The sequence below is a fragment of the Thamnophis sirtalis genome, unplaced genomic scaffold (assembly GCF_051295495.1).
Source record: "Thamnophis sirtalis isolate CommonGarterSnake01/CBP01778 unplaced genomic scaffold, rThaSir2_p1.2 scaffold_1, whole genome shotgun sequence".
NCBI classification, from domain to species: Eukaryota; Metazoa; Chordata; class Lepidosauria; order Squamata; family Natricidae; genus Thamnophis; species Thamnophis sirtalis.
In genome coordinates this window covers 150,368,125-150,440,213 of record NW_028261381.1, presented here as the reverse complement: position 1 = coordinate 150,440,213, position 72,089 = coordinate 150,368,125, and the positions used below count along the sequence as shown (strand labels likewise).

General features: G+C 43.0%; 1 protein-coding gene across 1 annotated transcript; it reads right to left on the bottom strand.

Annotated features, from left to right (window-relative positions):
• Nucleotides 1-41,180: 41,180 nt before the first annotated feature.
• LOC106553377 (homeobox protein SIX1) lies at nucleotides 41,181-50,964 on the bottom strand. The gene is made up of 2 exons (XM_014071854.2): nucleotides 49,899-50,964; nucleotides 41,181-42,675 (listed from the first exon to the last, which is right to left on the bottom strand). The coding sequence occupies exons 1-2, from the start codon at nucleotides 50,456-50,458 to the stop codon at nucleotides 42,381-42,383; spliced, it is 855 nt and encodes a 284-aa protein (XP_013927329.1). The 5' UTR covers nucleotides 50,459-50,964; the 3' UTR covers nucleotides 41,181-42,380.
• Between the last annotated feature and the right edge of the window lie 21,125 nt (nucleotides 50,965-72,089).

Here is a 72,089-nt window from a genome sequence, read left to right as displayed (position 1 = left end):
TAGTGAAGAGTCTTTCCAATTGCTTATCTAATTTGCTCATAATTGCACTTTTAGTACACAAGTCTTCAGTTACAGATACACTAAAAATTGACTTACAACTGGTGATTGCACTTAACTGTTTGAACATACTTATAGTGTGAACATCCTGGAGTAATATGATCATCATTTGCAACTTTCTCAGCTGGCTTCCAACAAGCAAACTCAATGGACCAAGCCAGATATGCAGCACAATTCACTGCAGTGATTCACTGTCATGATTTGCTTAACAACCATGCAAAAAAAAAAAAAAAGGTATTAAAAATGAACATGACGCACTTGACATTTTGTCTAGCTCAGCAATGAAATTCTGGTCCCAGTTGTGATTGTAAGTTGAGGATTATCTGTAGTCTTGTAGTTCCACATTTATTGCTTTGTTACAGAAAGTACTCATTAATGAATGAAGAACTTAAGTAAAACAGGGGAGGATGCTGTTTTCAATAATGAGATTTCTGCTTTAAAATTGTTTTAGAGTGCTAGTAAATATTTCTAAGATTGTTTGAATTACTAATGTAAAGCCAAATATTTTGTTTCAGGTGGCCAAGATCCTCTGTTAAAATTCAGGATACTTAGAAAATGAACCTGTCTAATAATAGGTAAATGCAACCAAGCTCATTGGAGCTTATTCTTAGGAAATCAAGCACAAAATTGGATTCAGAAACTTAAAAATCCCTATAAGCAGTAAGCAGTGGCATACCCCAAGGTTCCATTTTGGGCCCAATACTCTTCAATATCTGCATAAAGTATCTAAACAAGGGGAACGTGTCAAATTTGCAGACAACACTAAGCAGGCAGGAATAGCCAACACCCCAGAAGACAAGATCAGGATCCAAAAAGATTTTGATAGACTTGAAAACTGGGCCCTATCTAACGAAATGAAATTCAACATAGATAAGGCTTTATAGTTAGGCAAGAAAAACCAACTGAATAGGTACAGGCTAGGTGAAACTTGACTTAATACCGTAACTGTGAGAGGAATATGAGCCAAGTGTTTGCGGCAGCAGCCAAAAAAAGCCAATGCAATCCTAGGCTACATTAATAGAATCAAAATCATGTGAAGCTCTTGTACCACTTTACAAAGCCTTAGTAAGACCAAACTTGAAATACTGCATCCAGTTCTGGTCACCACGATATAAAAAAGATGCTGAGAATCTGGAAAGAGTGCAGAGAAAAGCAATAAGAATGATTAGGGGGCTAAAGCATACAAAGAACTGTTATAGGAATTGGGTTTGTCTAATCTAATGAATAAAAGGACTAGGGGAGACATGATAGCAGGCAAGAAACAACGGATGGAAATGAACCAAGGAGAGAAGCAACCTAGAACTCGGGAGAAATTTCCTAATAGTGAGAGCAATCCACTAAAGGCACAGTTTGCCTTCAGAATTTGTGGGTACTCCATCACTGAAGGCTTTCAAAAAAGACTAGAACATTGCAACCATTTATCTGAAATGGTATAGGATCTGACCCTGCTCAAGCAGGGGGTTGACACCTGTACAGTGGTGGGATTCAAATAGCAATAGCAATAGCAGTTAGACTTATATACCGCTTCATAGGGCTTTCAGCCCTCTCTAAGCGGTTTACAGAGTCAGCATATTGCCCCCAACAACAATCCGGGTCCTCATTTCACCCACCTCGGAAGGATGGAAGGCTGAGTCAACCTTGAGCCGGTGAGATTTGAACCGCTGAACTGCAGATAACAGTCAGCTGAAGTGGCCTGCAGTACTGCTCTGACCCTCTAGAACGAACTCCCCGTGGAGATTCGCACCCTCACCACCCTCCAGGCCTTCCGCATAGCCCTTAAAACCTGGCTGTTCCGACAGGCCTGGGGCTAAAGAATCGTTGCCCCTATCTCGAATGGTATGATTGTTGCGTTTTAACTATGTATTGTTTTTGTGTTGTTGTTAACTGTCTGTATCCCCCTTCCCTTGAGTTGTGAGCCGCCCTGAGTCCCTTCAGGGAAAAGGGCGGCATACAAATGAAATAAAACTCAAACTCAAACCCTAACCACTGCGCCACCTCGGCTCACACTGTGCCACCTTGGCTCACAAATAATTTAACAACCGGTTCTCTGCCCTAATGGCCAGCAGGATGGGCGGGGCTTGGTGGCCATGTGACTGGGTGGGCAAGGCCAACTCAACATCACTCACATTGATGGGCACTTTGCCTTAGCTGTTACAATGTAAGAAGGGTTAACCGGAGAGGCAATTTCTGTAAGCAGGGCAATAAAGATTAGGCTAGAAGCAACACCAGAATGTTTCCTTCCTGCCTTCCTTACAGGATTAGCCCTGTAAAGTGAGGGAAAAAACAAAATGAGATTTCTTCCAACTACCGGTTCTCCGAACTGCTTAGAAAGTTACCAACCGGTTCTCCCGAATAGGTGCGAACTGGCTGAATCCCACCACTGCACCTGTACCATCTCTTAAACTGAAAACCTCACAAAAAGCACGTTCTCTATCTTTTGGAGTGTGGACCATGACAATCGAAGCAAAGTTTAACTTCCTAAGATGGAAGTTGTCTCCTTGGAGAGCTCTGTTTATTTTCCTCTTTTAAAAACGGGTGTGTTATTGAATATCCGTCAAAACTCACCTTTTTTCATTCTTTTATTATAAAATTCATTTCGTTTTTTAATCTATCCCCCATCTTCCTACTCTAGGAAAAATTCAAACTGGATTGGCTAACAAAAATCTAAAAGAATACCAAAATCACACCAAAAGTTAAACACAGAGTTTAAATGGAACCCTACAACAGATGCTAAATCCATTTAACAATTAAGAGACTGGTGAAGTAGATGCCTTTTTACAGATGTTCTAAATCAGGGGTCCCCAAACTTGGCAACTTTAAGACTTGTGGACTTCAACTCCCAGAATTCTCCAGCCAGCTATGCTCCCAGAATTCTCCAGCCAGCTATGCTGGAGAATTCTGGGAGTTGAAGTCCACAAGCCTTAAAGTTGCCAAGTTTGAAGACCTCTGCTCTAAATGGTGAGAGGGAGTGTGTGAGCAATACAGAAGACTCTTTCCCATGGCGGCCTCTAAGAGCGAGAACATCTTCAAAAGAGAGCCTCCTTGCAAATCTTGACAGCTGGACAGATTTATAATAAGAAACAATCCCTTAATCAGTTAGGCCCTATGTTGTTTAGGGCTCTGAAAGACAGGATCAAATCCTTCCAATTGTGCCTAATAAGCAGCAGGCAAAGAGTGCAAAATTTTCAGTGCAGGCATTTTATGATCCCTCTATCTTTCATTTGCATTTTGCACCACATCTAACTGCTAAATAATTTTCAAAGATAATGTCGCACGGAATGCATCACAGTACTGTAATCAAATCAGGATTAGATAGGAAGAGGTGGATAACCAGAATAATCAAATCCAATTTGTCCCTCAGTGACTTTGGCAGCTAAACTCATCTTCTCTTTCCCTAGTCATTAGCACCACCATGTGGATGCTTTGGGAGTAGTTGCTCTTTTTTATGTCAGATGGGAAACTATTTCCCTGAAATCAGAGTTGGAATTAAGAACCGTATGAATATAAGAAGTTTATTAGTTTAGATAAATGGTCTATACTGTATATTCCAGAATTCCACACAATGGCCAGTCAGATGCCTTTAGAATAGTCCCAAAGGTACTTTTTTCAGGAGGCAACTGGATTTTGTTTTTTCTTTGAAGACGTTTCGTTTCTCATCCAAGAAGCTTCTTCAGCTCTGACAGGATAGTGAGAATGGAAGGATTTATATTCCTTGCAGACAGCTGGTCATTTGTATCCTTTCAGAGGGTTCTTGAAGTACTTGCAGGTTTATCTGTGTCCTCAGGGTCACCTGAGTAGTGCTTCTGGTTCCTGTGGTCTGCATTTTTTTCTCTGGAAATCCATTCCTATACTCCCACACCATTCAAAGGGTGTTCATCCCAAATTGTATACAGGCATTTAGAGTAGTGTTTTTCAACCTTGGCAACAGTAAGATGTGTAGACTTCAACTCCCATAATTCCCCAGTCAACATGAAGTCCTTACATCTTCAAGTTGCCAAGTTGAGAAACACTGATCTATGAATTTTCAGGCTTGACAGAATCTGATATTTCATGCATAACAGACTGACTTCAGATTTTGGAGGTAACATATTCAGTGGGTTTACAGTCCTCCAAGAATTTGTGTATGTCTTTTCAACTACATGTTGATTGCAACTGTGGTGCAATTTATTCATTATTAAAACTAATAAATGAAATAGTAAAAAATGCCTCTTTGTCCTTTAAGTACCCATTGTAATGTTTGTGTTATTTTTTTAGTGTTGCAACACTGATCTTCAGATGGCTCAAACTCTTATTGCTGTGATTTCATTGTGATTAGAAACCACCTCTAAACTGCTGGCAATAATGCAACTCTAGGGCAGTGTTTCCCAACCTTGGCAACTTGAAGATGTCCGGACTTCAACTCCCAGAATTCCCCAGCCAGCGAATGCTGGCTGGGGAATTCTGGGAGTTGAAGTCCGGACATCTTCAAGTTGCCAAGGTTGAGAAACACTGCTCTAGGGAACCTAATTCAGCTGATGCCTGCGGAACCATTGTACAACTCCCACCTCACTCATTATTGACCATACTGACTAGGATTATAAGGACTTATGATAGTTCAGCAACATCTGGAGGATCACAGGTTCTCATATTTACAATAAAATGAAACCTAATAAAATAGAAAGAGAAAGTATGTATGTTTGTATGTTTATTATACTTGTATGCCGCCCTATTCCCGAGGGACACAGGGCGGCTAACAAACAAGTGGGGAAGGGGGAGATACAAAAAAACAAACAAGACAAAAACAAGATACAAAAAAACAGATTAAAAGCTACACAACAATCACAACAATTCAAGTGGGGCTGGGAACTCATCAGCCCCAGGCCTGCCGGAACAGCCAGGTCTTGACGGCTTTGCGGAAAGCCTGAAGGGTGGTGAGGGTCCGAATCTCCACGGGGAGATCGTTCCAGAGGGCAGGAGCAGCCACAGAGAAGGCCCTCCCCCGAGGGGTCGACAGTCAACATTGGCTAGCTGATGGTATTCGGAGGAGGCCTAATCTAAAGAAATATGTTGTTGCCTAAATGAATCTTTGTTGAGTTCAGCTTGTTCCAAATATTATTTTTTCTTCAGAGATAGGCCTCTAACATTGTTGCCTAAGAACTAGGTTGTATGTGTATGAGACTTGTTCAAAGTACTCTCTAATTCTAAGACAGGTGGCATATAAATGTAATAAATAAATAAAAATAAAGAAACCCAATAATTTCTGCATACCATTATTAATTTTCTCTTAACAGTATACAGATTAGTGTGTGGTTTCATGTATTTATTATATATTAACTAATTAAATTTGCTAAGTAACTAAATTTCAAGCTATATCAACTGGGTTTTTAAACCAATAGCTTATTAGTAACCTTGACTATCATTAAGTGTTGTATCTTTTTATTCTTGATGAATGTATTTTATTCTCCTTATGTACACTGAGAGCATATGCACCAAAGACAAATTCTTTGTGTGTTCAATCACACTTGGCCAATAAAGAATTCTATTTCTATTCTATTCAAACAGCTTGATGTTGGCTAATCTTGCTTTTTTTTTAGAATGGAACTCAGAGCATAAGAATGTCAACACAATTAGAATGACATCTACCTATCTGCTAAATCTCAAAACTAAGAAGGATCTCTGTTCTTGAATTATGAGCACTGTAGGAAGATTATGAAAGGTCTTAATGAAATTCAGACATCTCACCATCCCTCTTCGCCTTCCAGTTTTAGCCACGTCATTCCCACCTGCAGATTTTGGCATGCTTCTGAGCAGTAAGTCAATCCAATGGAATTCAAGGGCACAAGCACAGAATTGTTGAGTAAGCAGAACAGCGAAAGGGGTCTTCACAAAAGATGATCAGGTGAGAGACCTTCTGCCTACCTTCCTGTATTTTAAGCACCAAATTCCGGAATTAAATAAAGTATTAATTCAATGTGTCAACTAGCTCCTTCCTTCCTCCCTTTCTTTTTTTTTATAAAATGAAAAATCCCTGGCACAAGAACAAATTTGTAACTGGAGCAGCAGAGGCTATTGAAAGAGCTCTAAGAGACTGCATGCAATGGCTGGATTTACACAATTTGAATATGTTTATCTCAGTGAAAGTTCAAATGGCTGTATGGTCAACACGTTGGGTTGGGTTAATTTAAACATTGATTAGTTTCACATTAGGGGACGTGGTGGCTCAGTGGCTAAGACACTGAGCTTGTCGATCAGAAAGATTGGCAGTTCGAATACCTAGCGCTGCGTAACGGAGTGAGCACCTGTTACTTGTCCCAGCTTCTGCCAACCTAGCAGTTTGAAAGCATGTAAAAATGCAAGTAGAAAAAGAGGAACCACCTTTGTTGGGAAGGTAACAGCGTTCCGTGTGCCTTCAGCATTTATTCATGCTGGCCACATGACCACAGAGACTCCTTGGGACAGTGCTGGCTCTTCGGCTTAGAAACGGAGATGAGCACCGCCCCTTAGGTTGGGAACGAAAAGCACGTATGTGCGAGGGGAACCTTTAGCTTTTAGTTTCACATTTTGTGACTTAGCATGATGTGTGATCATTTTATGGCTCAAAATATTATTTGAACTTTTTTGAAATTTAATATGTTGTGTGAACATTGATTTTGTGTCATTACGATGATATCACCAATTAGGTTCAACTCCAGCCTTCATGAATTCTGTGCTGACAATAATAGATAAACCGTTCAATACAAAAAAGTTAACAAAATAAAATACTTCTGGCAGGAATACATTTCCCAACAAATGCGAGAAAGAGTACAAGTCTTCTTCAGAGAGATATTCTGAAGCTGGGAATTGGAAGTTGAAGCTTCAATATCTCAGGGGAAAGCCTGACTGGAGAAAAGTTGCTGGGATCAAATTACATTCTTTTGTGGAGAATGAAAGTAATAACTTTGCATTTTATTCTAGCTAGCCTGCCAACATTTCTAATCCAGAAATTTTTTGAAGGAAGATCTCCTCTCTGGCAAAAGAATTGGGGATATTTGCATACTCTGATGCCGTGGATGAATTCTGGTAAAATGGCTTTTCCTCCTTTGATTATTGTCCATTTTGGATTATTTTCCTTTGGCTGCAAATGTGGAGGAGTCTTCTTAAAGACAAATTGCTTATTAAATTTCATGAATGTCTTGCATCCTGACCCCTTTACAATAGACTAGGAATTTCCTTGCTTTCCATACTGCGTTAACTAGAAACTCATCCTCCCAAGTGTCTCTTCTTTACTCAGTCCAATCTAGGGACGGGATTCAGCTGGTTTGGACTGGTTTGGGCGAGCTCGATGTTAATTTTACAATAAACCAGTAGTTGCAAGGATGGCTGCTACCCCGCTCCCAGGACTCTCTACGCAGTCCATTTTGGATGCCAGGTAAGTGCAGGGTCTGCGCGGATACTGTGGGAGGGAGAAAAATGGGCCTCCCAGAAGTTCTGGAAATCCAGAAACAAGCCCATTTCTGGCCTCCAGAGGGCCTCCGAAGCCCAGGGGAAGCCATTTTTGCCCTCCCAGAGGCTTGAGGAAAGCCTCCGGAGCAGAGATGGGTTGCTCCCGGTTTGACCCGGATCAGGCGAACTGGTGGCAGGAAACAGCACATGTTGAATGGACAGGAAATTTTGATCTGAGTGATGGAGTGAAAAACTAATATGGAAGTCAGAGGAATTAAGTATCCTGGTGAAAGATTAGACTTGTTGGCACACCAACCAGAATCAAACCACACACAAAGCAAGATTTTGATGCAGATTCATTTGTCGGCTCTCTGAAACTCTAACTGGAGATGATGAAGTTGTAATTTACTTCAGTGGTGGGATTCAGCCAGTTCACACCACTTCGGGAGAACCAGTTGTTAACTTTCTGAGCAGTTTAGTGAATTGGTTGTTGGAAGAAATCATTAGGGTGGAAAACCAGTTGTTAAATTATTTGAATCTCATCACTGATTTACTTGCCTGGCCAAATAAAAAATTGGGTTTTAAAAGGAGTATGTTGGCACTCAATCCAGACAAGACCGAGTGGCTTCTGATGTTCCCTCCCAAAGATTGGCTAACTGTTCCATCTCTTAGGCTTGGGGGTGAAATTATACGCCCCTCAGAGAAGGTCCGCAATTTGGGAGTCCTCCTGGACCCACAGCTGACTTTAGAATACCATCTGTCAGCTGTGACCAGGGGGACCTTTGCCCAGGTCCACCTGGTGCACCAATTGCGACCCTATCTGGATCGGGAGGCCCTTCAGACAGTCACTCATGCCCTTGTGACCTCAAGACTGGATTATTGTAATGCACTCTACATGGGGCTGCCCTTGAAGAGTGTTCGAAGACTCCAATTAGTCCAGAATGCAGCCACGCGAGCGATTGTGGGTGCACCAAGGTACACCCACGTTACACCTATCCTCCGCGAGCTGCAATGGCTACCTATTAGTCTCCGAATCCGCTTCAAGGTGCTGGTCGCTACCTATAAAGCCCTACATGGCATCGGACCTGGGTACCTGAGAGACCGCCTCCTGCCGATTACCTCTCTCAGACCAATTAGATCGTACAGGTTAGGTCTCCTCCGGATTCCATCTGTCAGCCTTCTCTGTTGCAGCTCCGGCCCTCTGGAATGAGCTCCCTGTTGAGATCCGGACCCTTACTACCCTCCCGGCCTTCCGCAAAGCCACCAAGTTCTGGCTGTTCCAGCAGGCTGGGGGGGGGGGGGGGGCTGAGAAGCATTTATCTCCACGGAAATTGTGAATGTTGGTTTTGTTTTTAATATGTTGTCTTTGTCTCCTTTTCCCCCTTTCCCTTGTCTTTTGTGAGCCGCCCGGAGTCCTCCGGGAGTGGGCGGCATACAAGACAAATAAATAAATAAATAAATAAATAAATAAATAAATAAATAAATAAATAAATAAATAAATAAATAAATAAATAAACAAACAAACAAACAAACAAACAAACAAACAAACAAACAAATAAATAAATAAATAAGTATCCCTTATAGATGAATTAAGTATTTCAAATTGGGAGTTGGAAACTTGAGATGATTAAATAATTTCCTGCAAATGTTCAAGATTTGTATTTTATTGCAAAGTTGTATGCATGCAAATTTAGTTGTGTTTCCACATTTTGCAAGCTGCTCTATTTAGTTATGTGTGATGGGAGATCGGAGAGTAAACAAGAGAACAATGGAATATAAGAATTCTTATCAGGTACTTCTCACTTATTGACCACAACTGGGGTCAACAACTTGGTTGCTAAGCAGAAAACCATGTGGCCACAATTGGGTTTATAAACTTACTTAGAAATCACATCTTTGGCCATTAAATAAAATGACCTGAATACTAAGTGAAAAACCACATAACTGTGCTTTACTTACTTCTGCCCTTACTTCTGCCTTCCATAATGTACAGTGTTAACTCTGCTTGTTGCAAGAGAAAATGCATGCCATTTACAAAGTATGCAAATGGTGAACATGTGTTTGTGGAATATAACAATGGTCATATTTCTAAGAATGCTTCTGGGGTATAAATGAAAACCAGAAATATTGTTAGGTGAGAAACGGAACCAGATGTACTCCACGAGAAGTCTATGGGTACAATTATGCCACAGATTGTAGGAGATGACCAGGCTGAGCCGAAGGGAGGGATCAAATGCATCATCAGTCTTGAGTCCCTTTTCTCCCACAAGAGATCTAAGTCCAAACTACCTTGAATTCCTTTGACTCTTATCTACCACCAATTTGCTTTGACCGTTAGTAGTTCAGATTCTTGTAGAGAGTTTAAGCGGGCAAAAAACCTTTATATTCATTTGAAATGCCTGGATTTTCTGATTTCTCATGCTTGATACAAATACCCAAAGGGGTGAAAAGGAAATACAAGTAATAATTTGTATGTACATTATTTTATAGATCCTATCACCTAATTATTTACATCAAATGTTGTGATACAAGTACCTAATGGCAACATTTGTATGATGATGTGCTATCCATGTGCTATTTTGATGTCATACTGCTTTGAGCACACACAGCTTAGCCACTAACAATTCTTTTTCATCATCATATCCACTTCATGTCCTTCTCCTAACTTCTCTCTTAAGTAGCCATTCTGTTGTCAATGGCTTTGAAGAGAAAATTGCATTCTAAAATTAATGAATCGATAGAATTCTTTATTGGCCAAGTGTGATTTGACACACGAGGAATTTGTCTTTGGTGCATATGCTCTCAGTGTACATAAAAGAAAAGATACATTCGTCACGAATCATAAGGTACAACACTTAATGATAGTCATAGGGTACAAATAAGCAATCAATTCATTCTAGGAAACAATCAATATTAATCGTAAGGATACAAGCAACAAAGTTACAGTCATACAGTTGATAGTGGGAGGAGATGAGAAGATTAATAGTAATTGTAATGCAGACTTAGTAAATAGTTTGACAGTGTTGAGGGAATTATTTGTTTAGCAGAGTGATGGTGTTGGGGGGGGCAGTAGAAAGAATGACACAGGTATAAAATAATGAAATTGGGAGGGGGAGGATTTGGGGAGGTAATGACATTATTTGAGCAGCACTGCAGGCTACTGCTAGATCAGCAGTTCAGCGGTTCAAATCTCACCGGCTCAGGGTTGACTCAGCCTTCCATCCTTCCGAGGTGGGTAAAATGAGGACCCGGATTGTTGGGGGCAATATGCTGACTCTCTGTAAACCGCTTAGAGAGGGCTGAAAGCCCTATGAAGCGGTATATAAGTCTACTGCTATTGCTATTGCTGAGACCAGGAAAAAGAGTTATTGGGTCAATTAGTTAATAACCCCTTCCCTAAGAGTCAAAAACTGTCTAACACCAAACCCTATGGAAGGAAGGAGGAAGTGATAGGACTCATAAATCTCAAGTTGCACAAGCCAAAATCTTTTTCTTGTAACTTTTAAGTCTCAGTGCCACCCCTCCAAAAGAAAAAACAGAGTTTTTAAAATGCAGTTTTCAAATCCAATATCAAGTTAACAATGGAGAATTCTCAACCTCATCAAACTACAATCCCATGGCCCTCCAGAATAGGGTTTTTCAAACTGAGCTCCAGGCAGTTCTAGTTTCCAAGCAAATTCAATGAGTTGCGTGAAACTAAGTTTTTTTTAAAAAGGCTTATTTATCCACAGCCAATTTTCTGTCATTAGAGCTTCGCTTCTTGTTCAGGGGTTTTAGGAATGTTCTCTTTTTTTAAACTAACAGGTTCTGTAGCCTGAAAAAGTTTGAAAACCTCTGCTTTAAAGTAAGTTGTGATGGCACACGTGTGTGTGTGTGTGTGTGTGTGTGTGTGTGTGTGTGTGAGAGAGAGAGAGAGAGAGAGAGAGAGAGAGAGAGAGAGAATGAATATGTATGTATGTATTTAAAATATGTGATTTTATGGTCTAGGTATGCTTGTTTAGGAATACTGCCTAGTCTTTGAGAATATTAAGTCAAAAAAAGGTTTGTCTAATTCTACACTGACCGCAGATACTTTTTCACATAATTGTACAAATTGAATGCTTGCTCCTGGGGAGGGGAACCCATAAAGCAAAGGATGGTGGATGGGGCTTCATCTCCTCTGTCATCTAAGCCCCATGAGTTGAGATTTAACTCATATATCCACATGAATTCTAGTTTCCTGCTTGGTGATTGCCAAAATCCTTTGTTTTTGATCAATTTGAACATCTGGCATGGGCACGAAAAAGACTGAGCCCTCTTCTGAAAGAGGGCTTTGTTTGGAGGGCAGGGACACCTAAAAGATTGCCAGCTGGCCAGCTCTGAGTTGGCCTCTGGGACAGGGGCAGGTTGCCAGCTGACGTCTCTGAACTGGTTTTTATTCTCTGAGTTTTTACTGTGCTTATAGTCAGAGCGGACTTTGTTTTTGCAAGAATTTCAGGGAATGATCAGTAGCTGAATTTTTTCCCACTGGGAAAGCTGGGAAATTTGGCCAGGCTCAGATTGCATACTGAATGTGTAACCTAATGCCCTAATGGCACTAATGTAACCATGAATGTGTTATTTGGAACCTGCCATCTTCCCTGCTTCAAAAGAAAGAGGGAAAGGTGACATATGTAAAATTAAGAGCCAACCTAGCGTATCTACTTTTACTTAATTGTCCCTTAATTCCACATAGATCCAAAAATGGAAATTGGCTGTCTCCCAATGGTATGGCTATCACCCATTTGCTCAGAAGTAATACTAAGAGGAAGGTGTCATCTTGAAAAACTGGAAGAGGCGATAGGGATCCAAGCCACCACTTCACCTTCTTTTAAATGTGCGCTTGATGGTGTCCACCATGGCAGCCACTTTGTTAAGGCTCAGTCTAATCATGGTACTTATTTCAGCCAGCCACAAACAAAATGCTCTGTAAATGCTAACTATTCCTGTTGACTGAAAAAGATTGTTCCTGCCTGCTCAGCTAACCAATTTTTACATTATTGAAAGCAGAAACAATACAGAATGTGATTCCTAGAAACACCAAGTTGCATCTCATCAACAGTCTACCACAGTGATGGCTAACTTTTTCTAAAGGCGTGCTAAAATTGAGTGCGTGCTATCGTCCATGCACATGCCCCACCCACCTGTGCATGCGCGTGCGACCCCCATGGTGGGGAGTACTCCCAGTTGGCCCATTGGACCTATTTTTCACCCTCCCCAGGCTCTAAAGCCTGGGGAGGGTGAAAAACAGCCCAATGGGTCAACCAGAAGTTCAGAAACAATCCATTTCTGCCCTATGGAGGGCCTCCTGGGGGGCAGGAAGGCCATTTTCACCCTCCCTAGGCTTCAGGAAAGCCTCAGAGCCTGGGAAGGGTGAAAAACAGGCCCAACGGGCCAACCAGAAGTTTGTGAACAACCTTCCGGTTTGCCCATTGGGCCTGTTTTTCCCTCTCTCTAGACTCCGGGGGCTTTCCTGAAGCCTGGGGAGGGTGAAAACAGCCTCCTCTAGCCCTCCAGAAGGCTGAAAATCATTTGGCCAGCACGCACATACACGCTGGAACTGAGGACTTCCATGCTGGCAAATATGGCTCCATGTGCCACCACAGGCCTACCAGAGATAGCAATAGCAATAAGACACACTGTATACCAAAGGGCTTTACAGCGCTCTCTAAGTGGTTTACAGAGACAGCATCTTGCCCCGCAAAATCTGGGTCCTCATTTTACAGACCTTGGAAGGATGGAAGGCTGAGTCAACCTGGAGCCGGTGAGACTCGAACTGCCGAATGCCAACAGTCAGCAGAGGTATCCTGCAGTACTGCATTCTAACCAAGCACCACCATGGCTCTTAGAAATGAGAGCTTTAAACCAACACTTTAAGAAGTCAAAGATGAAAAATGCTGGTTTACTTGAGCATAAAGGTGACAGCTTGAATCTTAAATTAAAAATGTTGATGGCAGGTGGAAGAACCTCAAAAATAATTATATTTTCTCCTTGTGTGAAGAATGCAACTTAAGTGGCAATAGATTTATTTACTTTATATATGGTAACTAAAACTTACCATATAGTTTTTTAAAAGAGGTTTTGGTGGAAAAACATGAAAAAAGGGTTGTTATCTCGTTTCTTGGCTGATGTGTCTGCTGAACCTTTCAGATCTTAAGGATTCTATAAGTGTCAGTAAGATCTCTGGGGAGACCTTACTGATCTTTGTCAATTGCAAGTGCAGGTGAGCTGCCAGTTACATCCACGCTACTGGTGTCCAGGCCTCCCAAGACATGAAACAGTTGAAAGGAAGGACTGGGGTGGAATAAATCTTTAAAGTGAGGCATTGGATGAGCCAAAAAAAGTAGGGAGTTTGTAAAAAAAACAACAGCATCCAAACACCAAAAAGTCTGTCATACAGTCTAACAAGCATTACAGGTAGTCCTTGCTTACCAACCACTCGTTCAGAAACTATTTAAAGTTATGGCAGTGCTGAAGAAAGAAACTTGTTTAGGTTTTGAAAGATGTACCTGTCCCAGAATCCCCATGTTCACACAATTGCAATTTGAAAGTTTGGCAACCAGCGCACGTTTACAGTGCTCACAGCATTCTGCAGTCACATGATCTCCATTTGTAACCTTCACATCTGGCTTCTGTGGTGGCGCAGTGGTTAGAATGCAGTACTGCGCTGCAAGCTACTTCTGCTGACTGCCGGCTGCCTGCAATTTGGCAGTTCAAATCTCAACAGGCTCAAGGTTGACTCAACCTTCCCTCCTTCCGAGGTCAGTAAAATGAGGACTCAAGATTGTTGGGAGCAATAGGCTGACTCTGTAAACAGCTTAGAGAGGGCTGTAAAGCACTGTGAAGCGGTATATAAGTCTAAGTGCTATTGCTGTTCTGACAAGCAGACTCAATGAGGAAGTCAGCAGAAAGTTGCAAGTCACAGTCACGTGATTTAGCGCTTAACAACAGCAGGTGATTTGCTTAACAACTGTAATTGGAACTGATGATGTGAGCCAGTGAGCTAATGTGATGTCCACTTTTATGACTATGGTAGTTAGTGAAAGAGTTGCTTGTCCCAATTGTGGTTAATAAGAGGGAATAGTATATAAAAGCTTATGGAAACTGGGAAAATAGCCATAGCTTAAGGGACACTTAAAGAGGGAGCAGTGAAAAATGATTTTTCAGGAATTAGAGAGAAGAAAGCTCATTTTGACATAGGATTCCAGCTCCTGAAAGAAAGTCAAGACTAGCCAGGAGTCTTTTCTGTGTGCAATTTTTCCCAATAAATTGGTCCAGGTTCTATTGTTGCCATCCAACCTGGCCATAGGGTTGCAATTCACCTTTATCTGGGGAGGACCAGATAGGGGGAAACTTAAATAAATTAACTGAAAGAATCATCCTATGTGCTAGGATGCTAAAATAGCATTTCACTACTTTTTTTTTTTTACTATACAATCACAATGGATAATCCAGCCAATAAACTCATGCAAGAATGGTGTTAATATTACATGTGTAACAACAACTCCTAAAACTGCAAAAGACAATAATAGGATGAAGGAAAAGTGATTGATGCAATACTGCTTAAAATCTTCCTTCCTTCCTTCCTTCCTTCCTTCCTTCCTTCCTTCCTTCCTTCCTTCCTTCCTTCCTTCCTTCCACAAAATATGCATTTCGTCTTACTTTTTGATACCTATTTGAGGTTCTAAACATTTTAGGGACAGTCTGACTTGTAAATTCCATTATGGGCAACAATGAAACATATACAACAAATCTAGTCCCGTTTTAAAATGAAATGGTTCATTACTGATAGATGACAATCCTCCATTCTTCTTCTTTTTTAAATCCTAAAGATAACATACAAATGAGACTCTGCAGCCAGCAGAGGTCACTCAAACACCAGACAAGGATTATTTGTATTGAATGATTGAAATGAAAACCGCAGCCTTCTGCCCTTCAAACAGGAAATATTTTTAAAGAAAATTCAGGTTTGTCTGCTGATCTCAATTGTGGCATTTGGAAAGTAACATGTCTTGTATATCAAACCTCTTCTTCTACTACAAGAGTGTCAAACTCAAGGTCCGGGGGACAGATCCGGCCCATGGGGTGCTTAGATCCAGCCTTCAGGGGCTGCCCTGGAAAGAGTGAAGCATTGGCCTGTGGTGCCTCTGCCAGTGAAAACAGGCTCCTGAGCTCCGTTTTTGGCTCCTGCAACTCTATGGAGCTCAGCCCTCCATTTTTGCTGGCAGGGGATTGCAGGAGGCTGCCCCAGCCGAAAACAGACTTCGGGAGCTCGTTTTCACTGGCAGAGCACTCGGGCCACTACAGGCGCTCCTGACACGGGTGTTGTCAAGCTAGCCATGACCACCATGACCACATCCATCCCGGCCCCCCAAGGTCAAGCACAACCCTGATGCGGCCCTCAATGAAATCGAGTTTGACACCCCTGTTCTACTATCAAACACTGTCTCCGCTGTATTTCAATCCTGCATGATCCCTAATGTAGATGGGTCTAAATCAGGGGCTGTTTTAGAGAGCTTCAAAGCCTGATTTGCAATGAGATTTCCAGAAAGCGGTATACACACTCTATAAGTGGTCCTCTAGAGCAGTGGTCCCCAACCCCCGGTCCGCGGACCGGTGCCGGGCCGTGGAGTACCTGGCACCGGGCCGCGCAGCGACCGGGGGCCATGATCGCTGCAGCGGCCGGGGGCCATGATCGCTGCAGCGGCCGGGGGCCATGATCGCTGCAGCGGCCGGGGGCCATGATCGCTGCAGCGGCCGGGGGACATGATCGCTGCAGCGCAAAGGCTCCTGGGCCGTGCGCAAAAGCTCCTGGGCCGTGCGCAAAGGCTCCAGGGAAGTTTAATCAAAACAATCTGATATATAAACAATCAATGTGTCGTCGCGAACAACGCCCCCCACCCCTGCGCGCGCTCAGCGGGCCACGGTAAAATTATCAAAGGCTGACTGGTCCGCGGCGATAAAAAGGTTGGGGACCACTGCTCTAGAGAGCCAATCTGGTGTAGAGGTAAAGTCACCAGGCTATAAATTAGGAGACCTTGAATTCTACCCCCACCTTTGGGGTTTGCTATTCCAATGGTGGCCGAAGCATTTCAGTATCACTGTTCAGAAGCAGCCTAAACCTGGATATAAAAATGGAACAGTGACCCTGTCTTTGTTGTTTTTACCTGCACACTAGAATTTCTCCATTTAATTGCTCCAGAAAATTAGTTCAAGGCAGCCTAAGCACCAGAGAAGATTGAAATGGCAAGTTAGTTGTGAGCAGATAGGAAACAATGAGGAAAGGAAAGGAAAGGAAAGGAAAGAGGGGAGAGGAGACCTGAAGGCATAATTTGAAACCTAGGAAAAGAAATATATGTTGTTGGCAGGCAGAAAATGAACTAACTTCTAGCCAGGGAAGTGAGGGGCCAGTCTGGCTATGGTGGTGTGCTTCAAACACATTTGCACCTAAAAGTATGATTGTAGGTTACATATAAACAGAATCTCTGCTGGATGAGGTAAAGGCCTTTCTATATGAAGTCCAACATTATTTGTCCTTTAAGGTTGATCAGGTGGCTCAAAGACATCCTGGCAGGCAGAACATAGCAACTACCACTTGAAGAACAATGATGTAAGGACAATAAACATAGCTTTTATTCTCTATCAGCAACTGGTTTTCAAAAACATATTCCTTCTGATGCATCAGGTAACATATAGCCATCCAAGCTGAGACTCACTGAAAATGCTTTCCTTCATACATTTATCTGCTCCTCTTTTAAAGCTTTTGAAGTTGATGAACTTCTCTATCATCAATGCACTGGATGTGTAAGTGCTTCCATTTATTTCTACTGAAGTTGTAGCACACAATCATTTTTATTTTGTTTATCAGAGATTGCCTTTACCTTCTTCTCCATGATCTTTCCTACAATTCCTAGATAGAGATATCTCGGAAGACAGAAAGTGCATGAATTATAAACCTCCAGATTGATAGATTGATTGATTGATAGATAGATAGATAGACAGACAGATAGACAATGATGATGATAAATAGATGGATGGATGAATGGATGGATGGATGGATAAATAGATGGATGGATGATAGATAGATAGATAGATAGATAGATAGATAGATAGATAGATGATAGATGATAGATAGATAGATAGATAGATAGATAGATAGATAGATAGATAGATAGATAGATAGATAGATGACGATAGATAGATGAAAGAAAAAGATAGCGCGAGAGAGAGAGAGATGAAATATATAGGCTGTTTCAATCTGTAGTTACGATGACTATAAGTACACCAAGCACTCAGAATGTATACAAATATTTTGTTCTATAAATGCAAACCTGGTAGATAATTTATGATTTGTACATTTATTACACAATGCTAGCATATATGCAGAAGGAAGCATGAAATAAACCCTCTATTGATGGTGCCACATCCTTTTCCTTGCTCTTACAGCAATATAACCCAAACATCTGCACCTATATCTATGCTTTTCACTGTCCATTCACAGGACAGAAATAAAGGGAGAGCCTTCACTGTGCCCTGGAGTGCACTGTTTCTTCAACAAACATCCAGAGAGAAAAGCTCTGCCTTGCAATTCTGGGTCCACTTTCATGGGGCTGTAGGCAGCAAGCATTATGGGATCTACTAAGGATAATTCCCTCATTATTTTAAAATAGCCCTTCCTTCTGGGAAGGAGAAGGGAGGGGAGAGGAGGAAGGAAGGGATTATTAAAAGTTTCAGTAGACTTGTACTTACTGCTGAGAAGTTTAAAAGATTGATTGCCTTTTGCTACTAGGGAGAATCTTCTGGGTCAATTTTATTTCTTCACTACATTTTGATTCCTCACTTCTCAGAAAGCTCTGAGATAATCAGATGCTGCACATTTATGAAATTAAATAAATGGATCCATAAGTTCATTGGGAGTTTATTGGCGATAGACATAAAATACGGTTCATATTTGATGACTTGTTCATTTGAAAAAAAAATAATCCAGGGTTTGGGAGAGAGTAACTAACATGTAACAGATCTATAGACTTCTGAGAACATAATTCAAATATTGCTTTATGTTTCTTGATTCTTCTCTTGCAGCCTTAATTCTCCCCTAAAAAACAAAAACAAATGTAATGTCTTGATACTTTGGCACAGCTACTTAGCCTTTTGGGGAAGGGCACTGTAGGGAAATTATCTTCCCATGTAGAGGGCTGGATCCAAAAATTTGAATGGTCCACCAAATTATTCTAATATGTTTTGATGTTGAATTTTCAGCATAATTACACACACACGCCTTATTTATTAGGCCATGCTGTTGGCTTCAATAAATGAAATCAATGTAGAAAAAAAATTACACTGTTATGAGATGCAGAGCGAAGAAGGTGAATGCACAGAATTCCAGTAGCATTCTGCTCCCCCCACCGTAGACTTCTCATATCCTTTTGCAGACTCCCCAACCATGAGAATTCTGGGAACTGCAATCCCTAAACACTCCATTTGTTTCTGTTTTGGAACTAGAAAAAAACCCACATATTGCTTCTCTTTTTATTTCCCACTTCCTGCTTCTTCAGACGTTTCCCCAGTGTCAAATTTTAGATCATAAACTGGTCTGGGCAAGGTGTAAAATGACACCATGGGGATGGTGCTATATAACGATTCATAAATATTGTAATAAATTCAGTTTTCAGCTTAAAAAGCACCATCCAAGTACAGGAGGGGGCTTTGCAGAATTTTATTTTTGAAAAAATGGGAAGAGAGAGGGAGTTTGCTGAAACCTCCCACTTAGGTAGAAGCCAGCAAAAGGGACTGAAATATTGGCTGATTATAAGGAGGAAATAATCATGTTCATTGGGTTGGAATGGAATGGAAAAGGACAAAAGTGGTTGGTTGACTGTCTAGCTTAGGGTACAGTACTTCTCTACGCCATAATGTTTCGTTGCCAATTCAGTTACATACCTAAATTTATCTTTTAGGGAGTGTTCTTGTACCATTCAGTGTGGTGTGGTGCCAAATTGTACCCACTGTTTCTCATGCTTGGCAAGCAACTGTACTCAGCCAATGAAAACATGCTTCTTGCTTATACATTAAGAAAGCCTGGCCTTCTAAACAATAGGCAGAAAATTATATTGAGTACAGAGTTGGGCATGGGATGCCAGGTCTGATGGGGTGGGCATGTAAAGCAAAAGGAAGTCCTGCAAAAATAATGTCATGTAACCTGCGCCCACCTGGTCCCAAAGATTAATATTCAATTGTTCTCACCAGGAAATCCAAACCACAAGACTCTTTCAGTGGTTGCCCTTGAGAGAATCGTATCACCCATGTAAAGAAAAAGAAGAAAGCACATTCTTTCTTGTGAGAAAATGCCTGCTGTATATTTCACAGAAACAACCGCATTTTCTTTTCCTTAAAAAAATGTAGCAAAACCATAGCTGTTCTCTAGTTAATAGTTTTGCAAATCTTGTTAGCAACTTCTGCAAGTTCTAGACACATTTGAAGGTAAAAATAAAACATAGTTGCACTTAGATCTTGAGTAAGATCAAGACGTTTCCTTGGTGTCTTCCACAAATGTTGTAAACGAATTGAAAGAAATTGCAGCAGATATAATGGAGTAAAGTCACTGATATATAACTGAAACAGATTTAAGAAAGTTATTCTACATCAAATTATCCTTTTTTGGGAGGGGAAAACTGATTTAATTTAGACTCACTCAAAATTCATAATTAACTAATTATGCTGATAATAATAATGTAAGAACAATGTAGATAGGAATTAGGATTCAGCTGCATTTTCACTGCCCAACTTTGACTCATTATAGAAATGGCTCTGAAGATAGTGTTAAAAAGGGAAATTTTCCATCATTATTAACCAGTTAAAAAGCCGTGTTTGCTAAAAGAGCTAAGAAGGACCAGGGATGTGCATCACAATTCTTAGGCAGCTGTCAGGTGTCCCAGGAGTGGCCACTTTGATACCTAGGTTCTATAATTAAAAAATGGTTCTGGGCTAGTGGTCTGAGCAGCCTCTGGATGGCTGAAGCCATCTACTCTTTATATTTCCACTAGCTGATAACCCATCATTCTTTATTTATTTATAGGGGGAAAATGTTTGGACCAAACATAATTTCTAATATTGGATTTTTCTCCATTACCAGAGGGAGCCCCCCCCCCCCTTTGTGGAGTACTGTGAAGCCTTTACCATGGCAACCTCACTGCGCTGTACAGTAGAAGCCATTTTACGACAGTATAGTAGAAGCCATTTTAAGGCACAACAGGCTATATCTTAACACACCCCGAGGGGTGTTAGGGGTCTCTTACCCCCACAGTATTTGTTTCCAGAGAGTAAGTCATCTGTGTACCAAGTTGGTTGAAATTGCTCGAGACGTTCCAGAATTATGCTGGAACACACACACACACACACACACACTTATATCTGTATATATATATGTGTGTGTGTGTGTGAAATAATGCTTTAGAGCAGTCTTCCCAGATGTAATGCCCAACATATTTGAGGACTTCAATTTCCAGAATTAACTTTTCTTTTTTCACCAAGTTGTTTTACTGCATTATGAAACATTACATTATAGAATATAGGTAGTAGCTGAGCACAGCACTGTAGTATTTATACAATACTACAGAAATACTACAGAAACTAGAGACTCTTTACACTGTTAGGATTTAGATAAATTAAACTATGGGTGTCAAACCTTTTGGCTTGCTGTAGTGACTCAGTGGTTAGAATGCAGTATTGCAGGCTATTTCTGCTGACTGTTGGCTGCCTGCTGTTCGGCACTTCGAATCTCATCTGCTCAAGGTTGTCTCAGCCTTCCATCTTTCTGAGGTCAGTAAAATGAGGACCCATATTGTTGGGGGCAAGATGACACTATAAACTGCTTAGAGAGGGTTGTAAAGCACTATGAAGCTAAGTGCTATTATTACTGCCTGGGCCTCATTGAGTGAAGAGTGATAGAGGGATTGTTTTGGGCCGCATATAAAGTATATAATATAGTTAATGTATATAAATAACAGACTTCATTTATATTTTATATTTTTATTATAATCTTGTGGGGCTGCATTACTAGCTCTCCAGGCATGTAGCCTGTGAGCTATGGGCTGGACACACATGAACTAAAATGTTAAATATAAGTATTTATATCAATGTTAAATATGATTTCTAATAAATCATTCTTAGGATTTCTAACTATCTACAATGTGAATGAACACAAGGTTGCTTTAAATGTACTACCAGTGCTAAATACAACATTGATAAACAGTTGCAAAATACATTTAACTTATTTTTTGGAGTATGAGATGCAGCAAGGTTTTGAAGAGGAAAATTTAAAAAAGGGTTTTTGCAAACCTTCCAAAAACGGCCTGTTTTTTTCGAAAACAGGCCCGTTTTTCCCCCCCCTCAAAAAAAGGGCATGAATAGCCCTTAGGGGGCTTGTAGAGTACTCCTGGGGGGGGGGCAAAAACGAGCAAAATAATGGCCCGTTTTTTTTCAAAAAAGGGCATGGATAGCCTTTAGAAAGCTTATAGTGTGCTGCTGGGGGGCAAAAATGGGCTGTTTTTTGCTCATTTCTGCCCTCCCCAACCCCCAGGAGCTCACTGAAAGCCTCCTAAAAGCTATTTTGGTGAAGGGGCAGAGTTTTGGGAGGCAAAAAATGCTGTATTCAGTGTATAAGTCGCACCCAGATTTTCAGCCTCTTTTTTGGGGGGAAAAGCATCTTATACTCTGAAAAATATGGTAATTAGTTTATAATATGAAAAATATTTCAATCTTTGAGCTACTCACTTAATGCTTAATATTAAAGTCTTCATTGTATTACTTGTAAATGTTTAAAAGGAGAAAAATGGAAAAGGGGAAAAAGGTAAAAAGGGAAAAAGGGAAAAAGGGAAAAAGGGAAAAAAGGAAAAAGGGAAAAAGGGAAAAAGGGAAAAAGGGAAAAAGGGAAAATAGAAAAAAGGGATGCTGCAAGGAAAAAGTGAATCGGTATTTACTCCCCCTTTGTTATACTGTGATTCACAGTGTTTATAAACATTTAGACTTCCTTAAAAACCATATTGCAAGTATTTGTGTTTGCCTTGCTACATGATGTGTTGTGTATATGGAAACCATTCTTGCTTGAATTTGATTAAAGTGGTATTGTGGATATAAGTTGTTCGTTTTGCCATTGCTGCATATTTTCCAAGTTTAAGTTTCCAGTCAGAAATTGTCGGTGTTGTATCTTTCTTCTTATGTTGTCCAGAGTTTATCCTCACAACCACAAGCATGTATCTCAGTAAATTCCAGTGCTTCTTGCTAATATATTCTGAGATAAAACCAGTAAAAATGTGATTTCATTTCAAATGTAATTTCTAAAACGTTCCAGGTGATACTATATATATATCTTTCCAATAATTTTGAGTATGCTTATATGTCTAGCACATGTGGTAAAATGTTCCTTCTGGCATTTCCAACTTTTTTTTACTGTAAACTTTGTCTATCTTGGAAATTATTGAGTTGTGTACCGTCTGTAAAACATTTTATACCAGTTTTCTTTTATATTATAATTTAGGGTAAAATTTATGGATTTGGTGCATAATTCTTCCCATGTTGTGTTATGACAATTTTAAGTTTCTCACCCATTTTCTCACCAATATTTTTTTAAAAAAATATGTGTTTTGTCCCATTTGGCTGAAGAATCCTAGAAGTTGAAATCACATCTTCACCAGGATCGTGGAGAGCCGTTTCAGAGCAACAATATATCAGGAGCACTGTGGGAAATTTAGAAGGCAACAAAATCCAGTCAACATGCACTGTTTGAAAAAATCTTATGAGCACCTTTGTTAATGTCACTGCTACTCATTTTCAATATAAGGCCTACCTTTAACATTAAAGAGGGCCAAAAATAAATGAATTTGTAACTCCTTTCAACAAGATCAGAAGTCACTTCTTTTCTTTTTTTAAATTGTCCTCTTTCACTTTTTCTATTTTCTTTTTTCACTGTTTACTATTTTTATTAGCTTTCTTTTCTTTTATGTTTTTTTAAAATCATCAATAACGGTTACCATATCTCGATTTCAAACATCCAGATAATCACTAGATAGCAGCAAGGAGATACCAAAAAACCCTCTCCTATCTTAATACAATAGAATATTTTGCACCCAGCCACCGCATCCTTGTATAAAATCTTCTGCCTATCACATTAAGGAGTCAGACGGAGTGCTTCAGAAATTGATATTTCTAATAACCAGGAGTCCAGCAAACAAGGAGGCTCTCCGTCTGCCATTTCCAGATTTCTCAGCCTCCCCTACTCTGTTTCCATCATCTCTCATCCGAATTGAATCTACATCCATTTCTTTGAGCTTCCTGTGTCTCTCTGTGCACTGGCTGCTGGGAGATGTCGACTGGGATCCTGTTACAACTTTCATTTCCTGAAATGTTTGGTGGGGAAGCACACATTCAGGGTTTTTTATCCACACCATCAGGCTAAGCAGGGAGCTTAGGTTTCAGGCCTTGTCACTCAGCTGTCACCAAACAAATGAGCCTCTCAGAGCTGGAGACAGAGACAGCTACCTACTATTTGTGACCCCTTTAAGCAGGTGATTGCTGGGAAGAGGGGGAGGAAGCAGGTAGAATTAATCTCTTGGCTGTTCTCTGTTTCCTCCCTTGCTCCTTCTTCGAATGAACAACACAGTGTGAAATCTGTCAGGGAGAGAGGAAGGCAGGAGGGAGGTAATGAAATAAGCTGTCTGACCTCCCCCTCCTCCTTTGTGGGAGAGGAAAGATATTAAGTTTTTTTTTAAAGAGAACAAACTGGGGAAAGAAAAGTTCTCAGGTGACTTTCAAGTTATCCCCAAAGGTAACTTACCTACATCCTTCAGGTGAGGTATTTAGTGATGAGAAGAAATGAGCTGGAAATTGCAGGATATAAGCAGCTCTTCCTTGGGTGGAAATTGAACCTGATGGGAACTTGAATATTCTCAAATATATGCAGGACTTTTCTGTCCTGCTTGTTATGTTTATCTTCCTCAATTGAATCTTCCATGCCAGGTGCAACTGAGGTTCTGCTGAAGTAAATTTAATAAAGCTACAATCTTAAGGTCATTAAATGAGGCGGGGTAAGCAATTCTGAATTCACCAGACTTTTGCATAAGCATGATCACTCCTTGCAAACATAGGAATAAGTAAGTAAATTCCTTTTAGCACAATAAATGTCCCCTTCCAAATAAATATTCCAAGAAGCTGTTTGCATTTGAAACCATGTTTGAAAGGAAACCATGTTCCCTACAGCTGAAACCATTAGAATAGAGAGAATAAATGAAGTCTATCGATCCAGACCTCCTTTGCAAAAAATTTCAATTGTAAATATGTGTCTAGACTTTTCAAATTATTTGTCTTCAATTTCAGGTACTTTTGGGATTGCAGAGCTAAATTTTGAAACAAGTCTGCTCTGAAGCAGGTTGAAAATATATGTCTAGATATAAGAAAAATTGCATGGATGATGCTAAAAATTTCCTAGACAAACAAGACCAGCAACTGAGGCATACCATCTCCAATAATGGAGGTAATAATTAGCCATCATGACCAGATAGTTCCAGGGCTGGCAGTAGCATGGCCTTGCCCCCCCTTCTCTCTCTCTCTCTCTCTCTCTCTCTCTCTCTCTCTCTCTCCCCCTCCCTCCCTCCCTCTCTCTCTCACACACACACCATTTGTGTTGTAACTGCAACCAGCATGATAATGGGATTCTAGCAATCCCATCTCAACATCTGAAAAACGACAAGTTAAAAAAAGTTGCCTAGGAATTACTTTGTAATATGAAGTATGTTTTATTCCAGTTATCTTTAGACACATCCATGCTATAGAGGGAGTGGCTTAATGAAATTTACCTTGTGTTTGCTTTGAATTCATTTTCTGCAGGTGTAAAAATAGCAACAAAGAAAGAATCTTCTGTCCCTGGATAAGCCTGCTGAAATGAAAGTTGGGGAGAATTAATGAGAAAACTTACATGTGTTTCGGGAAATGTGAGCTCGGTTTTAGGATTAATATATGCAAAATATTTCTTTTCCTGGGATTCTGCTACCACGTAACACCGGGAACCACCACATCTGTTTTAAAGAGCACCAACAAGAACTAATGGTATATGTATATATTTCTTTTCCTTTCTATCTCTGAAGTCCTAATTCGGAGAGTAAATTACTTCTCTGACAAAACTTTCTTTTTTTGGGTTCCTCCACTGACTGGGAATTCTTACAAAGAAGATTCAAATCTTAGTAGTGCAGTTCCACATATGTCTGATTGGAAGAAAGATCCATCAATTTTGAGCCAATGTAGGACTGCTTGCCTATCCAAGGGCCTGGGAGGGTGTGGGGTAATGGGACACTGCAGAAAATTAGCCTGCAAGATGCCATCCTGTCTTAAAACATTATATTCAGTTAGGTGGCAGCAGTGATCAGATCTCAAAAAATTAAGACAGGTCATCCTGAGACCATAAGGAAATCAGAGGTGGTATTGAGCAGGTTCTGACTAGTTCTGGGGAACCAGCAGCGGAAATTTTGAGTAGTTCGGAGAACTGGTAAATACCGCCTCTGACTGGACCCACCCCCATCTATTTTCTGCCTCCCGAGTCCCAGCTGATTGGGAGGGAATGGGGATTTTGCAGTAACCTTCCCCTGCCACACCAACCATGCCAAGCCCACAGAACCAGTAGTAAAAAATTTGAATCCCACCACTGAAGGAAATCCAAACCTGTGGGAAGGAACTGGGGAAAGGCTCCCAGAAGACAGCAGTGGTGAACTACTTCTGTTGCCAGGGGAAAATACAGGGAGGCTCTATTTCCTTGCAAGTAGCTGAGATCGGATTTTACCTTTAAACTGCTGTGAGATGAAGCATTCTGCAGAGGTACCAGAACAGGGGGGGGGGGGGAGAGAAGGTCAGTTGCTCATAGGTGCCAGTCTCCAGGATCAATTCTGCCATGTAGGAAGTAGGCTAATTAGGGTTGGGGTTTTTTTGTGTTTTTTTTGGGCCTGGAGGGTGAAAATAAAAGAATGGGATCCGAGAAGGAAGGGCAGACAAAAAGCAGGAGGTGGAGGGAAGGGTGTAAGGCGATCCCTTTGTTTTTGGAATAAAATGAGCAATGGTATGTTTACTTTCCAAACAGCCACAGGACAATGCCCCTTCCCCTCGCTGATTTGTGGAGGCCAGCTGTTTGGGCAGGGTTGCAGGAACCCAAGTGGCAGAGCTTTGCATTTTAAATCACAGTCCGAAGACTGAAAGCAAACACAACTAAAAGAAGAATCAACCCTCCCGACACCCTCTGTAAAGCCAGCTCAACCCTCCCTTTGGGCTGAGACTCTGGCTGCTGAATTTTACTCTTGGCATAGGAATGAACTCCACAGAAGAGAGCATAGAGAACTGATATCTGGGAAAGGAAAGGGAATATTAGATTGCAGTCTGGTTCATAAGATTTCTATGAGGCTTGGTCTCAATAATGCCATTAAATGTCACAAATTCACATCCTTGTAGAATCTGAAGTTTGCTTCAACCGACAGCTATTCCCATTTAATGAGACGGGCATTTCAAAATTATCCTTGGACTAAAAACATGTGATTGCTGGTGTCTTGTTTTCAGAACTTTCTGTGTTATGCCACAGGCTAAGATTGTCATGGCAAAAGAAAATAAAATTACTTTTGCTTTAAGAAAGAGATAAGCAACTCTAATAGGGGAACAAATGAAAACTGGTATATATAGGCAGTGATGTTTTGTTGAAAAATGAAGGAATAAGATCTCTGTTTGAAGGTATGAAATGCAAGGTTAACAATAAATATAAGTATACTTTCTGGGGGAAAATAATGCTAATGTTAACTGAATATATATTGTAGAATGAAAATGAGGCCTTTAGTTATATTAGATGAAAAATTTGAGACAGTAAATATTATTTGAAGATGCAAATGTTAAAACACTTGTAACCAAATGACATGCTGCATGTGATGATGGTTCCCCCCCCCTTTTGGGTCTTTTCCCTTTTTTTAAAAAAAAAAAAACCTAGGTTATTGTGGTGTCTATTAAATATATAACAGTGAGATACGGGGTGTGTGTATGGGGGGAAACGTAGTAGGGATGCACCTGTAATCAAATGACATACTGTATGGGATGATGGGTCTTTTTTTTCCTTTTTTTGTGTGTGTGGGGTTTTTTTTCTTTTTTTCTTTTCCCTCTGCCTTTTTTTTCTATTGTTATGTGATTATGTTGTCTATGTAACAAAAACAAAATAAAATGTAAAAAAAAAAAGAGATCGCTTAGCATGCTACTTACATTACAATTGTTTGAACCCCCCCCCCATTTTTCAGTATAAGCAAAGCTGGTTTAATCAAGACTGTTCTTAATAACCTCAATGACTTTTTGTTACATAGATCTACTGTTGTTGTTGTTGTTAGTTGCGAAGTCATGTCTGACCCATCACGACCCCATGGGCAATGTTCCTCCAGGCCTTTCTGTCCTCTACCATCCTCTGGGGTCCATTTAAGCTCACACCTACTGCTTCAGTGACTCCATTTGGCCACCTCATTCTCTGTCCCCCCTTTCTTCTTTTGCCCTCCATCGTTCCCAGCATGAGGCTCTTCTCCAGTGAATCCTTCCTTCTCATTAGGTGGCCAAAGTATTTGAGTTTCATCTTCAGGATCCACTAACTCACTCCAAATCTGGAAACCAGAATAGATGGAACTGAACTCTTGCCTAGATGATATGCCAAGAACTTCAGCAGAGATGAGAAGATTCAGAATCTTGAATTTCTCAGGAGCAATTGAACTGCACCCTTCTAAGTCCTCTTCATTCCCTGCTTTCTTTTTTTTAAGTCCTCCTTCTCAGGAGCCCCCAGTCATCTAGATTTTCTGAGATAACTAAAGTTGGTGCAGTTTAGAAGCTGAACTGCACACATCCTTGTTGTCCAACAGGGGGTGATGACTCCCCTGGATGCTTCCCCAGATACCGCTCCAGATGTCTGCTCAGAGGAGGATAAACCAGTTCCAGGCACGTCTGGAGGAGAGTTGGTCAATGGCTCCAAGCAGCCAGCTGGGGGATTTGGCTAGCACAGCTGCAGCCAGTCAATGATGAGGAAGAGGAACTGCCTTCTGTACCTTATCCAAGAACACATAGGGCAGAGAAAAGGCAGGAGCAGAGAAGGTCAGCCAGATTACTTATGAGGAGAAAGTCTCCCCCTTCTTGATGTACCTTTTTTTGGCCTGTGAACCCTCTTGTACTGTGGATTTAATTTTTAATTTTTCATTTCTTGGTGGGTTTATTTTGATTGGGAAATTTTTCAGGTGCCTTATGGACTCATTGGCCATTGCTCTGGGGACTAGCATTGGTCTGCTTGTGGCTGGACTTAACTGGGACAGTTTGGGGTTTTGGTGAAGGGAGTTGTGGGGGAATAGTAATAAACCCACTAAACCACAATTGTGTGTGTGTGTGTGTGAACAGGATACAGGGATAGCTACTCAAATCAATGGCAACAACAGTGAAGAAGATTAACCAAAGATAGGAAAGTAGGCAAGGAAAGGCATCAGAAACAGAACAGCTTAAGGGTTGCAGGAGGCTTTCAATGACAGAAATATTCAAGCACACAAGGATATAAATTAGAACCAATTTGGTCTAGTGCTTAAAACACCAGGCTAGAAAGCCAGAGATGGTGAGTTCTAGTCCATCCTTAGCCTTGAAAGTCAGCTAGTTGACCTTGGGCCAGTCACTCACTCACTCACTCTCAGCCTAACTTACCTTACAAGATTGTTGTTGTGGGGAAAAATAGGAAGAAGATATGTTGTCTATGTTCATCTTCTTGAATTATTTGTAAAAATAAAAACAGGAAACAAACAATTAAAAAATTAATGAAAGGCAGATGGTTGAGTCACAGAGCAATTCACTGAGCTATTGAGATAAGCAAGTGTAAAAATCCTTATTTAAAAAGGGTTAAAAGTAGAAAGCCAACAGGAATGTGAACTGTCACACTTACGTGCTCTCTACAAAGCAGTTTGTATCCTTGCATTCCAGGAGTAGATGATAGTAGTAGATTTCTAGTCTCCTAAGAGTCTACTACAGGATAAGCAATAACATCATCATGGCACCACTGGAGTTCCCAAGGCCATTTTTTTTAATCCCACAAAATATTGAGGGCTTTAAGGCTCCAATTGCCTTCGTAAACTCCCGTAGAGGGACAGCATAGCCTTGTGGATTGGAAACCACAACCCAGGGATACAACCTTGATGATATGATTGTTTCCCATTTCTAGGATGACAATTTCTCCACTGTTGTTGGGACGTCCATTGGCAGTCATTAGAAGAATATCTTGGAAAAGTTGAATACTTACACCTGCATGGAGAATTAGGCTTATATCTACATGGACATCTAAAATGGACATTTAGGCTTGTTGGGGGCATGTAAACTACATGATAACCTACCTCTCTGGCATAAATTTGTCTACTAGATGGATTACTAGATGCTGTTAGAGCAGCCGGCACTTGGGAGATGCACTAGTACTAGAAAATGTACAAGTGGCAGTTGTGAAATTTTGGAACCAAATTTAAATTGCTGGGTAGAAAGTTGGAAGCCAGTAATTTTGACGTGGGGGGAGAGGAGTTGGTGGCATCTTCAATCAGGCAGTTTTTATAATGGTTCCAATCCAGTCTGACAAAAGAGATGTTGTTTTGCAAATTATTTCAAAAGAGAAGCATATTTCAGTGAAATTCACATGAGTAGAACTGATTAGTTTTAGGTGCCTGAGAATGTCCTGGCTATTACTGTGTAATTCTCTCTCCACTGATCTGCATCCTCCCTGACTTCCCACACTTTGATTACAACTGAAAAGAAGGAACATAAAGGAACAATTTCCCATTGGGCTTTTTCACCAGCAATCACGATTAAGGAAGAGTCCTACCTTTGAGGACTTAATGGAAAAAAAATCTCCCTCCCTGGAATTATTTGGAGAACACGTGATAATTTGTATAACTTCTAATTCTCTGTCCTTTAGTTGCCAGAAGGCCCTCGAGCAAGGAATATTTTCATTCCCTGAATTGAAAAGTATACTGCAGTGAAGATTCCATCCATCTGAACTGGTGTCTTTTATAATTCATAAAAACCTGTGATAGACTTTGGAATCTTCATTATTTATAAAATGCATCTATCTTGGAGAGTAGGCCTGTGCAGTGTTTTGTTTTGTTTTCCAAATAAACATACTGAAATAGACAGGTCTGCAAACATAGGACTTGTTCACAACTGTTAACGACTGCCCCACATTTTCTGGGATCATGTGACAGCTGAAAGGAACAGCCTCATGATCCCAGGATAAGCTATAGCTGGTTTAAAGAGTTGCAGACAGGCGCTATATTTACACTTTCAAATTATTTCCAAAACACTTCCCGGAAGAAGACATTAGCCAACCATTTCCATATTGTTGCCAAGAAAAATACATGATCACATGTATGATCACATAGTCAAATCGAGTGAATCTTTTTTTACTAAGACTGTCTTACTACTATTCTTCTCATCCTTCCTAGTACCTATCTCTTCCCACTTATGACTATAACCATGTTGCTTTCATCTTTACAATTTACATTGTTTTATTTGTTTCCTAGTATGATTTGATTGCTTATTAGTAACCTATGACTATCACTAATGGTGTATCTTATGATTCTTGATGAATGTATTTTATTTTTCTTTATGTATACTGAGAGCATATGCATTAAAGACAAATTCCTTGTATGTCCAATCAAACTTGGTCAATAAAGAATTCTGTTCTGTTCTGTTCTGTTCTGTTCTGTTCTATTCTATTCTATTCTATTCTATTCTATTCTATTCTTCTTTAATGATGTGTTTGGGTTGCCTGTACCAAATCTGCTGCCAAACAATTTAATTGAGGCAATTCAATTCTCTTTTCTTAAGTAACTGGGGGAAACAGTAGGATAAGACCTACAGGCTTGTGATATTTAGAAAAAAGTTCCCATTGAGCTCCCAAGTATATATATAAATGTTACCACCATAGATCCAACTGTGTCTGGGCTGGTGACCTCTATGTGTATTGGTTTACAGCTTTCATCATCCTCCAGCAGCACAACGTAAAACAACAAGATTATTTATCATTTACACGCAAGTAAATATACAAGACTTATTGCAACCAATTCTTCAGGGCAAGAAAACAGGGGACTAGTTGTAGTTTTAATGCCAAAGAGGAGGGAGAGATGCCAGTGGATTTTCCTGCCTTCTGTACTAAAACTAACTATTTTGAAATACCAGTTTCTGGACAGGTCAGATGATTCTTCTTACATAACACCTATCCTCCGCGAGCTGCACTGGCTGCCTATTGGTCTCCGGATACGCTTCAAGGCGCTAGTCGTCCTTATAAAGCCCTTCATGGTATTGGACCTGGGTACTTGAGAGACCGCCTGCTGCCAATTACCTCCACCAGACCAATTAGATCGCACAGAGCAGGCCTCCTCCGAATTCCATCTGCCAGCCAGTGTCGACTGGCGACTACCCGGAGGAGAGCCTTCTCGGTGGCTGCTCCGACCCTCTGGAACGAACTCCCCATGGAAATTCGCACCCTTACCACCCACCAGGCCTTCCGCACAGCCCTTAAAACCTGGCTGTTCTGACAGGCCTGGGGCTAAAGAATCGTTGCCCCTATCTCGAATGGTATGATTGTTGCGTTTTTTAATTATGTATTGTTTTTGTGTTGTTGTTAACTGTCTGTATCTCCCTTCCCTTGTATGAGTTGTGAGCCGCCCTGAGTCCCTTCAGGGAAAAGGGCGGCATACAAATGAAATAAAACTCTAAACTCTAAACTCTTATCAGTGGAAGTGGCATTTACTGTCCCATCCAAGTAAGGAATTGTCTTGAACCAGCTTTAAATGACAACATGCCTTTTCTAAGAATCCAATGCAGTCATTATAATATCCTAACTGTGAAAATGAAATCTTGATTTAATGGGACCCCATCTACTGGTATGAAGATACAGGGTGTTCTGTTAAAAAAAAAAGCATTCATCAAGTGAAATATTTTAAGAGGTAGATGACCAGTGCCAGACCATGTGCCAAGCCGTGACCCGTCAAAAGCGCGGAGGACAAAATCGCGCTCGACGAAAGCGCGCATGTGACGTCATCACAACGCGACGAAAAAAATTAAAAATTGAAATAAAATTAAAATTAAAGCAAGCCGATTCACATAAAGGTAAGGGTTAGGTTTAGGGTTAGGGTTAGGGTTAGGTTAAGGGTTAGGGTTAGGGTTAGGTTTAGAGTGTTAGCGTTAGGTTTAGCGTTAGGTTAAGGGTTAGCGTTAGGTTTAGCGTTACGTTAACGGTTAGGTTTAGGGTTAGATTTAGGGTTAGGTTAAGGGTTAGGGTTAGGGTTAGGTTTAGGGGGGGTTAGGGTAAGGTTTTAGCTTTATTTTTACATTTTTCGATCACAGCGCGATGTTTTCGTCGCGCTGTGATGATGTCAAATGCGCGCTTTCGTCGAGCGCGGTTTTGTCCTCCGCGATTTTGTGGTGGAACCGTGCCAAGCTGCCATTTCAGAATGTACTATCTCACATTCTATTTTATGCTGCATTAGTCAGATCACACCTGGAATAATTACGTATTAATAGATGTTATGTTCACACTACATGCTTTGTTAAATGACCCATAACTGGGTGTGTGCAGCAACAAGAATAAGTTAGCTCTAAACAAGCGAACTACATTGTAGTTTTTCATGTTTAATGAAAGCAAAGACGTTTTCTAAAAAAAAAAAAAAAGGCAGCACACCTGGCAATCTGTTATTTCCAGCCCATGACAAACCTCTAAGGTAGACCAGACAAGGAAACCAAAGTTATGAATGCTAATGCTGATTTTATTATAGGGTTACAGGAATAGAATCTTGCAAGTCTAAGGTACAAGGTTCAAGGTTCAAGGTTCATTTTATTTATATGCCCCCTCCCGACTTTTATCCTAAAGATACCTGTCAGACCTGCCAGCACTTAAATCTCTAAAGGGAAATGATCCTTGGCTCCATTTATTGAGAAGGTCAAGTGCAATCAGAGGTGGGTTTCACAGAGGTTTACCACCGGTTGGTTGCACGCATGCATGCTCACTTCATGAGCACATGCGCCTTCTGTTGCTTGCACTTTGCTCACACACGCAGCTTACATGCATGCACATGGCTTAAAAATGTGGCTAAATAAAATGGCATAGAGCCAGAGGGGTGGGTGGGACGGCCACCCTCATCCGCAGGTCATCACTACTGGTTTGCCTGAACCGGTCCGAACTGGTTGAATACCGCCTCTGAGTGTAATGCACAGCCAGAACTCAGAATCACGTGCCAAAATCCCTAAGGTCACCTTTTCCCTCCCCTAAGTGACTCTCATCACTTACCTCCCCCTCCCCATGACCAATCAGGTTCAAGCAAGATGTTTTCAGAATGGTCAATACCTCAGAATGGTGAATAGTTGGTATTCAATAGTTGCAGCTGTCTTCTTCTCCCAGGTGACCTTGAAGCAGTGCCTTGGAGTGACACAGAGGTACTTTCACTTTCCCCTGAAGCATCTCTCCTCCCCACTCCCCAGAGTTCATGGCAGATTGTTACCATAGTAGCAAAACACACAAGCCAGGGCAAGGTGGCAGATACATAGAAAAGGTCAAATCTGAGATGTTTTCTCAAATTACGTTACTGCTTCTGACTTAGATTTCTCTTATTGGTTGAGGCTCTTCATTCCATTTCTTCAGATTCTCACAGTGCATTACACCCTATGTCTGGTCAGGAGCACCACCATCCTTGAGTTTAAAAAGCATGCTCTCCACTAAGCATGCCTCTTTCATTCAAATAAGATGTAGAATTTAGTTTCTGAATTAACACAGAAGACAGCAACTCTCTCAACACATGAAACCCACTAGCCAATATTGATATTAACCAGCCTTTGATTGTGGTGTTAATTCAACTGCTAGGTCTTTATATCACCTGGATTAAGTGTATTCTATGAACACAGGCAGTTAACTCTGTTGCCATCACTCAGACTAAACTTTGATTGCACTTTGAATGGAAATGAAATGGTCTCAGATGCCATCTACTACTTGACAGTAGATAAATACCTTTGCACCTGAAGCAATTTTCAGTGTAAATCAGGCTCATCTCCTCAAGGTAGGCTTGATTAGGAATTAGACACTGCAAAGACTATCCTACCATGAATCAATTGTTGTAGAGTATAATAACAGAATTTTAAAAACCTCACCGGAATCTTTCTGTATCTCTCTTTACACCATAAAGAATCAACTCAGGGTTATTTTCAGTCTCTTTCTCATGCTCCCTCATTTCCTAGGGTTGAGATGTCATTTATTGTCTCTTAATGTCTGCTAACAGTTCTTGCATACCTTTGCCAACTGTGGCTGTTTTCCTGTGCAAACAAGGATTCAAACGCATTCTGTACGATTGACATGACTGTGTAAAATCATAGTTGAAAAGGTCTGCGGTGATCCAATCTCCCATGATAAATCTTCACACCATCCTAGACAAATGCTATTCAACTTTTGCTTGACCAGGGGATGGACCACCTACAGTTCTAGATCTAGGCTGTTCCCCTGCTTAATAACTCTCAGGGAACAGGATTCCCCCTGTAAAGGTTTCATCTGTTAGGTCTTGTCTTATCCTCGGGAGTTATGAAGGCTAAGTCCACATCCTCCTTTCTGTGATAGCCCTTCATGTATTTGAAGGCTGCTATTGTTGTGGCAACCACAACTGGACAATTATTCCAGATCTATCAGTAGAAGAGAATATTTGTGGTTCAGGGCTGAACGGTGGGGTCTTTGGTGGTGTCTGGGATTGGTTGTTTTCTTGCAAATATACCATAAGCCAACTAGGTAGCATCATCACTGCTAAAAGGGAGTTGGGTTTATTCCAGATGTGGTCTGACTAAGGCAGCATAAAGTAGAACTCACATCCCATGAATCCAGGATTAGACCTCTATTGATGCAGCCCATGATTGCATCAACTTTTGGGCAGCTGCAGCACACTGCTGGCTCATGCTTGGTCTGTCAGGACATCAGATCCTTTGCACAAGTCCTACTGACAAGACAGATGCCACTTACCTTATACACTGGCTGCCTGTTGATCTCCGGGTGCGCTTCAAGGTGCTACTTGTCACCTACAAAGCCCTTCATGGTATTGGATCTGGGTACTTGAGAGACCGCCTACTGCCAATTACCTCCACTAGACCGATAAGATCGCATAGATTAGGCCTCCTCCGAATTCCATCAGCCAGCCAGTGTAGACTGGCAACTACCCGGAGGAGAGCCTTCTCGGTGGCTGCTCCGACCCTCTGGAACGAACTCCCCGTGGAGATCCGGACCCTCACCACCCTCCAGACCTTCCGCGCCGCGCTTAAAATCTGGCTATCCCGGCTGGCCTGGGGTTAAAGACTCTAACCCCTACTCGAATTGTATGACTGTTGAGTTCTTAAATGATGTAGTGCTTTTATGTTGTAAATTGTTTGTCCTTCCCCCCCCCCCTTTGAACTGTGAGCCGCCCTGAGTCCCCCCAGGGAAAAGGGCGGCATACAAATAAAGTGAAACTGAAACTGAAACATCTGGAGTTTGTTTGTGCATCTGTTTTGTTGGATAGGGCCCAATGTTGAAATCTATCAAGGTCCTTTTGAATCTTGAGGTTGTCCTTTGATGAGTCAGTAATCCACCCTAGTTTGAGTCATCTTCAGGTTTGATCAACATTCTTTCAACTCCTTCATCTTTTATGTAAATGTTGAGGAGCACTGGGCCCAGGATAGAACCCTGAAGTACTCCACTGGCTTCTTGCCTCCATATAATAGCACAGCAATAGCACTTATATACCGCTTCATAGTGCTTTTACAGCCCTCTGTAAGCAATTTACAGAGTCAGCCTATTGCCCCCAACAATCTGGGTCCTCATTTTACCTACCTTGGAAGGATGGAAGGCTGAGTCAACCTTGAGCCTGGTGAGATTTGAACTCTCAAACTGCCTCTAGTAGTCAGCTGAAGTAGCCTGCAGTACTACATTCTAACCACTGTGCCCCCACGGCTCTTAGAATCATAGAAGACAAGAATCATGTGGCAGCTACAGTTATTCAATCTGTTGTGAATTTAAATATTTAGTATTGTGACCAATTATTTCATATTGTTTGACTTTATCAAAGGTATAGTGATAGCATTCTACTTATAAGGTGCACAATCCCATCAGCATTATTTGATCTACTAATTTAGTCACTTTATCAGGAAGGAAGGAAGGAAGGAAGGAAGGAAGGAAGGAAGGAAGGAAGGAAGGAAGGAAGGAAGGAAGGAAGGAAAAGAAAAATAATAAGATTTGTTTGGTATGATCTGTTTTTCCAAACTCATGCTTGTTTCTCTAATACCTTATTACTTTTTAAATGCTTGCAAACCCATCCTATGGTGATATTTTGTAGGATTCCCCCAAAGTGCTGCTCTGAAACTGATCCCTCTGTAGTTGCCTGGATTGGCACCCCCCCCCCCCATTTTTAAAAAAAGAATGAATTAGATCTAAAATGGTTCATTCATCATTAATGCTTATAACGGTGGAAATATTTTATCACTGATATTGTTTTTGATGGGCTTGATCCAACCAAAGTTAAGCATTTTATATTTTCCACAAATTCCAAAGGCAAACGATTAAACATTTCATATTTTTCAATAGAATATTGAAAATATTTTCAATTAATATACATTTAAAATGGGAAAAGTGAAGAGATAACAGCCATATTTTAAGGAATGGGCTTCATCCTGCATAGAACACTCGCAAAGAAGTTTGAGATTCTGAGAAGTCCTCCTTATTTCTTCCTCTGTTGCTCACCATTTCTTCGCCTCCCGAGAGGAGGGAATACTCGCCCCGATGCCTTTTGTGGAAATTCAACACGGCTCTAATTGCTGCCCTCCCTTCCTCCCCTCCCCTCCCCCAACATCAAACTTCACTCCGACTCTCAGCGAAGGCGAGCTAATCCTTCTTCCCAACCCTCTTGCCAGCTACCTCCATCCCTGGGGGAGGACCAAGTGGTGCTGCCTGCGAAGGGCCCATCCAGCTCTTCGCGCGGAGACAAGGTGTGAAAACGGATCGACAAGTCGCTTGTGGAAAAAGCCAAAGCCGGGACGCGGTTCCTCTATGGGGGGAAGGCGACAGACAAGTTTCCCACACGCACGCACACATATATGCATGTATACATACATACATACATACATACATACATACATGCGTGCGTATATACACGCGCACGCACGCACGCACACATATATACATGCATGTATATATGTGCGTATGTGTGTGTGAATACATACATACACACATGTGTATACACACAAACGCATAGATAGCTAAATAGATGATAGATGATAGATGATGGATGGATGGATGGATGGACGGACGGACGGACGGACGGACAAACAGACAGATTTGGGGTTTAAGGGTTAGTTTTAATTTCTGTTGCTTGCTTCGAAGTACAACCCGGCTGAGTTTACACGCATTTCTTCTTCTTTTTGTCCCTTCTGCTTCTTGGAGGCTACATTCCGACGGCCCGTTGATTGCCCCCAGTCCTTATTCCAGGCAAGAAAGCCCCCCAAAAGGCGCCGGATTAACCCCAAGTCCGCCTGTTTCCCCGCAGTGGGTCGTCCTTCCGTCGTCCAGCCCGGGAGAGCAAAGCAGAGCAGCCACTAGATAAACAAGGACTTAATGGTGCAAAACGCTAACAGGGGAGACGCGGGTCATTAGCCCCGAGCAAAAACGGAGGCGGGGCAGATCTGGAGCCTGGCTGGAAAGGCAAACTCTCTCTCTCTCGCTCTCTTTCTCGCTCTCGCTCTCGCTCTCTCTCTCTCTATCCCTCCCTCCCTCTCCCTCTTTCTCTCTCCCTCCCCCCTCCCTCTCTCTCTCTCAAAACGGGGTTTTGGTAGGAATAGAAACTAGCTCCAGGCCCCTGCCGGACGGCTTGGGAAAAGGAAAAGCGAAGGGGCGCTTGGGCAGAATTTCAGCCGAACGGATGCCGCGAGCAAAGGCAAAGAGGTTTGCGCGCTTCCTTGGCCGTCGGGAGTCCTGGTCTGAAGAGGACGGGGAGTGGCGGAAGGTGTGTTGTATTCGGGAAAGCGGGCAGTGAGGCTGTAACCCTATTATTAAGGCGCCAGAAAGAAAGGAAGCGCCTCCCGGGAAGAGAATTTATTTCTAAACGGGCGTCCAGACAGTCCTTCTCCGGGATTCTCCAGCTCCGGCGTTTGAACGGGATTCAGGCCTTGCGGGAGGCAATTGCTAGAGTCCTACCTGTGCAGAGAGTGGGATAACCAAGATCCCAACTGTAGAGGCAGGGAAACCTCCCTCACCCCAAATCCTAAAGAGAAAAAAAAACGACCAATAGATAACGCCATGAAGTTTGGGAGTCTTTCTTCTACTTCTCTACGAAGCTATGGGTTCGCAAGGCCCAGAGAGAGGGGGGAAGGGGAGGGAGGAGGGAGGGAGAGAGAAAGAGAGGGAAGGAAGAAAGAAAAATTGCACTGATGCAGGGAAAGGAGGACAGAAGAGGGCAGTTCAAACGATCCCTCCCCCTGGGGCTTTCCGGGCCCTGAATAAAACTCCATCACTGCACCTTCTCAATATAACTTAGGAGTTAAAGTCATTTACTCTGGAGTAAAACATGGCTTGGTTTATGCTACAAAATTATCCCCTCCCTCCCTCCCTCTCTCCTACATGCACACACAAACACAAATTGCATCTGGCTTTACCTCTGGTTCAGTTGAGTGCTGCTCCAGAAGAGATGACCCCATGGGGCTCTCCCTGGGCCAGGCTGCAACTACAGTACCTTAGGTCTCAAGCTCTCCAGCAACCCCTTTTGGAAGAAGAGCCCATCAGCCAGATGTGGAGCTACACCTCTGGCCAAAGAGTTTAGCTTGCATTTTGAAGAGGGCATTGTTGGAGTCTCCCGTTCCTCTAACTTGGAGAAATTCAAAGGGCTCAAATGAGACATGTGTCTCATTTGAGTGAAGGGGCAAAGTCTCCCCTACAGATGCTCCCTATGGTCTCCAGGCAAGATGTTAACCCACCATTTTTAAATCTGTTTGTTGTTGAAGCCATCATGCTCTGCTCTAGGTACCATAATGGCTGGGTTGCACATCTGAAGCAGCCAAAAACGAACTAAGCTCACTGAGTTTCAGCCAGAGAGCTTCTCTGCTCTGTTGGGAGCAGTCCTGGCTGGGCTGTTTGGTGCGGAAGAGGAAACAAGACCTTTCTGAGGATCTGGACAAAAGAAAAGCCCCTCCCTCCACCCAGGTGAGAAGTTCTACCCAGGAGCCTGACTTACCTTAGTCAGCCAAGGAAATCTTGGGACAGGGGAGCTATAAAGCTATAGCCCATGCTTGACCTTCATTTTCATTTTAAAAAATACTTGTTCCTCTAGTAGTGTGTGCTTACTAGGAAGAATGTATCAACATGCTAAACCAAGGTTTGGAAAATAAATCACTACTAAGTGAATTCCCACAATACCAAATTGTAGTTACATTGGAAGTACAGAGTGTTATCCTAAGGCAAAAACGCATAGTTTAGCATAGTGTGAGAAGGGGTTTTGTTTAGTGCCTCAGTTTGTGGACTTAAATGTGCATAATGACGGGGCGGGGCGCGTGGGGGGGGGCTTGTTATGCAGTATCTGAACCGCCCTCCTAAATGGCCAATTGCTTTTGCATGCACAATGAGAGCTTCTGCTTGACCAAATAAAATATTCTAATTCTCCCCCATTAACACCAGCAAGAATGTCAGTGAGCATAATATTCCAGTTACTATATGTCATACAAATTCCATATTAAGTCAGTAACATTATTAGGCCAACTGGAGGTTTACAAAATGGTGCTCATATTTCAGAATCCTCTTCATCAAACAAGACATTTCAAAACAGGATAAACAAACAGAAGAAATCACCATGAATTCCACTAGCAACTAAGACTGGACCAAACACCAACCTCATTTCCTCTGCTGCACCTTTTAAAGTCTACTGTCTAATAAACAGGAAATTCAAAAACTTGCGCATTTTTAAGCTCTACCTGCCACCCCCCCAAAAAAAGAGGTGGGATGTTTATTCTCTCTGAATAAAGGTTAATTTGTCTTAAGTGAGGAAGAGAAAGAAAGAAGTTCTCAAAAATATCCTGGACCCTTTCGTTTGGAGAAGAGACTGACTACTTAGGACAGGGGTGTCAAACTAAAATCCCAGAAGCCAGAGCTTGCTGGACCGCCCCCCCCCCCGCAAGGTGCTTAGATCTGGCCCATGGGGCACCCTGGAAATAGCAAAGGACTGGCCTGCAGTGCTTCTGCTAGCGGAAACGGGCTCCCGAGCTCTGTTTCAGCTGCCATGGCCTCCTGCAACCCTCTGCCAGTGAAAATGGAGCTCAGGAGCTCATTTGAGCCACCACAGGCACCTCCCCCCACATGAGTGACATTGAGCAGGCCATGTCCACCCTGGCCACATATATCCTCCCCCCCCACCAGGTTAAACACAACCTTGATGCGGCCCTCAATGAAATTGAGTTTGATACCCCTGACTTAGCAGGTCTTATCTCCAAGTACTCCTGTACAAGGCCTTCACTGAAACATGGGGATATTCCTCTGGAGTAAATAAATTTAGCCCTCAACTTGAATGACTTTTAGACATAGAAAGTAGCAGGAAGGAGCAGGGGAGAGCAGAGAATACACATCAACTATTCAGTTATAAATAACATTAAGAGTCTTTATCAGTCTTAACAAGTTTAATTTAGATTTCTGTGGGTACAAGAAAACTGGAAATGAAAGCACATGCTACTAGCGGTAATCAAATTGCCAGTTGATTTCTCAAGCCAAACTATATGGGAAAAGGACGAAGAGAGACAGACAGAAATAAAACCTAGAAAAAGAGTCTGGATTATGAAAGAGGTCCAGGTAAGTGGAACAACTTTTGTTGTTGATATTATAAAAAAAAATCACACAGATTCATTTCCAAAATTCACCGTAAACAGAAAAATCACGGACATGAAATTACTCTCATAAAGTTTTAATCTAACATAAAGGGCTCACACCTCTGCATTAAGACATAGGCACTTAACATTCTTCAGCTAATACTGCATCATTTTTCCTGTGTTTTTTTTTAAATCTACTTCAAAATCTTTTCGGAAATCTAAACCTGACCAAAAAGAAAAAAAAATGTAAACTTAATTTGCCCTCTCCAAATCTCTCTTTTAGAATTAATTTTTGGTACTTTATACCCCCTCTTTATTCCGCCCAAATTCAAGCCAAGATAACTACCCACCACCACCTATTAAAATATATTCCTAAGTCCTTAGTGGAAAGTAAGGCCCCCCTCCCTGTATGAACTGCGTTACAAGCCCCATTTAGCAAACCTCTGAGTAAGCATGCCTAGATCTGCTTTGTCAGCTTCACTTACTTTAATGGGCCTTATTTTTTGAGTTAGGATGCTTAGGATTCTGCTATAAAATATTTGCCTTCTTTTCCTCTACAGAAACAAAACAGAAGATAGGACACGGGTCCCAGTTAAAACCCACAGTGCTTAAATCTCTCTTTGAAACTGATGGAATCTAAGTGCTTAACCTGGCTTGGTGATGCTCTCTCTGTCCTTTTAAATAAAATGCAACAACTTGTCTGTCATTCCAACTCAGGAAAGATTAAGTCAGTGGAAAAGGATGCAATGGAGGGATGACACCCAGGGTGGATGTTCTCTCTTTGTTTGGCTACCCATAAGATGGTTTCGCGAGAGAGGTGTTGCATAAAGAGAAATGGAAACCGGGATGATTTAGAAGCGATTTTTAAAAGGCATTTTAAAAACCACCAGGAACATTCTGGAAAAAAAACAAAACAAGGGTTGCGGGGAGGGGGAGAAAAAAAGTATGACACAGTTCCCTTATCTACAAGCCCCACCTTCCGTGGGGGAGCAAACTCATGAGCCCAGGTCCACCAAACTGGAAGTGAGAGGGCCTAGAAGGGATTCCTGCAGCTGATGTTGGTGAGGCTGGAGGCCGTGGGCTGGCTGTGAGGCAGTTAAGCCGGTCAAAGAATAGCTGGAGTTCCTGGCATGGCTCAGGTTGCCCTGGAGCAGGAGAATGGAGTTCTGATCTGGACTTTGGGGAGGCGAAAACTCCTCTTCGGAACTGGAGATGAGTGGCTTGGCCCCATCCAGAGGAGACAGCTGGTTCTGTTTGTTGGTAGATGTATTGTTGTTTTCAGTGTTTTCTCTGGGAAGGGAGGGGAGAAAGGAGAAATTAGTCATATGCCAAAGTGGTTACGAAATAGAGGGGGGAGAAAGAATAGTAATCCTAGAAAAGCCTTTCCCAGCCTCGAACTCTCTGGATAGTTGGGTGCTACACATCCCAGAATTCCTGGCCAAGATCCCAACACATCTGGGGGGGGTCACAGATTAGGGAAGAGCTGAATGTATATTGGCACCTTGTCCGTAGAACAAGAGTGGGGAAATCCACTAATGTAAATTCTCCGATGCCTGGGAAATTTCAGTCCCAGGAAATAAACCCTTTGGATGGAACTTTCTCGCTACACTTTTAAAAGGTCTTTTTCCTCAAAAATATATTTTATACATAGAAACCCCACCAACTTTAACATTAGGCATCTCAATACATTTTTATTTCCTTCAAGACATTTTTCTCCCCACTCTCTCCCACCCTGCTTACTTGCAAAGAAAGATACATAGAACTCTTGCAGTACATATAACAGAATAACAGTGTTGGAAGGGACCTTGGAGGTCTTCTAGTCCAACTCCCTGCTCCAGCAGGAAACCTTTCAGACGAATGGTTGTCCAATCTTTTCTTTAAAACTTCCAGTGTTGGAGCACCCACAACTTCTGGGGGCAAGTTGTTCCACTCAAGAATAGAATAGAATAGAATTCTTTATTGGCCAAGTATGATTGGACACACAAGGAATTTGTCTTTGGTGCATATGCTCTCAGTGTACATAAGGAGAATAAAATACATTCATCAAGAATAAGAAGATACAACACTTAATCATAGTCAAGGTTACTAATAAGCCATCAAATCATACTAGAAAACAAATTAAAACAATATATATTGAAAGATACAAGCAACATGGTTATAGTCATAAGTGGGGAGAGATAGATACTAGGAAGGAAGAGAAGAATAATTGTTCTAACTGCCAATGATTATCTAACAATAATTGTTCTAACTTTCAGGAATTGAGTGGTTCCTTCTGTGATTCACACCAAATGAAGTTACCGTATATGGCGTTCAGTGGGACTTACTGTCACACAAGAACACTGCACGAATGTGTTTAGAAAATTAATATACGGTATACCTTTTGAAAATGTCCCTAAAACCCCAGGTTTCTCTTTAATTCTTCTATTGGAAAATGAGTCTTCCTGAAATTGGAGAATTTTAATGATAGAATTTATCATGTAATTAGTCTAATTGCCATATTGCTATTAGCCCTAATTCATGTTTAATTAATATCAATTAATATCAATTATTTCATTATCTTGGGGATGGGAAGAGAGATATGGCCTCAATCTGCAAGATGAAAACACAAAACATGTCTTGAACCCCAAACCAAGCTTGCTGAAGCCTTGAGCCACTTGCTGAGATCCTAAAAGCAGCTGTCTTGGAGGGGAGCCCTACAGGGGGAGCAGGAATTGCTTCAAAATTATTTGCAATTGAATTAAAAACAGGGCAACCAAAGCACAAGGAAAAAAGGGAGGCAAAGAAAATGTTTTCGAAATAGAGAAATATATGAAACCAATCTAGGAAATAAAAAACAAAATTGAAAATCCACCTATGGCTCCAGTCTCAGCCTCTTGCAGGGCATTGGGCCTGCTGATATCTTATTTCCAGATAATTGATCACAGAGTTGAAATCCCTATGAGACACAACTAGCAAATTCCTCGATTAAGAAGACTTTTATGATGGTGTAACCCATGTACTGTGTTCTGTTATATAATTATGTTAAATAACTTACAAAAATATCATTTTAAAAAATGCCATTAATTTTTTTTAAAAAAAAATAAATGCTAGGAAAGAAAGTTTAGCATCACGCCTGCCATTATATTTTGAGTCCCTAAATTTTTCGGGGGGGGGGGGATCTCTCTTCCAGGTTTAGAAGTTACTTCCAAAAGAAACAGCTCAGAAGAAAAACTTTTCTCTATCCCAAAATCTACACCAGGGATGAAAAAACACTCCTTCCTTCCTTCCTTCCTTCCTTCCTTCCTTCCTTTCTTCCTTTCTTCCTTTCTCCCTCCCTCCCCCCTCCCTCTTTCTTTCTTTCTTTCTTTCTTTCTTTCTTTCTTTCTTTCTTTCTTTCTTTCTTTCTTTCTTTCTTTCTTTTTTTGCAAGCCCATCAAGAAGAAGAAAGTCCCATTGCCTGAACTAACCGGATTCGGGCATCTGAATGAGCTTATTAGACCTGAGATCTAATTATGCCTTGGGTGCCACAACACTCCTCATTTTAACACGTATCTCGGCGGGAGGAGGAGGAGGAAGGACTTGGGGAGCTGAAGTCGGCGCCCTCCAAACGACAGGGGCGGTGCCATGGGTCCTGAAAACTTGATCTTACAACTTTGGGAAAGTTAATTGCGGTGAAGGAGTGTGGCAGGAGGGAAATCGCCCTTTATAATCCAGGTCGCAATAGATATTCTAAGTTTATACCATTCTAGCTCAAGGGCGTTTAGCTGGATGCCCCGAACGCCCCCGTTGCATTCTTCAGGTTACTCCCAAACCCCGCGGGGAGAGATCCCCCTGTTTTCCCGGCAGATGTTTTATCATCTCCACTTTAAAGACTTTTGAATCCAGGCGAGCAGATCTGCCGCGGGAGCGCATTTGGAAATATGGCGGAGTCGCCCAGTTGCGGGAGGGTCAGTGATCGCGGCAGCTTCTTGGGCAATGGGGTCGGAAGGCTGGCCGGTTGCTCCTTTGGAAACCAGGGACTTTGGTGGTCCTACCCTTTCCAGCTTGCGCCCTTGAAGATTGGCTGCCAAACTCTGTACCCGGGTATGCTGCGTGTCGGATTAAACCGAGCTCCCCAAAGAGGGATTTGAAAAGGCAGGGAACGAATCTCAGAGGCGCCATCCGCGGCTCTCAATTCTTCTCCCTTTGGGGGGCACATCCTGGGAGTCTCTATCTTCCCCGTCGGCCAATGTCGCCCTTGCAGGTGTGAGTTGTTTTAAGAAAGAAGCGCAGAGGTTGAGGTTGGTTTTTCAAGGCAATACAATCCGCCTCTTGGATGGAGAGAAGGCGGCCTAAGGTCCCGCTCCGCTTCTGCCTCCATTCATCCCCAGCTGCGCGGTCATTTTTTGCGCCGCATCGATTGCAATATCCTCAAGAGGGACGCGAAACTTGCAAAGTGGTGCGGAGCCCAGCGATCTTCCTCTCAAAGCGCGATCGCCTAAGGCGCTTGAGGCTGGATCGTGTCCACGGCTCCAGCTGGAACCCAGAAACTTCTCGGAGAAAAAAAAAGCGAGCAAACAAACAAAGAAAACAAACCCTTTCCCGGGTCTTCTGCAGAGAAATTGACTTTCCCCCCTTTTCAGGACTTCACCATTTGGCTGCCCGTTTAGAAGGCTTCCCTGAGTTGTCGCAGCCCGAATGAGGCTGGCATTAGCAACGAGCTGCTTCGCCTTTAGATGTTAAATTGTCCAGAACAAAGCAAAGCTACAATTTCTACAGCAGGGGTCACCAACCTTTCGGACCTCAAGGACCACTAAATTCATAATTGTAAATCCCGTGGACCGCGAATATGATTTTTAATTTAAAAAGAAAAAAAAGAAAAAAAGCATTTAGTGCAATATAAAAAATGCAAATACTTTTTCTGTGAACCACAAATATTTTTTTCTGCGGACCACCAAAATTTTCTCGTGGACCACCAATGGTCCATGGACCACCCTTTGATGACCGCTACTCTACACAGCTGAGAGTTCGGAAGAAATGCAACAATTTTTAATCACGGGATTTGTAAAAAAAAAAAAAACAAAACCTAAATTAAATCCGTTATTTCAAATAACGCATTTATCCGGTTTCGAGGGGGGCGGGTTCCGAAAAGCGAACACTGCACTGGCAGTTTATCTAGGTTTAAAATAGACTGAACTTGACAGCATGTCTGAAGACGCTGTCAGATGATGGACTCCTCTCTTTCTACGATTCCGTTTCCTCCCTCTCCCGTTCAGAGGAGAGAGCAAATGTGTGGGGTGAGTGTGAGCATCAGAGCCTGTGAAAGCACCTTTATCCCTGAATAAAATGTACGTTCTTGGTGAAAAGTAGCTCATCTCTGCCACGCGACGTTTCCAAGCACGGAAAGTCAAATACCAGGCTTCTTTGTATTTACTCCGAAGTTAAGGTCTACTCCGGCTGAATCCCCTTACCCCGGACAATGCTAGAATGTACGTCTAAAAAACGTCTCTGCCCGTAGCCCGAGCAATTAAACGCCGGCGTTTTTGGGAGTTCGCGGAAACTTTTCCCCACGGTGCGCATCCTGAAGGATCTCGGGCCCAACACGCGACGTTCTGCCGCCTTTCCTCTCCGCTTCGAAACCTTTTGCATTTTCCTGCTCAAGAACCTGGCCTGTGTTTTGTTTTTGCCCAAGACTTCCCAGCTGTATCCGAACTATAGCGACGGTCTGAATTCCTTCTTCAGATGAGGAGTACGAACTGTCCAAAGGAAGAGGCTTCTGCCGCGATTCCGAAATGGATTCCGATTTGCCTCTAAAGCCAACCGCGTCCCCTCAGGAAATCGCCTTTGTTGAATCCGCGTTCCCCCGTTGTCGAGAAAGCCGGGGGAGAGGGGGCTGCTTTCCAGACAAGCAGAAGGGCGTGAGACTGTTTCCTCCAAATGATCCAGTCCGCTGAGATTCGGGGATAAAAACATCCAAAAGAGCCACGGTTAGCGAGGCAGCCTAAGGTCCCGTCCTCTCTTCCGTTACCGCTGCCACAGTAACTTTTATGGCTGATCCGGGGGTGATGGTGTATAAGGGCAGATCCTCTGGTTCTCGGTTTTCGTTTCCAGGCTGTACTTGGCAATTTCAGCAACTTGAAACCTCCAAAGGAACAAGATGAACAGTCCTGCCAGCCCTGCACCTTGGGGGCACAGCGCCTCCCTTCCCCCACCCTTGCCATTGTTCCTGCAGCAATTGGCCTTCTGTGGCCTTCTTCAACCCTGCCTTCGCCAGATGTGCAGGGACTACAATCTCCAGAATGACCAGGTAGGGCTGCCTGGGAACCCCGGGAGCAGTAGCCCGAACACATCTGGAGGACATCAAGTTGATAAAGGTTGTTGGGTGTAGGTGTGTACCCCCTATCTACCTTTACACACACACACAGAGAGAGAGAGAGAGAGAGAGAGAGAGAGAGAGAGAGAGAGAGAGAGAGAGAGAGAGAGAGAGAGAGAGACTCCCTGGGCCGGTTGGTATCCTATTGAACAAAAGTGTGGGCCCAGCGTCAGAGGAGTAAGATCTGGAAATAGAGGTCCGTGGATTTCGCCAAGAGATCTTGAAACAAATCTTGGGTGGGGAAGGCCTGGGACCCATCACTGCGACTGACACCCTAATCCTAAACACATGTAAACCATCTTAAAGTTAAGCACTTCCATTTAACTCTCTCTCTCTCTGTGTCTGGCTGGGTCTGATGGATAAGGAGAAGAGAGCTGACTTCCCGCTGCTCTCCCCGACAGGCTTCTTTTTCTCAACACTCTAAACGGCGACCACGAGGACCACGTCCCCTCTGTTGCCTTCCAGGTGTCAGGCGGCTGAGGAGGCTCTGGCCCAGAGCGAGGTCAGCCGAGTTCCAGGAGTGACGCAAAAGCAGGCTTAGGAGTGCAGGCTGGAAGTATCCCCAGAAAAGCCTCTGGGCCTTTTCTGGAGATGACCTCCCCAATCTAACCTTTAGCTGCCTTAAAAAGTCAGAAACACAAAGCAGCCCCTTCACATCTCATAGCCTTTCTTCTAAGGCACCCTTCCTCGGGAGGCTGCCGTGCAGAGCAAATCATACCATACTGGAGCACAACAAGCCAGGCTGGAGATGGTACTTCTACCAGTACTAGAAACACCCAGGGCTATAAAGAGAGGCCATTATTTCTGGCTACCAAGGGAAGATTTCCATTCAATACTAGGAGGCAGGCATTCAGAATATTCCCAGCAGAATAGGTGGAGTTGGGAAGCCATGGGCAGCACCCCGGGTCCGGTGGCAAGAACCAAAACATTAGGAGAGAATGGGAAGGAATCACTAGTGGACTAACGCTGGGGGTTGGGGGGATGTGAAGACTATGGGGGCCAGAAAGACATGAAGTGGTGGCCTTTGAGAGGGCTGCTTTGCTTGGCTGGATCCTCCCAGAACAAGCCTAACACTCTTCTGTTTCACTATATGTTGGATCAATACCCGGGGGAGAGGGGACGCACTAATGAACCTTAAGAAAAGGTTTATATTCTATTATGAGATGGTGTAAAGAAAAGGTGTATGTGTGAGAGAGGGGGGGGTGCTATTCCTCTTTTCTCCCCGCGTGGAAGCGCCCATTCCTGAATCCATCAATTCCAGCGCATTTCAAAAGACATTGTAACCCTTCTCTTGAGGGTCTCCAGGCGAGGCAGGGATAGCGGCGGTGGAGAGACAATGCAAATACTATTAACAAAGGCTGGACAGAACGTGTCTAGTCCTGGATGTCCCCTACTTATTGGATTATGATTCCCATCATTCCCGGCCAGCTGAGGGTTTTTGGAAGCTACCGTTCCACACATCTGGAGAGCACCAGATGGAGCTCTAGCGGTTCCATCCGATTAAAGCTCAGGGCCCGCTAGTTGTTTTTTTTTTAAGGCACGAGGGTTAACTGCCTCTTACAGGCACAGCTATTAAACTAAAGTGCTGTTGGCTTCACGGGATACTTGCGCCTGAGTAAATAACGTGTAGGATCGTGGCCTAATCCCTTGGAAGTTAACGGTGCAAGGAAGGTGCGGTGAAACTGTTGCTTAGCAAACCGGGGAAAGGGAAGAACAACATAAACTTTTAGAGACGGCTCGGTCCTTCCAACTGGCGTAGCCTAAGGCGCTGACCAGTGTCAACCGGAACAGGGCCTACTCAATTCGCCCAGTTGCTTCGTTTTCTACACATCAGGAGGATCTCCAGATGAGAGCAATGATTGGGTTCGAACAACCCAAAGCCCCAGGCGAGCCAAACATGCTACAGTAGCCCTACGGCCGAGAGACGCCACGCCAGTCCAGATCATCAGCACCTCGTATGATTAGTGTTACTGTTCCACCTTCGGATAACGGGGTAATTAATCCTTTGCCCCTTATCTATCTCGGCCGAGGAGCTGAAGGTTCTTCGCGGGAAGGAAGCCCCCCCCCGGGAGTTGGGCGGAACCTGCCCCCAAAGCCCCTTCCCCGAGAGAGCCGCTGCTGCTCTGGGGGGCCGCCGAAATCTTTGTCCCCCAGAAGAGCCCGAAGCACAAGCAGAACCCACCTCTCTTTCGCCTCCGCCGCTCGGTCTCGCTGCCTCCGGTTTTTAAACCAGTTGCTAACCTGGGTGGTGGTGAGGCCCGTGGCTTCGGCCAACTCCCTCTTCTCCCGGGGCGACGGGTAAGGATTGTGCGCGTACCACTCCCGCAGGACGCCCCGGGACTTCTCCTTGAAGCAGTAGCTGGTCTCCTCCCCGTCCCAGATGGTCCTGGGCAAAGGGAATTTCCGCCGCACGCGGTACTTGCCGACGGCGCCCAGCGGCCGGCCCCGCAGCTTCTCGGCCTCTACGTAGTGCGCCTTGAGCCAGAGCTGCTGGAGCTTGGGGTGGTTGTGCGGCGAGAACTGGTGACTTTCCAAGATCTTGTAGAGCTCGCGGAAGTTGCCCCGGTGAAAGGCCACCACCGCCTTGGCTTTCAGGACGCTCTCGTTCTTGTGCAAGTGGTCGCAGGCGGGCAGCGACCAGAGGAACCTGCCCAGCCGCTCCAGGTTGCCGCCCTGCTGCAAGACCTCGCAGACGCACGCCACTTGCTCCTGCGTGAAGCCGAAAGACGGCAGCATCGACATGGCTCCGGCCCCGAGCTGCTCCGGCGGCTGCTGCTCCTGCTGCTGCTGCTCCTCCTGCGCCGCCGCCGCCGCCACCACCACTCAGCCCAACCGCCGCGGGCTTGGCTGGCCGAAGGAAGCGCGGGGGGTGGCGGGCTGAGAGTTCCCCCAAGAAGAGCCGGGAGGAAAGGGGAGGCGCCGTCCCCGGCTGCTTATTCAGGTCCAAGCGCCCCGGAAAAAAAGAACGGGCGGGGGTGGGGGTGGCACCCTCCAATCAGCCGGCCGGGACCCAGGCGAAGGAGCCTTAGCCCCGCGCGGCAGAGGGCGAGAGAAATGGATGCTCTCGGCGAGTTCCTGCTGCCGGGGAAAGTTTTGCTTGGGGTCCTCCCGCAGCCAGGCTTAAAGCCGCCTCGGCGTCCGGACTCTTTTGATTGGACGCTCCCAGCGCCTATCGGAGCGCGCGCCCAGTCCAAGCGGCGGCAGCGGGAGGCAGCGAGCGAGCTGAGCGGGTGCGGAGGCGGCCGCCCTGAGGCAGTCTGGCCTCACAGCCTGGCGCTGAAGGGAGGTTTTTTTCTTTCTTTTTTTCTTTTTTTGCGGCGGAGCTGGGCTCGCTCGGCGCTCGGAGGCGCGGACGGTCTGGTTGGAGCCCAGCGACTGACTGCCGGGGAGAAGGGAAGCGAGCAGCTCGAGGGTTTTTTTTCTTCCCCTCCCTCCTTCCCTCCCTCCTTCCCTCCCTCTCTCTCTCTCTCTCTCTCTCTCATCTGCCCCCAGAGAAGGGAGACGCGTCAGGAACTTGCAAGATGAGCCGCTTCTCAAGTGTCAGCTAAGGGGAACGAAATTCGGTGCAAATCAATTATTGCAGACTTTAAAAGAAGAAGGAGAAGAAGAAGAAGAAGTCAACACCCACCGTCAGCCGAGCCAGCTCACCAACCCTGCCCCCTCTCTTCCCCTTCCTTTCCTCGGCCCATCACTTCGCTGGCTACCCGTCCATCTAACCCTCCAGCCAACCAACTGGCCTCCTTCTCCTTTTCAAGACCCACTCGTTCCCGGTGAGCTCATATTTAATTACCTTAATGTTGTGAATGAATAAATGATGCCCCAGATGAATAGCTGATGGTATGCACTAAATAATTGAAAGAGCCTCATAACTTTGCCCTTGAGGGGATTGGAGGTGGAGATTTTCCTAATCATGAAATTAATAATGGTCAGAACCAAAGGAGGGATGGATTGAAACCTTTGATTCCAACCATTAAATATGGGCTTTGTGGCTAGCACCAAGCCAAGGAGTGTGGAGCATCACTCCCAGAGTCCTTTGGATGCAAACTGGTGGGCCTTGAAAGCGTCAAGGTGCTGGATGCTCTAGCAATAACACGAGCAGAACCACAAAGGTGCTCCGGAATTAATGCCCTTGAGATGTTCTCCAGCAGAGACCATTCCGATTTAATTGACTTTTCTTCCCACAATTCCCAGCTTCTAGGTATTGGGGAACAGAAGGTGGCTCAGATCATGGTGCTGCCTGCCTTCCCATAGCCAGACCGATTTGTTCCTTAGGCCTTGTTCCTAGAAGCCTCACCATCAGGTGCTTTTTATTGTAGCTTTCCCAGGTTTATCTGGGAAAGTGAATCCATAGAAGTTGGAGAATTGGCCTCCTTTGAATAACACTTGGGGCTTCCAGGTCACAGCATTGTTAATGGGCAGAGCAAGCAGGAGGAATTTAACAAGAATCCAGACCTAGAGCAAATTCTTAAGTTCAAGAAGCTTGGAATCAGTCACCAACTGGCTTCACTATCACACTTCTTTGGTTTTGACTTACCCTGTTGTGTGCTCAGCCTTGGGTTTATTAACTATGGCTAGATGACTGTAATTATGATATGCTTACACAGGGATAATTAGCAAGATATTGTTTGTGATATCAGCTTCACTAGGTAAATCAGACCAGGAAATTAAAACTATTTTTTATTGAGATTGGTGTAATAACAAAATCTGATTGTGTTGTGTCTCTCTCCACCTCCTTACATTCCAGTGAATCAGAAACTGCTTCCAAACATTATTTCATTGTTTTGGACTTGAAAAATGTTTCAGCCCCTTTTGCCTAGGTAGGAGGTGATAGTTCTTGCATATTTCCATCCCATTAAGGTTATTTTCCCTCATTCTCTATAGGAAAATGAAAAGGATGAAATTAGGAATCAAGATTATGCACACTCCTGGTGAAAAGGTGGCCGGGAAAAAAGAAACACTGTTTTGAGTGCAGCTCAACTCTTTCACACAACTGTGATTGTTTTTTAACCCCCATATTGGGAAACATTTTCCCATTGGCCCAATAGTTGTTGTTTTTCCCCCCAAAAAAATTACTTCATAGTCAAGCCAGCAGCCCCAGGATTACCTGATTGCCTGTCATCCAATTGCTGCGCTTGTGTGTTCTTGGATTCAACCAAAATCTACTAGTGATGCTACCTTTCTGGGTAAACTAACACATAACATGTAAAAGCAATTTAAGAAGCCTGTGATGTAACTCTATATACCCTGGAGCCAACTCATATTGAACTCAATACACTTTTCTTCTGAGCAGACTTAGTTAGAGTTGAACTTTAATGAGGCTTCAGCTTCTACTCTGAGTGGCACTAAGGGGATTAAACAATTCTGAATTATAATTCTTTCTTTTTTCCTTGCATTTCCACCTAGTACTGTCAGTTCTCCCAGCTTTTCTTTTAGAGGACTGGTTTAAGAAGCAATTATAGGCTGGCGGAAGTTAACTTGCCTGGGAGAGTAAACCAAACAATTAAAGCCCATCCAAATAAAGTTAATCTGTGTCAGGAGAACCAGCGATAAGAACAATAGAGGTGAGATAAGTGAAAAAGTGCAAACAAATACTGCAAACCAATGCCTTTCTAGTTCTTAGAATTGTTCAAATTCACTGCAGAATGTAAAGCCGATGGCCAAAGGGAATCTGTTGCAGCAAAATCAAGCAAATGTGGTGCTTAGTTTTGAAACTGGCCCCCTTAAGGAGATGGGGTGGTTGGTCCTTTGTAGTGGGGCCCAAGCAAACATACCTGGAAAATAGAACCACCACCATGTTTCAGACTTCCACCCCAGACTCATGTCTCTTTAGCTAGAAATATCCCAGGGGCATTTATTTCCAGCTACAATGTTTGAGCATTTTTATATTTTGTATGTGACATCCTTCAGTTTTCCCCTGTTCTATGAATGTGGATAAATGTGCTTTGTCCAACCATCTTCTTTCACAGAGGCAGAAATGTTTGGGGTTGCAGTCTTTGGCTTCAGTCCCAGAGCTACAGCTCACTTGTTTGGAAAACTGGATTAGAGATTTAGATTTATTCTTAATTTATGGATCTGGTCCATGTACATCTCCCATATTGCTGTAAAAGGCCATCCAGTATCTTTTGGCTTCTCCTCTAGAAAATATAGGTGAGGATTGAACCAATATATTTGCTCAGGATTAATTTTGCTATCATTTTCTCATTGCTGCACACAAAATCATAAACCAAGCACACTTGGCTGCATTTTTAACCTTGAGTTAAAGGTGTTCAGCTAGTTTGTGGTTGGCTGTGGGATGGGAACAGACCAACTGGCAAAGAAGAGCTGGGAGTGGAGCAGAAGTGATGACTGCTTAGGCCCTATTTTGCTCAGTAATGTTTGGAGAGACTCCATGCATATCATCTTCTTTTCTAAAAGGCTCTGGATTCTCCCCCTGCAGAGCAATAAGAAATGGGCAGCTTTGCTCAAGAAAAAAAGAATGGTACAAACTCATAGGTTTACTTTGGAGCCAACCCCGTTACTTCAAGGAAAGCTGACTCCCTGGATAGTTAAAACATTCCCTTGAAGTCCAGCTCCTGGGAACTTCATCGAGGGATCATGTGGTTTGCTTGGCAACAGTATGAAAATGGGTTAACTTATCTTTTTTTTTTCTCTGGGACCTTTCCTTTTTCCTTCCTTCCTGCCTTCCCTCCCAGTCTAACCTACAGCCTTGAGACTTCTCGCTGGTGTCCCATTCATTTAGTATTTGGAGATCAGCCAAACTTGGCTGAGCATAAGAATGTAGCTTGTTAATTCAATCTTATGTATATTTATGTGGAAGAAAACTTTCGTTGAAGAAGTGGAGCTTCCTTTTAAGTAAATGGTTGCAAGCCTCCCATGGGACTATTTGTGAGATAAGCAGCCATATAAATATGACTGATTAATTAATTAATTAATTAATTAATTAATTAATTAATGATGTAAAAATAAAGTTTAAACCCTGTTTGGGTCACTTGCCTTAATAACCCCTCTCCCCATCCACCACAAATACACACACACATACACAAACACACAAACGACATAAAGTCAGAACAAAATGTTTATAGCTCTTTTGTGTCCCCATCTAATTTTTATAGTTTGAAATTAGTCTTCCCTAAACTGCCTCTAGGACTCATATGGAAGGGATCTCATAGGGGAAACCTATGCTGTAATACCGATGTGGTGGTGCTGTGTACTATTCCAATTCACTTTTGCACTGAAATTGGAGACCATCTTCCCACTACACATGTCTGTGAATCAGCTTGCTTTGGCAATCAGGCACCATAAAGAGGATGTGTTTTTTTCACAGCAGCCTAGTGGGAACCAATTTGGTGTAATGATGAGACTCCAAACAGCTACGGAAAGTCACTAGGTGACTTTGGCCCAGACTTTTCTCTCTCAGCATAAGGATAAGTTATGGTGAGGATAACAGGAAGGGAGAAATTCATATAATCTAAGCACTTTGAGATCCAGAGAAGTTTTTCCTTCCCCTGTCAATCTTTCAAAAGTATGTCATGGTGCCTGGCATTATTGGGCACACAGTACCCAAAAGGGACCCATTGGGAACCTAATGCTATGAAAATAAGAAGAATAAGAATAATGAGGAGGAGGGGAAAGAGGAGGAGGAGGAGGGGAAAGAGGAGGAGGAGGAGGAGGAGGAGGAGGAGGAAGAAGAAGAAGAAGAAGAAGAAGAAGAAGAAGAAGAAGAAGAAGAAGAAGAAGAAGAAGAAGAAGAAGAAGAAGAAGAAGAAGAAGAAGAAGAAGAAGAAGAGGAATGATTGTACCAATAGTAATAGGAGCTCTTGGAGCAATACCCAAAGGGTTAGAAACATGGAAATTTTAAAATGATTTGACCTAAATATCCGGACTTTGCAAAGAAAAACAACAACCCACCCTAATCGGAACTGCCTATATACTCAGACACTACCTTAACAGCTCTTGAGTCCATGGTTGGGACTTTTCTTAAGTCCTGTTAAATTTTTACCAGTCCCAGACAGTAAATCGAATTGAAGATTAACCACAACAATAATATTTTTTCAGAAACAAATATAGGGGCTCCCTCTGCCAGGCTATTCAAGACAGTGTGCCTGAACCCGACCTTCCACACACAGAGTGGGGGGAACGGACGCGAGTTTATCCGCCAACAAAGCTTGGCTGGTTGGAAGGACGGTGGGCGTCGGGTCCAGCTCCTCTGTCGATAGGCTACCCTAACCAATCGGGACGGGAAGAATGCCTCTCTCGGCCGGCCCCTCACCGGGTGTCTGGTAATTTTCCCCAACCCGTTTTATTTTGGTCCTTATGATGTTGGAGGGACGCTGTCCCAGCCTTGTGCCAGAAAGAATGTCTCCGCCTGGACGGGATGCTTATTGACAAGGCAGCTGCGTGGGGACCGGAACGGGAGTCATTTAAAGTCCTTCTCCCTCCCAACACTTGCACAAGGAGCCCCCCTACCCCACCCTAAACCTTCGAGCAATCGCGCAGCACCTTTTTCTCTCCCAGCCGCGGGAGAAAAGGCTCCGCGCGCCCAGGTTCCCCCTGAAACGGGGACCGCTGCTGTTGCCGCCGCCGCCGCCTTTACTTAAAGAGATGTTGACGGCTTTCCAATAAGGACTCGAGGGGTGAAAGGTCTGACCCACCCATCCATTATACCTGCAGGACTGTCGGGCCGCCAGAAAGACAGACCGAGGCGAAATCGGTGCAAATACGCTCCAGCCTAAGCGCTCTTGGTCTCCCGTCCGTTTCCCAAAAATGCTTCTTGTCGCGCTGCGTCGGCTCTTCCCCAAAGACGCGCTCGAAGGGCTGCCTAAGCTGGGACTCAAAACCGCGCAAGCCCCGAATAAGGAACTCCGCATCCACCTCCCCGAGAATTCGGGTTTGCAGGCTGGCACCGCCGCCCAAGCGCCCTTCTCCTAAACGGTGTGTGTGTGGGGGGGGGGGGTGTCTCGGTCGATTCCAGCGGCGATTTAGGGCAGGGATGTTGTAAAGGGATAACGAGCGGCCGTTTTTCAGAGCAACCGTCAAGCAAGTTCTCGGTTGGCAGCGAAGAATCCCGTTTGGGGTTTTGGTTTCTTTTCTTCTTTTGGGGGAAAGGCGGCTCCAATGTGAAAAATAAGGGAAGGGGGAAATATAGGCAAAGATTTGACTCCGTTTGCTACACCACCAGGGGTCTCTACCTGCAAATTCTCTTCGCTGGCTTTAATTAAAACCATTATTTTGTCTTCTTCTAATCTATGGGCGACGGGGCTGTATTTATAAGCTTCCAAGGAGATTGGACCGCTGTACCCTGCAAATCGGTTGATGGTGGGATTGTGTGTGTGTGCGCGCGCCCACGAAATCTATCTATATAGACCACAAGGGTATTTAGAGTCAAACTGAGTGGGATAGCAGAAGGTTGGGGGAGGCTTTACAGTATACTTCCTTCTAATTTTTTTTTTTTCTAAAATCACAAATCTTAGTTCACGTTATTTTCTGGTTCAGCAGATGAGCAAGAGAGTGGCCAGGCTTCTTACTCTTCTTGCAACTGGCAGTTAATGTCGCTTATCTAGAAGTTCTAATTTAATTTCGATCTTCGATTTTCAGGCATAACCAGGCATAACTCGGACTGAGCATTTTCAAACCAACTCTGGCCACATTTCTTTAAAAGGATGGGATCCAGCATTGCGCTGAGACTTAATTTGGTTTGGGCTTAGTCTGAAATCAGCCATTGTTGCTTGTAAACCACGGTTTTACAGCTGGGTTGCACTACTGGAGTCCCAAGGCTTCCCATGGCACTTTGCTGTAATTTGTCAAAAGGAGGAAATGATAAATGTATCGGAACTAATCATATTCGCTGCATTTAATAAATCTAATGCAAAATTAATTCAATTATATCAAATGCATTTTATTTTTTCCTAGCTCATTTTCAAATATGGCAGGAACTCCAGATGGATCTGCAAAAGCAATCTCTCTTATGCTTGTGCACTGAGGTGTGAAGTGAATAAATTGTGGTTTAGTAGCAAGACCTGAGTTTGAAAACCTGTAAATCCGGCCCTGAGTTTTGTGCAGGAATAGCCTCCCAGATGCCAAATAGTCTGGACTACAACTCCCACAATCCCCGGCCAGGTTGACCCGCAGTAAGGAGAGGTATGATTCTAAACCATCTGGTATGAAGCCGAAGTTTATGTGGCGTTAGCGCATCCAGAGGACAGCCGGGTTGGCTACGATACCACATGGGCGAAAATGCCTAAACCACAATGAAATAACTCCCTTATGATCCTTGACTCACAAATAAAGCCCGTCACTGCCCGTGACTTCCTACATCTTCGCCTGAAATTAAGCCTAATTAAAATGCCCTTAAATCCTCTGCGTTTAATTCAGGAGTGGCCCTGAATTCCAGAGGAACTTCTCTCGGGATAAGTACCAATTGCCGTTTTCATGGGGTAGGTAGGTGGTGGCTACTGCCTGGCTGGAAAGTTTATAGACTATATATATCTTATAAAAGCAGAATAACTCTTTTACTGAAGGGCATTACTTGGCAACGGCGTGGATGAGGGAAATCGGCTGCACTTTATCATTACAACCGAACCAGTTACACCTCTTGGTTAATTTTAAAGTAATTTTAGCTGTAATTCTCTTTGGTCGAGGGAAGTTTTTGGATCGAAGCCGTTTTATATTTCCATAAGGGTACTATAGCACATGAGTCTCCAACCTTGGCAACTTTAAGACTTGTGGACTTCAACTCCCAGAATTCCTTAGGGCAGTGTTTCTCAACCTTGGCGACTTTCAGTCCTGTGGACTTCAACTCCCAGAATTCCTTAGGGCAGTGTTTCTCAACCTTGGCGACTTTCAGTCCTGTGGACTTCAACTCCCAGAATTCCTTAGGGCAGTGTTTCTCAACCTTGGCAACTTTAAGACTTGTGGACTTCAACTCCCAGAATTCCTTAGGGCAGTGTTTCTCAACCTTGGCGACTTTCAGTCCTGTGGACTTCAACTCCCAGAATTCCCCCAGCCAGCTATGCTGGCTGGGGGATTCTGGGAGTTGAAGTCCAAAGGACTGAAAGTCGCCAAGGTTGAGAAACACTGCCTTAGGGTTAGGAATTATGGGAGTTAAAGTCCACAAATCTTAAAGTCACCAAGGTTGGAGACTCCTGCTATAGCAGACTCCTTCACCCGCCGTCTTCGGGAATGCTGGGAAATGTAGTCCGAGCATATCTTGAGACCAATGGATAGAGAAAAGCCCTTCCCAATAAATGAATACGCCTTTCCCTTGGAAGTCAGCCTAAGGCTGCAACTTGAAGCAACCCTGGGCTACCTGCTCCGAAACTCCCTCCCCCCAAGAGAACTCGCAGCTTTGCCGGAGGCTGAAGTCCCAGAAAAGTTGACCGCTTAAACCCAACGCCACTTCCATCCAATACCCGGTACCCTCCGACCTCCTGGACTTCGGCTGTGTTTACACCTCGACAAGTGTGTGATTAGTGCTCATTTCAAACGCAGAAGTGAGCAGAATTGGCACTTCTCAAATTGATTTGCCCCTAGAATGAACGCGTGGGGAGGAGACACCCTGTCTCAAGTCCATCCTCACCACCCCGCTACGGAGGCTCCGTTAGGTGTCTTTGGGCCAGTCTCAGCCCAACCTTCCGCAGAGCGTTGGTGTTATGGGAAAAAAAAATAGAAGAAAGGAGAAGAAACTGAGGACATCGCCTTGAGCTTCTGAACACAAGGCGGTATAATAAACATCTAAACCTAATAAGCAGAAAGCTCAAATCTGTACCTTGTGTTGTGTGTTTGTTTGTGTGTGTGTGTGTATGTGTGTAATCTTTGATCTAGACCCGCTTTCCCGCCCTGTTTCTTTACAATTAAAAACGCAGACTCGAGGTGGGGCTTGGAGAAGAAGGGAAAGAAAAGCTCCAGACGGGACCGCCCTCCCTTCTCTTCGTTTATTAATTAAAAATGAAGGGATTTGCAAAATGCGGCCAGCGAACTACAGCAAGTAACTCAAAACTCCAGCGATTTCCGACCCTGGAGAAGAAGAGGAAATACAAAACCGGGCCATTAGCAAATGAGTTTTGTGTTGTGCTTCTTTCCCATCCACTTGCTGTTCTGAAAAATAGATCACATTTCGTTATCTTTAGTGGGAATCTGAAACGTGATACCGGATCTCACCCGCCCTGGCTGCTAAGCACGGGGAAACGAGAGGGAGCGAGGGCCAGTTGCTTGGTTGATTTCTAAACAATAAAGGGCTTGTATTTTGTTCTTTTTCCTCCTCCTCCTCCTCCTCCTCCTCCTCCTCCTCCTCCTCCTCCTCCTCCTCCTCCTCCTCCTCCTCCTCCTCCTCCTCCTCCTCCTCCTCCTCCTCCTCCTTAAAAATGAAAAAGCCAGAAAGAAAAAGCGTGAGAGTGCGGAGCATTTCTCATCATATTTAGTGCCATCCTTTAAAAGCATTTCCGCCCAAAGCGGCTGGAAAAAAAATCCGAACGAGGCTTTGAATGGACTGGTTGGGCAGCCGTGGCCGTCAAGGCACCTGTAAAAACAAAGCGGGTATTAGTGAAAGACGAGGAGGAGGAGGAGGAGGAGGAGGAGGAGGAGGAGGAGGAGGAGGAGGAGGAGGAGGAGGAGGAGGAGGAGGAGGAGGAGGAGGAGGAAATGAAGTTGTAAAGTTGTTTATGGACATTTATTCAGCTCAGTAAGAAACTGTCAGGGCCCTCCAGAAGCCCTTCCAGAAGGGAGTAGTCTTTCCTTCCACATGAAAGATTCCTGGGTGCACAGGCTTCACCCTCTCTCTCTCATTCTCTCTCCCTCCCTCCCTCTGCCTGTCCCATTCACACACCAGGGAAAACATTAAGTGAGAGAGTAGGCAAGCATTCATGTTTGTAATCTCATCATTATCTGTGGGCTGTGGTGTCTCCTTGTCTAAACAGGGTTGCCATTTGAGCATAATAAACTTGCTATAAGTCCCATGGAAACCAATGAGACTTACACTCTGAATTAAGACAGATAAAAGATCCTCGGTGATTCACTGGGGATGATGGGATCTGTAGAATAGCACAAATGAGCATCTCCTTGAGGAAGCTGAATTAAAATGGTCTCAGGGTGCCCATATTGCAGCTCCACTCATTCTGTATAATTTTCCCTTTCCACAAAAAGTTCAGCCCAAAGCCTTGTATTACATGGACATCGATAGCTGAGGGAGTAGAAAGCACAAAAAGGCACCTCCACGGAATCTGAATAGGAACAACCAGGACCCAACAAAATCAGTGCAAGATATCTCTTGAAGCTGGGTGGGACTGGGCCGCAAAATGTCCACGTGATTGTGAGTAGACTGACCATTCGGATCTGAGATCATGGTGGCAATCACAACCATTGTGGATTTTCTCCTATAAGATTTTGCATATTCAAGGCACTTTCTACACACCATGCCTATCACACAATGACCCTCCCAGGTAGACAAAGATTCATTTACTGCAGATGAGAGTTAAAATTGACTGAAAAAATATAGTAAGGTCATGGCAGATGTGTAGTTAGAACTCTAGAGATACAGGTATCTGTTTCTTAGCTCTATGACACCAAAATGATGTACAGGTGGTCCTTAACTTACAACAGTTCATTTAGTGACTGAAAAAGGTGACTTAGGACCATTTTTCACACTTACTTTGCAGCATTCCATTGATCACATGATCAAAATTCAGATGCTTGGCAAATGACTCATACAGTATTCATGACAGTTGCAGTATCCTGGGATCATGTGCTCACCTTTTGCGACCTTCTGACAAACAAAGTCAATGGGGAAAGCCAGGCTCACTTAACAACTATGTTACTAATTTAACACCTGCAGTGATTCACTTAACAAGTGTAGCAAGAAAGGTTGTAAAATTCACTTAACAAATATTTCATTTAGCAATAGAAATTGAAATTTTAGGCTCAATTGTGATCATAAGTTGAGGACTACCTGAAATATTGTGACATCACATGCCAAGCAAAGTTTACATCACAGCCTCATAATTCATGTTTGTCACCTGCCTCCCTTTTTCTCCTCCCCTGTGGATGCTTGGTTGTGGAATCTTTCCACTTTCCAAATCTCTCTTAGCTACCTGACCAATAAAACAATTTTTTCACTACTCTTAATAACCCTTAAGAAGAATACAACTCCTAAACAAATTCAATTGGAGCATAAATAGTGGTAACTGAGTTTTAAAAACAGGGTGCACTTTATTTTCCTTTTCCAGATACAATTGGCAGCAAAATCATCCCCCCACTGGCTCAAGAAAATGGATGTTGCAAGGGTGTCCTCAGCTTTGACTTTAAAAAAAGTCAAAATGGAAGTTGTGAAAGTAAAATCAAAACTATTTTTATCTGTGTATCATTAAAAATTAATTTGGCATTTCCATATGTGCATATAACCAAGCTAAAACATGCCTTTTGTCCTGTCATGTCTTTGTGAGCTTGTCTTCACCTTATCCCAGGTCATGAGGGAGATATCCTTAAGTCCTCTTAATTGTTGCTTATATTAAAGTAGTATTTTTCCACCACACAAGGACACCTGAAGGTGGGCAAAAACTGTTCAGCTTTGTCATCTTCTACCTTGGAAGGAGGTCACAGGAGAGCAGGGACTGGAAACAGAAGCAATAGAGGCAGAATATAAAATGGTAATGGAGAAAGCATATTTTGAGCCAGTATTGCTTTCTTTAGACTCAAGAATGCGTAATGGGGAAAGGCCTAAACCAGGGGTATCAAACTCAAGGTCCGGGACCTGGATCTAGCCCATGGTGTGCTTAGATCTGGCCTGGGGACCACCCTGGTAACAGCAAGGACCGGCCCATGGTGCTTCTCTCCAGCAAAAACGGAGGGCAGGAGGGCAGCTGTGGTCCTAGCGAAATCCATTTTTGCTGGCAGAAAGTTGCAAGAGGCCATGACAGCCAAAAACAGAGATTGGGAGCCTGTTTTCACTGGCAGAGTGCTCAGGCCACGACAGGCGCCCTCCAACATGAGTGATGTCAAGCTAGCCACCCTGGCCGTGGCCAAGCCCCACCCCCCCAGGTCAAATACAACCCTGATGCAGCTCTCAAATGAAATTTAGTTTGTCACTCCTGGCCTAAACCAATGTTTGCGTAACAGTGGTTTAATAATCTACACTTGGCTGGGGTCACAAAATACTTTAAATCTTAAACTAAGACTTACAAACCTCTAGTTTTCAACCAGTAAGTACGAATTTTAAGTTTTGTGAACCCAGTATCAGGTGAACCCAGTAAGAATTAGCCTAAGTCCTCAGGGTCACTGATCCTACTCTTCAATGGGACAAAATGTGGCTGGCAGTGATCTGTTCCAAGGACTGATTTCAAACATGAGACTGGTTTTTGCATAAATGCTTCACATTCTTTCTGAAAGTGAGCACGTCTTCAGAAAAGGTTTTGCCTTGGTCATATTCTCTACCAATTGGTCTGCCTTTCATTTAGGAAGTAAGAATTAAACAATATTCAGCTAAAATATGCTTGGCTAGATGCTTTAGAAAATTGAAATGGGATAACATTCCCATAAAAAAGATGCGCTCAAAACCGCTGTCCCATGCTGTCCCACTGTATGTATAAGAGAATATATAACAGATCCATTGGAATTAGATGGCTAATAAATTCAAATAAAAAATTGAGAAAGCAAGAATACACATTAAAAAAAAAGAAAAAGAAACCTTGGGCCCCTTTCCCAGTTTGCACCTATCCAAGCATATTGTGATTTTTTTTTCTGTTCTGTCTTCAGAACATTCCCTCCAGTTCATCCCCAGTCAATCCTCCTCAGCTACACTAAAGTTAAAACAATATCTTCCCTTTCATATCGGTATTACCCAAAGAAGACTCCGGATGTATAAAATCTGTAAGGATTTGTCTTAGAGGGAAGTCAGGTGACTGGGACAGAGATGAGCAATAGGGAATAGCGCATTTCATGCTGGTATACTATACAGAACGTTCTGCCGACTCCACGAGAGTGGAAAATTGTTTTTAAAACTCAGGAACATGAAAAAAGCCTGAGAAATGTTATTGCCATTTTGATATCTTTTTCTGGTTTTCTTAGACTCAATATAGCACACTGTACAATTCAGGAAAACTCTTCCCCCAAAAAAATATAGAATTGCATCTCCCCAATTACACATGATCATGATTTATATGTGTGCCCACCCCACATTAAAACCTTTTCTATCCCAGAACTAAGTTTATGCATACAGAATAGGCTTGGACAAGATTGGGTATCTGTGGGTTACTGAGGATTTTCCATCTTTAACTCTGCTGGAGGTGCACTTCTGTAATCAGAGTAGGCATGCAATTAATCCTGAATTCTCCTGCTTGAAGAAAAGGTGGCGGTTGTGTACCAATTGCATCCATTATTGGATCAGCAGGCCTTGCTCAGGTGATTCATGCCTTAGTCACCATCTGTCGGGAAACTCTCAGCCAAGTAAGGGGGTGCGGTCAAGAGGGAACTAGCCTTGAATCCTTGTAAAATAGCAAGAGGTATAAGCCTAACCCCTCCTGCCTCCACCTTCCATGGAACCTTAACTGGTTGTTCCCAAGAGTAGGCAAACAGTCTGGGGAGATTCTTGCAATATAGGTAGATTAAAATAAAGTTGCTGACTTGGATCTTTCATCAGTGGATCTTCTTGTTTGTGCTGCAACATCACTCTCCACAAATCTTGGCAGGACCTATAAATTGAGCAACTAAATAGGTGGCTAAATCTGCTGTCCCAAGCACCTATATCTTCCTAATTCCATTCTCTAATGTTAGGAAGCTTAGTGAGAGGTTGTTTCTCCTCCAATAAGCAATGCTTGTTCATGCAGGAATACCCTATTGGGGGGAATCTTCCATCTCTTTCCCTGTCTGGCTTAAATCAGTAAGACATTCCCACTTGCTCATATCTTTGCTATAGAGAAGTAAACTCCTGCAGCTACAACTGTGCTCTTTTGGTGCTCTCCACTCAATTGACAGAAAATGACACACAATATTTGCCAATCAGTCATAAGGACAGGCTTTATGCAATTTGGGCGATGCAAGGAGGCAATGTAAGTCAATAAAGAAGATCCCATTCCTCTGAAATGGAGGCAGCTTCTTTTCTGCCTGAACTGAGGGGACTGCAGCCCAAAGGCCAATCTTCCTGGATGTTTTGAAGTTTTTGAAAGCAAGGTTAAACTCAGAGTGAGCCTGCCAGGCTTCTTTATCCAGGCCCCATCTAAGGCTCCCTCCCTAGCAAAGAATCAGGAATCTGGTCGCGCCTTTTGCACGAATAAATGTTATGAAAAGGCATAACTTTCACGACCTCGAAAGCTTTCCCGAGCTGCGGGCTCATTTTATCAGAAGCATCAGGGCCAGTTCCATAAAATATACTAAATCGGAAAAGCTGCGGCCTTGAATCCTGCTTTTTTTTGCCACCATAACGCGGCTCTCTTCCCCCTTCCAACGTCCCCAGCGAAGACACGCTCTCCGGTTCCCGTCACTGAAGGGGCTTGAAAGCGTGTCCTGCAACAGGCCCGGCGCGTTAATAACGAAATGAGGCGCATCCACTTCCGGGGAGCGACGCCGGCCGGGTTGCGGCCTAAAGGCGCGTGGACCTTAGGCGGGTCTTGCGCGGGAGTGGGACGGAGGCAGCCCTTCGGAGCCCCTCAACTGGCTGACGGAGCACTTTCGGAGTGCTCCGAAAAGGAGAGGCGACTTGCAACCGAGGCAGTTGTACGCGTTGTACCCTCTGCCCGCCTTTCTTTTTCCTTGCGCCGTTTGGAGCAGCTGCTTCGTAAACAGAAGAGAGCCAGGGCCTCCCTCCCTCCGTCCCTCCCCCGCCTGGTGGGTCCTTTCTGGATGCTGAAGTCTGCCTAAGCGAGAAAGAATTTCCTTTTTGGAAGAGAAAGCCTCCAGCTCCTTCTGTTCAGAGGAAAGTGCCAGTGACGGTAATGTGGGGTGACACTAAATAAACAGTTAAGTTCGCCTTGGAAAGATGGAGTTCATTACCCGGTGAGCGGCAGTTAAAGCCAGACCAGGAGGGGCCGGTTTGTTTTGGCGCAAAGCGCCGAGCGAGGCTGCAGCTGCTCTGTTTATCCAGGTTCCTCTCCGCTTCCACCCCCTCACCGCCCCTGCCGGCCGCCGCCCCTTCGTTCTCCCCCTTCACCCCAGCCGTTAAGGAGGGCGCAGAAAAAGAGGGGGAAGGAGAGGTGGTGGAAAACGAAGACTCAAAATCCTTTAGAATCCATGTTTGGGTTTAATTCCTAAGCAGGGATATTAAAAGCATGTATTTCGGACCCGTTGCTTTATTTCTTTGGAGAGCCAGGGCGAGTGGGGCAGCAGGAGAGTCCCGGCTGGCACCCTGGAAAAGGAGACTCCCGCCTGTGGTGGGAACGAAGCGGCGGAGAAGCTCCGGGCAAGGAGGGCGGGAGTTTTCCCGGAGTGGGGTAGGGGAACATCCCGCCGTTCGCTTTTCAGGAAAGGGGGCCCAAGCCGCGCAGGTGCAGATGTGTCTCTTCTTCGCTGCACCTCTGCCGGGGAAGAAACTCTCCCTTGGAGGTAAATTTCAAGTGGGATTTGCTCTCCAGGAGACCCAGCCACGCCGGTGCTCTTAGATTTTAATTCTGGTGGGCTCCCTTCAGATTCAGCGGACGCTTCTTGGTGAAGAAATTGGCTCAGGGTGCTAAGCCCAGGATTTCAAAAGTCTTGAACCGACAGATTTATCTCGGTAGTCCTTTATTCCAAAAGTCCAAGCTGCTCCTGATCCAGGTCTATAGGAAAGGGATGCAGAGCCGAAACTGAGGGCAGGAGGAAGAACTCCCGGGTCAATTGATCGAATGAGTCATTTTAAAAAGGTGCTTTCACTTTCTGTCTCGTTCTCAGACAGAAAGTTTTTGGACTATAATGCTAAAGCCTTATTTTATTTATTCCATGCGGAGGGTTCCAGAATTGGGTGTCTGGCATCAGTCACTCCTATGCACGTGTATTCTATTCAGGTTTTCCTTTGTAGAAATGAGGCTGCAGTCTTGTAACTATAGCACTCAATGGGGCTTCCCAAACATGAGCATGGTTTATGTCAGCAACTATAATTTAGAATGCTTGAACCCACTAAGTTGTATTCTCATGGCACACTTACTCACTTATGGGTTGCTTACCGAATTTACCCCACTCTCCAATCACAGCATACACTGACCCACAAGCCCACTGCACTCGGACAGAAAATCACCTAACTAAGGCAAAGTAGTTTGGGATTAGGGCATGTTGGGTGACTTCAGCAGGCAGTTAATCTTGCCACCACCTCCCCTTTGATTCATTCCCCAGCTCCGTTCATTTATACTTGCCTTACTATGTTATCCCCATAGGAATTTTAAAAGATATCCTCAAAAAACCCTGCAACTCCTGGTAATAATAGTGCTTTATACCAATCTTTCTTTTCTCTCCAAGCAAATTTCCACCAGAAAAGAGCCGTGTGGAGAACATAAAACACTCCTTTGAGGGAGAGAAAAAAACAAGAGGAAAAAAAACCAAGAGAAAATTGGGGGTGGGGTCGCCGCCAGAAGAAGCAGTGAAGGGAAAGGCGCTGGGTTGCCCTTCTTTCCGGGTCATTACGGTATTGCTGCTCTCCAATCAATCCTAATGCGATGGCAATTGTAGTCCCTGATGAATGCCTCTCAGGTTTCGTGTAATGGCTCCACCACATTTTCCTGGACCTCCTCCTTTAACCTGAGATGCCAAGAGGACGCACTCTTCTCAGCTGCTGATTACTTCAAGATGTGGGGACTTGGGCTTTGGGGGGAGGAGGTGGAGAAAGCCTTTAAATATCTGAAAACTGTTTGTTGTTATTCTAAACCCTTTATTTAATCACAGCAAAGTTATAGATTTCCCCTTTTCCTCTTCCTTCATTTTATCTGTTCCCTCCTTTCTTTTCAGCATTTTGAGCTCTAGCTCCTGCCCATCGGAAAGCAAGCAGATCTGAGCTATTAGGTTCTGTAAACTGGTTAACACACATTACTTGGGAAAGGTGAGGATGACGTTCCAGACTGGACCTAACTAATATGCAAAAACCAGGGTTCCTATCCCAAATTGATGGATCTATCCAGTGACTGAGCATGTGCAGAGTATTTTTCAAATTCACTGGCTTATCACACAAGTCCATGTTTGTCAATGCAGAAATAAACCTCATTAATTTTGAGATGCTTTATTTCCAGATAATTGCAGGTTTAGATATTTTAGCTGCAAGGGAGAGATATATTGATTATAAGTACATGTGCATGAAAGGATGTAAAAGTGGGCCCAGTGCCTTGTTTCCAGTTCTGCGAGACTGCATGATTTCATTCTTAATTTGGAGGTGGAGGCATGAGCAGCAACTCTACAGACATGATGAGTGCAAACCTGTTCCATAAGACACTGAGTTCACATGTGGTAAACCCTGATGTTGCTTAATTGTAGTTTGCAGAATAAACTCTGAATAGGGAGTTCTAATACAGGACAGCACTATTCCTAAAACAAATGCTTGAGTTCACATAAGAAAACTAAACCCAAACCAAACAGATCACATTATAGTTTAGTGCAATGTGTGAACCAGATCCTGTTTCAGGGCAGTTTTTCAGCCTTCTACGTGAATAGCTCTTCTCTCTGCTGCCAGAAAAGCACTCAAGCAGTATCTTGACACCTTTTTTTTTTCCTTTTACAACCATCAACATTGGGAGTTTACAACTAAGCATGTATTTTGATTTCTGTCCCACCCTTCACCCAAGTTATTCAGCAGTTCATTCCAATACCTTTTCACTGCCCAATTTTGTATCAGTTGCTGATTGTAATAATAAGTGTCCCGTTCTCCCCCAAATCAAATATATACCAATATCAACACTCAAGAAGACAGCTGAAAAAAATATGCCAGTCAGTACAAAAAGAATTTCAGTATCAGGATGAAACAGGAAGAGAATAAATTAGGGAGAAAATTTCACAATGACAGTGTGACAATGACACTAATACTGAAAAGATTCTGATCTATATATACTCTATGACCATATACTCAGTTGGAACATGTAGGACACAGTTTTTATTCTTGGGTAGGGCCTAAAAGATTTGCTGGGTTTTAATATAATCCACGATTATGATTTTGTTTTGGCATATGGCTGAACTCACAGAAAATTTTATACCATAAACACAAGTTACAAATCATAAAGGTTGACACATTCTGCCAAGCAATTTTGTTTTAGAATATTTATGTGAATTTAGTTGATATTGACATTACTGGTTAGAAATGCACTGAACAAGAGGAACCAAAAGTTTGTTTATATTGTACCTGGGAATAATGATAAAGAGAGCAAAATTGTACACCCATTTTAGGGTTCAAGCATTGATTTATTTACATAAATAAACACACTCCTTAAATTGATATTGGTAGGCAGTAAAACAGTGCCCTCTGTGGAATATGCTGCCCTTAGCACCCACTTTACATTTCAGCCGGTTCTTTGTTCCTCTTATTTGCCTCCCAGATCAAGGAAACAAAACTCTCTTAAACTACCAAAGCCTCAAATGAGAGCATTTATAGAAAGAATGAATGAATATATGAATGAATATACCTACCTATATGAATAAATATATCAACCCATGAAAATCACACTGATTCCAGCCATTGAGTGGTGGATATCTCTTTTCAAACTGTTTAAGATTGTGATCAATTAAGTAGAAAACTTCAGTATTGATTTAAGCTAGCCAGGATCCTGTTTAGCTCAGAATTGGTTTTAGAATTACAGTACTGATGGTGCAATTTTATACACATAAACTCAGAAGTAAATGCTCTTGAATGTAGTGGGATTTATTCATAAGTAAATGGGTATTGGATTGCATCCTTTGTATCAAACAAAATGTGCAATGTAACATCTTTGCAATACCGCTATGCAAATATGTTTAGAAGCAAAATCCATTAAATTCAACACACATTCATCCCCAGAATGCATAGGATTGTAGCCAAAACTAGAATGTAGCATAAAAAATATTGAGAAATTCCAAAACAAGTAGAATAACAATTTAAGGAATAATGCATAACCAAGATAGTAATCTAATTTAATCTGTTATCTTAATTGATTGAAATAATTTTAATATTTAAAAATATATTGATAAATTAAGCATACTTGTGCTAAAAGCATTGATTTTCATACAAAACTGCAGATGGTATGCAGCATCTTATGAGTCACACTCTTTCTTAAATGGGATCTTCCTATAAGATGTGGCATTTTTACAAAACATACACAAAGTTTCTAAAAACAAAAATTAGACTTTTTTTCTTAACAATTGTTTCTATATGTCTAGACATTTAGGCAATCAGGGGAACAGATATTTTGAATCAGACCAAAGACCCATGAATACTGTTTTCTACAGCTGCCAATAGACCTACAACAGTTCATTAAGTAACTAATATTTATTTACACTAGGTAACAATCATAATTTGAAATAATTGCATCTTCAGACACAATAATACCCTAATTGGGGAACGCAAAGGATATGAATTCTCCATACCTGTTTAAATGAATAGTGAATAGTGGGAGGCTTGCTTCTAAAATACACTAAGAAAAGATAAATATCTCTATACCTTGACCAGATGATGCAAGATGAATTTAGGCTAGAGAGAAATTCTAAGCAGGAAACAGCAGATTTTCCAACTAATAGGTTAAGGTTGTATAATCTCTTGATTATGGAGTTCAGGAGTAACAGGAAGCTTGATTCTAGGGCAAGGGGGACTGATTTTTGTATTCTCAAAGACTAATCTATTGTTAACACAATTTGGTTCCAATTTGGTGGAGCTATTTTACGCTATCTGCTTGTCTTGGCCACATCCATATATTTTGACCCTGCATGCACAAAGCCTAAGCAACTTCATTTCAAGTGCTTTCAGGCTGTTTGAATCTAATCCATTCACTCACTGGTTGCCTTGGGCATAAAAGTCTTTTTTTGGCCTCTGCTTCTCTTCTTTACAAGCATGTTATTACACAGGGCTGTAATTTTAACATTACGACAGAAGATCTGATATGAGCTGATTAGGCTTGGTAGGTTACCATTCTAAGTACAGTTTCTTGGGAATAAGTTTCATTGTATTTTCTTCCTTTTGCTTCCTTTTCCTCCACACTGAATGATTCAGCTCAAGTGAAGGGGAAAGAAAGTAAACATACAGATTGAGAGTTGTTGAGCAACTTTTTGGGCCTTAGTTTTCCCCCTGTGTTTTAGAAACTTGAAATGGAAGAATGGTGGTTGGTTTGACACATTCTGTGCCACAAGAGATGTAAATGTAGACTCTTTTGGGACAGAAGAATATTTTCACTACATGACCAGAATATAGTAATTTTCAACATAGGATGTGCACTGTAACACTGTAAGTGGAATTATTAAACAACTCAAAAAGGTTTTATTAACTGAGTTTAAATAAACATGTGCAAAGGACAATACAACATAAAACCTTAATATAACAAACACACACAGACACACCAGTCATCCTCCAAAATTTCAGATTGGCTCCAATGTTATATCCAATCAATGGCTATAACAAAAATACTTTTTTTCTGTCCTCCTGCCTACCAGTAATTGCTTTCAAGTATGATAACATGGTATATGGAATTAATTTCATATAATTAGCAAGGAATGGGAAGTGAAGGCAGCCTTTCAGGTCATTCATTTCCCAATCAATCTATATAGGTCTATAAAAATGTAAACAATGCATAACTTTGTTTGACCTCAGCCGTTGTGCCTACTCAAACACTGTATTCTGCAAACTTAGTTTATGGCTTAACAAATTGCAAAAAAATCAGGCAATTGTTAGTCAAACCTCAATTAATTAAACTATGGTTTAATGCAGGATGCAAACAAGGTTACTAGAAATTATTTAAATAATAGCATACAGCTGTTGTGTTGAATATTTTATTGTTTTCTTCCAACAAAACTAAAGTAGTTTGCATGTTGTATTTGTTGAAATAAATGACAATATTTTTAATTGGTAAAGGAGGATTGGGTCATAGTATAATGTAATATTTGCATGTTTTTGCTCTTGGCAACTTTAAGAAGTGTGAACTTCAACTCCCAGAATTCCCAGCCAATTCTGAAAGTTGAAGTCCCCACATCTTCAAGCTGTAATGGTTTGGAAACACTGGTCTGACCATTGTGAGAAATACCAAAGTGTTCAGAAGTCAAAACACCATTCCCTACCACCATTCCTAGAACCCCAGGATATCTTGGATGGCCTCATTTTACCTTTTAATTCACTTTGGGCTGGGGGCAGTTGAGCTCCTTTCCATGCCCAGGCTCTCTCCAAAGATTCTGGGTAGAAACAAAAGGACTTCCATAAACCTAGTCAAGAAGCACATGCAAATCAGGGGGGCCCAAACTTGGCAACTTTAAGACTTGTGGACTTCAT

What these genes read in the sequence shown, in the direction of transcription:
- LOC106553377 (XM_014071854.2), bottom strand. Translation starts at nt 50,458, where the DNA reads ATGTCGATGCTGCCGTCTTTCGGCTTCACGCAGGAGCAAGTGGCGTGC. An exon ending in GCGGCGGAGGCGAAAGAGAG is followed by an intron (nt 42,676 to 49,898) that starts GTGGGTTCTGCT and finishes CTCCCTTCCCAG; the next exon opens with AGAAAACACTGAAAACAACA.